The sequence below is a fragment of the Nuphar pumila genome, chromosome 3, assembly GCF_984573655.1.
Source record: "Nuphar pumila chromosome 3, dmNupPumi1.hap1.1, whole genome shotgun sequence".
In the NCBI taxonomy this organism is placed as follows: domain Eukaryota; kingdom Viridiplantae; phylum Streptophyta; class Magnoliopsida; order Nymphaeales; family Nymphaeaceae; genus Nuphar; species Nuphar pumila.
This window is the reverse complement of record NC_143251.1, coordinates 104830363-104902451: the sequence shown is the minus strand read 5'-3', so window position 1 is coordinate 104902451 and position 72089 is coordinate 104830363. Positions and strand designations below refer to the sequence as shown.

Genomic DNA, 72089 nt, shown 5'->3' with positions numbered 1-72089 from the left:
TGCCCCCCCCCCTATATATATATATATATATATATATATATATATATATATATATATATATATATATATATATATATATATATATATATATATATATATATATATATATATATATATATATATATATATATATATATATATATATATATATATATATATATATTGTGTATGCATATATATTATGTATATATAAGACAAAAATATAATATTTACTGAGGTAAAATAGATGAATATAGGATTTACTGACCTAAAATGGGGTAAAAAATTTGAACTATCAAAATTTTAGGAATCCACTGAAATCCTTGTGATTTAAGGAGTTGCAAATACCTCCTCTTTTTAAGAAGAGTTCAAACGGGTATTTTGGAGGAGTTGAAGTGGGTTGATTCTCAATCGAAAAACTTGCCTTCCTCCAACTCCTCCCAAACATCAATCAATTACCCATATTGAGTGTCACATCATGTAATTATCTCTGGTTGCATCCCAACTCCCAGGCTCTCAAACATAGCTTTGAGGAAATAATTTGTCATCTTCATCGTCTAATGATTCATTTCACAAGGACTTCATGATCTTTGTACATATTGTAAACGGTAAAGATGCCAAATCACTTTCTTAAAAGTGATTTGACAGATCACCTGATTTGCTCTCATTATACTTGGTTAATCACATAATTTAAGGTACCAGGAAGGAACTTACCCATGTACTTTGGGCCCCTTGGGACACCAACCCTGTCTGATTATGCCACAATTTAATCTTTTTTCCTTTTAACATGAAGGTAGGACTGGTAAATGAACCTAACAGCTCATGATTCTACTCGTCAGGATCTTGTTCATAATCATCTTATATAGCTGGTCGAAGAACGGAATATCCGGACGTAGCTCAGTTCAATTCAAGTGATCTCATATAAATAAAAAAAATATGTATCTTATGCAAGATACATATTTAAAGTATAATATATGAAGAGAATGATGCATGTAAAATCTGAACTATTAAGATTAATATATAAAATGCATATTTTAATTGTAATATATAAAAATATATATATTTCATGTATAAAAACGTGATTTTTTTTTTTTTGCATGAGGCACTCAAACATGAATTTCTTTCTTTTCTTTACAAAAAACATCATTTTTGCAGTGATTGTGAGCTCTTGTTTGGCTCAGTTTTGTCCAGGGACACGTTCTTTGCTTTCACTGCAGGGTTCTTGCCATGCCGATTAGCAAACTATTTCCACAACTATTGCATTTTTAAAATTTTCATGAAGAAATAAAGATATTTTTCTTTGTATAGTTTTTGTGTGCTTGTGTGAATGCACGCACGTGCACACACACACATGGCTTAAAGAAAATCAGAGTACATGAAGGATTTATAAGCATGACATCCCAACATCAAGTATCACCTATGTCAAACTTAACATGGCAGGTGTGTCGTGTGCTGTATATTGAGCATGACATTGGACACACCACAACACTTCATAGATACAATAAAATCTATGTCAAACATAATCAACACTACCATGATGCCCCTAACTTCTTCTTTTTTCAATTTTGATTATTTATTTTGTATTTGTATTTTTTAATTTGTCATCAATTAAATTTATAGTTAAAATTGTATTTATATTTTGTTATTTTGGATTGAGAATTTTTAAAATTATACATGTGTGTGTATGTATATATATAAAGAGAGAGAGACAGAGAGTAGAGGATAGTTGTCTATACCAATCTATACCTATTACAGCTTATAGAGCTTTTGAAGGGTTTTTCTTCAAGTTTTTCTCAAATCTGATCACACATGCTCTACTTGCTTGATTTTATAGGAATCGACTCTTTCATCCTGTGATTCTGACATGTAGTTAGGTTTTTATAAAGCTTGAAAATTGATTGTGTAAATTTTTTATGAAAAACATATTTCTCATAGAAAAAACATGATCCAAGTGTCATTTCCTAGCAAATATCTGCAGTCATATTTGTGGCAAAAAAAAAAACAAAAACCACTTGTTTGCTCGCAATAGGTTGTAGTAGGTACGAAACATAGTAGGTCGTAATCGTAAGATTTTTATAAATCTTGCAATAATATCATGAGAAATTACCTAAAAGTTGAAAACAGGAATTTCTTGTGATGTTTTCAAAATATTGCATTTTTTGTCAAAACATAAATATCATGATTTAAATATGATATTTGCATTTTTAATAACTATGTGAGTTTTATTTTTAAATATTTGTATTTATATTTTCTTATAAACTTTTATTTTTTATTGCTGAGATTTTGCCAAAAATACAAGATTTTAAAAAAAATCGAATTCTCATGAGTTTTTTATTGTCAATATTTTGTCATTTTTAATTGTTGTCACTATGCTCTAAACAAAAGAAAGTAGTTGCCTAATGTAAATGCATGCGCGCTGAGCGTCCATTGCGCAGGCATGATGGATGCTCAACGCGGCCTTGTGTAAAATGGGCTTTAGCGGGGCTTTTGAAGTGTTGCTAAAGGTCTTAGTTTCGTTGGGACCTTTAGTGGTGCTTTAAAAGTGCGCTAAAGCTACGTTTTACACAAGTATGTGTTATGTACGCTCAGCGCGCATGCATTTGTGTTAGGCACAAAACACTATAAATATATATATATATATATATTCTACTAATGAAGGTAAGGAACTAATGAGTTAGAAACCATAGGTGCAAGTTGTATTGACTCAATCTAACTACATAGATGTGTTAAACATGGTTTGTTTGATAAGGATCAAGCATTGGATCACTTTTTTATGTAAAAAAAATGATCTTTTGAGTTATGAAATGATGGCACATTGTGGGCCGTTGATTTTTGGACCCCTTTAAAAACCTAATTACTTGTCATAATCATATGATTCAAAGAAAGTTTCCTACTAAACAAACCATGTAGATCACATCCATAACATTTGATCAAAAAATTAATTTTTTTTAAAAAAGAGTGATTGCTACTCATTAGTTCCTTACTCTTATTACTAGTCAATATATATATATATATATATATATATATATATATATTGTTGGCTATGTCATGTCTTGTACCCATGTCTATGTCTATGTGATTGAATAGAGCACTATGACATGACTAAATAATGTATGTTGTACCATGTTGAAAAATTAAAAAATCTTTCACTCACAAATTTGCATGCGCTCTTGCTCAAACTTACCTTTGATAAAATCAATTTCTTAGGATCGAGTGAAACCCTTATCTTTTTTTCAAAGAGAATCAAAATCATAGATTATGAGCCATTAATAACCGAAGTGGATCCAACTGAAAATGGATCCACCTCAGCATTGGATAGGGCAAAGCAAGAAGAAACCCAACCCAAAACAGCCTTGAGGGATATTGGAGAAGAGCATGGACTAGAGTGGATCAACAACAAAAGAACCCGGATCCAAGGACGAACATGTTAGCCCTTGTGGGGCCCACCTAGATATTGACCTCCCCTAATTAGGTCATGCCTAGATGGTTGTGCAGGGTGGTTACCAGGGCCTCTTAGGTGGTACCTTTAGTCAATGGAGGTCATACTTATTTTTGAAATAAATCTCTTAGAATTTCTCAATTTCATTTATAAAATCTTGTAAAATATGATGGCTTTATGAGCCCCCTTGAGCCTATAAATAGAGGCTTCATTTTTAAGTTGCATATGAAAATTTTGAATGAAATAGAGTTGAAGCTCTCTCTCTCCCATTTGCCTCTTCCTCTCTTTGGGTGTGGCCCTCTCTTCTATATTCTCTTCCCTTGGCCCCTAGGCTTTAGTCTAATTGGATCCCTCTCTTGTTCTTGCTATGAGTGCCTCCCTTTGACTCGTTTCTCTCTCTGTAAGGTTTATATCTTATTATAGTGTGGTGGTTGATCCCTAGTGGATCTACTCATGGCAAGAGCACCAAGGCTGCAGTCAAGGCCCTCCTTCATCAAGGTCTACAAGGCCTAGTTTGGTGGACTTAAACTTACCAGGAGCAGTCGTGCTTTCTCTGCTATACCATCCCAGTTGTGTCAACTTTCGTAAACCCTTCTCAGCAAGCTTACCTAAGTCTATAAAGTACTTGGTCTCAATCTTTGGTCTTAAACCCAACTCATCCAACAACTCTCTGCTGATAAACACAAAAACTAGATCAATTTTGAACAATCTTTTCTTGCTAATCAGAACGAGTTTGGTTCTCAAATTTGAATCATAGCTCAATCCATGTCAAAAGTTAGATTTTTTCACCTTTTCAATTAGGAGAAATAATTTTTGCACTGAAATCAGTTTTAGCATAAACCCAGTCTATCCCCATTTCCTATTCCTTGTTCCTGAACTCATAAAACCCAAACCTCGTGGAGTTTAACCCTCGAATTTTAATTAGACCAGACGTGTCTAGATCAATACCTAAAAATTTTGATTTTTTCTGCCAAATCATTTAGGAGATCTGAATTTTTTAGTAAAACCTATCAAAATCCAACTGAACCTGTTTTTTGTTTATCCTATTTGAACCTATAGGAATTTGGTTTTGGATCTAGTCTTAATTCCCTGGGCTGGAACGTATTAATAACAGGAAGCAAAGGTGGTGATTAAAGGCTTTAAAGTATTATGCTACCAATATAAGATGGTTAAACTTGAAGGGCAAAGGCAAAATATCTTTTAAATATGTGTGTGCATGGCCTGAATCGACCTTTTTCTCTTTTGGTTAGGCTAAGAGAAAATCCTCTCATCGTTGACATTATAATGATAGGCCTTCGGTTGGCATAACCAATGTTGTCAGTATCGTTGCGATCAGTTGATTCGTATGGTATCTGTCAAAAATTGATAAGGAACCAAGCTCATTTGGTTTTTTTTTTTTTAAGGACGTATGCTTGGGGGTTACTCCTGATTTCTATTGAATGTAAAAATAAAACTTTATATATGATCACCCATTACAGGTAGTCAATAAGGTGGCTTTGTCTTTCCACAAAAGATCATTGTAAAAACCTAACATAAAAAGAACCTGCCCCATAGCCATCAAAGGCCCCTTACAAAGTACATTTTCTAATTCAAAATCATGGACTAACGCACAAGCTGCAGCCGACCCTCTCTAACTGCAGAAATGAGCCTGCACCACCTAGTGGAGTTGTTGGAAACTAGCTCTGCCCTCCCGCCCCCTTTGAATCTCAGAGAATTCACCTCCACAATCAGCTTTAATTAACCCTATGTTGCTCAGGCTTTTAAACCCACAAATAATAATAAATTTATCAGCAAAGGATACTGAATCATATCCTCTAAATGAAACTGAAGCTAACCGAATTAAAATAACCAACCAATGATGTTTCAAAATAAGTCCTGATGAAGCAAACAGCTTAACTCTGCACAAGCCTTTCAAACCAAGTCACCAACAGTAGCTTTACCAAAAACTTCCCCCATCATGATAAGCTTTATTTTGTAGTTATGTGTGCCAGCACACTATATATGATACACCACATCACACCAACTCTTCACCCAAGGCACCCTGCAATTGACTTCATCCACCATTTAAGTTCTTGAACAAAGTGAGAGTGAGAAACTTTGATTTGGCTTTTTAATATTTTTAAAATAATTTAAAACATTTTTTAATCTTTTTTATGTTATTTTAATATTTTTTGACGTATCATTTTTTGGTTAAAATTTGACCGATTCAATTCAGGATAGGAATTGAATTGGCTGATTCCTTGAATTGTTTTGAAGATCGATTAAGGGCAGATAAGGATTATGAGAACATTGGGCAAAAACTAGGGTTGTTTAACAAGGCTAGGTTCATGTTCGGCTCGTAAAGAGCTTATTCAAACTCATAAAATAGGCTCTATAAGCAGAATATGAATAACAGGTACTGGGCTTGGTTAGACTCGTATAAACTGGTTAGCTTTTAAAAATATATTTTTATATAATTTTTTGTAATCCCATTTCTTTAGCTCTAAACCAATGCATTTTTTCTAAAAATAAGTCAGTGAACTGGGCTCGTTTAACTCAGTCTCATTATGAGTTCGAACTCAGCTTGGCTCGCCACAAGAATGAGCCAAGCTTGAACACTCAAGCTTGGCTAGTTCAGTTCGTTTACCAGTCTTAGGCAAAACTCAACTTTGACCTTGAAGCAAAAAAAAAAAAAGGCTTCGGTAGGTTTTGAACCGTGATCATTCCATATCAAGTGACAAACAACAGAAAATAACCTTTTTCCTTATCGCACTCCTGTGTGCATCATACACACACCTGCGCACGAGCACGAGCATAATCACAAACAACACAATCCAAAAGGAAGAGCCACCAATCAGTGAACACCGTTTTCACCCATTGGGGAGTGAAGAAATTAGGCGCAATGATTGACTCGAGCACCGGAGCGGTTTGGAAGGAGGATTAAAATAAATTAAATGATGCACCTCATTGATCAGTATTTTGTTCACCACGCTGCTTGGCTTTTTACCTTCGCTTCTATTTCTTCCAATCATTGCATGATATTTTATTCCGTTTCCTTCCATTTAATAACTGTAGAAAAGGTGAAGGAAGGCTGTAATAAAGGAAGAGAATGGGAATCCACCTTTGAAAAAAAAAAGAGGAAAAAGAAAAAACTTAACCTAATCCCTATATCTCTTTTCCCACCATGTGCCCACCACAGCAATCCATAGGCACATAAGTTATTAACCAAAAAAAAAATTTAATTATTGTTTAGTATATTTGCTTTTTTTTCTCCATTTAAATTGCCATATTCATCTCTCTCTCTCTCTCTCAATTTTTTTTTTAAGGTGGAGATGGGATGGATGGTCTGGTTTGGAATTGGATTGAGTAAATTTCTCTTTTTCTTTTGATGGGTTAACAGAGGGAAGGGGACACAACTGGTTTGACGTTGAAGGCCCGTCATCTTCACCATTGATTACGGAGATTAAGGGTCAACATTTCCCTCCTCCTCCTCCTCCTCCTCCTCCTCCTCCTTATCATCCGGACTCCTGTTCCCTTTCCTCTCTTATGACCAACCTCCTCTTGTTCTTTTCCTCCCCCTTTCTCAATTTCCTCTCTCTCTCTCTGTTAGGATTTTTGGGTTTTGCTAGCGGGTAACTGGGGTTGAACTTATCTTTGGTATTTATCTTCGACCATTTTGATTGGTAGAGAGAGAAAAGCATTTCGTTTTCATTCTCTGTGGATGAAATTTTTGTGGGCGCCTTCTCTTTTGGCATAAATTCGTGTTTTCTTCCCATCTGAGATGGAAAAAGAAAGGTTCCTTATGAATGTTAGCGGCAGCAACCCTTCTACTTTGAACTACAGACCCACCACAATGGATATCCCAAGAGACATCCCTTCTTCCACCCCATCTGAACCCCTGCCTCATTCCTACCTCAACGTGAATTGGGAGATGCCCATCGATCAGGGCATCCCATACCACCCGGCCCTGAGCTCAATGGTCTCCTCGCCGTCGTCCTCCGCTACCGCGGGCGTCGCCATCAAAGAACTATTTGGGAGGTTGGGGAGCATCTGCAACTCTGGGGAGATCTCCCCACAATCACAAACAATGGGGGATTATATGGCTGGAAGTGTTAATGCTAATACTTCTTGTTACAGCACCCCTTTGAACTCCCCTCCCAATCTGAATCTGGGCATGGAGCAATCTAGAATGAATGGTAGTGTGCCCATTTCTGGAAATTCAATGGGTACCCACCATAGCTCGACACACTTCTCAGCTGACCCAGCCTTTGTAGAGAGGGCTGCTAAGTATTCCTCCTTTGGGAACAGGGGTTTTAGTGGGTTTGGCTTCCAAGAGCCTGAGATGCCTTACAGTGGAAAGCTATCTAGAGTCTCCAGCAGCAACTCTCTGAAGGGTGTCACCATCTCAGCCAATTTATCTGAAACAGAGATGAAGTCTGCTTCTGGCTGTGTTGGCAGCGCTAATGGCTGTCCGGATCTGAAGTTTAGCAGGCTGTCGAGGGCTTCCACGCCCGGTTCGGACGAAGCGGAATTCGGCAGCAACCGCGAGGAATCAACTGTTTCTGATCAGGTCGCTATCGGCGAGCTTGGATCGAAAACTCCGAGCGAGAATGGTAGCAAGAAGAGAAAGTCAATTCCGAAGGGGAAAGCAGAAACACCCACCTCGCCAAATTGCAAAGAAGCAAAGGTATTTGTGCCGCCATTTCTTCTCAGTTTTGGTTCAGTGTTGGTCGATTGTGTGCTGTGTCCAATTTTATGTAGATTTGCTTATGTTAATTTGTTCCTATTGGCATAAGAATCTTGTAAGAGTTTCTGTTTCGAACAGCAACCGACCCGAAAATATGGTCGATTTTTTTAGAATTCGAGGGGCCTTTGTCAAGGATCATTTGATAATTTGGTTTGATTGTGATAATGCCTGCAGATCGCGGAGGTAGATGAGTCAAAAATGAAGAGAAACAAAAGTGCAGAATCGGGATCTAAAAAAAAAGATGAAACAAAGCCAAAGGCTGAGCAGAACTGTGGTTCAAATCCTGGAGATGGAAATCAAAAGCAATTGAAAGAAACTCCAAAACCTCCTGAGCCCCCCAAGCAAGATTACATCCATGTCCGAGCTAGAAGGGGCCAAGCAACGGACAATCACAGCCTTGCAGAAAGGGTATGAATTTGGCACCATACTTTTCTCTCCGGCCATCGCTGCCGTGCTAATTGCTCGTCTTCTGCTTCGTTCAAAGTCTTAAAACTGATTATCTGCTCTGTGACAGGTGAGAAGGGAGAAGATCAGCGAGCGCATGAAATTTCTGCAAGATCTTGTCCCGGGTTGCGATAAGGTAATCCTGCCTTCTGTTTGTCAGCCATTTGCATTTAAACTTAGAATTAGCAAGATGGTAGATGTTTTTTTTTATGCAATGAATTGTTCTTCTAGCTAATTGGCAAAGAAGTTATGCTCGACGAGATCATAAATTAAATGTTTCTGTCTTGAATCTGTGAGTTGTTCTTGTAGGTAATTGGCAAAGCAGTTATGCTCGACGAGATCATAAACTACGTGCAGTCGTTGCAACGACAAGTTGAGGTGTGTAGTTGATCTCCATAATTGAATAGAAGCTCAAGATAACTTAAAACTACAGCACTTCTTAATTCTGTATATTCTCTCCATATTTCAGTTTCTTTCCATGAAGCTGGCCACAGTGAATCCAAGGCTAGACTTCAACGTGGATGGACTCCTTCCAAAGGATGTAAGTTCTTACATTTTAACCTTTGTATATTGGTTTATAACTTTATCATGTACAGTAGTCTTACCAAATTTGCCTGATCTCTTGAATCTCTGATATCAGATGCTTCAGTCACGTGGATCTTCTTCACATATGATGTGCCCATTAGAGTCGTCTGCTTCAGCATTTCCCTATGGTAACCATCCCCAACAGAGACCACTCCAGAATTCCATCACTTCGGCATCAGAGACACGATGCTCTGTAAATCCATTAGACTCAACTCTGTGTAGAAGTCTTGGCGTGCAATTGCCTTTGGCTGATGGATATGCTGATGATTCCTCACAGGTAATTCTATAAATTTCTTGCATTCAGTTTTCAACTCCACAAAAACTAGATTCAGGAATCCTGAACAATAACAGAATTCTGTATAATTTTCAGCTCACGATGTTTTGGGACGATGAACTTCAGAGTGTCGTCCAGATGGCTTTCGGACAGAATCAGGAAACTGCATTCACGTCACAAAATTTTCATGGTAGGAGAGTTTGCTGTGAAATCAATTTCTATGTTTTCTTTGTGGGGATGTACTATATGCTCATGGCTTTAAATTTTGCTAATACAGGCTCATTGCCCACAACCCACATGAAAATTCAGCTCTAATTTATGAATTCGAAGCACTCCCTCTTGTCTTAAGCACTGCAGTTCAGAAGCTCCAAGGAACACTTGATTTTAACTGGTTGGAAGGGTGGCCCTCTGTATATAGGAGAATTTAGGTTGCCTACACAGGTTTCCCGGCAATCCTTTAGTAGCACTTTTTTTTTAGCAACCGATTCTTTTGCTAATTTTTTTGGAAGTATAACCATTGTATAATTCTAGGCTAATTGCGTCCTGTGGTGCAAAGCTTCTCACCACGTGTACGTGTAAGATGTAATATGGTAACTGGTAAGTAATGAGAATGTTGAGTCTGTAGCCATCTCCTTCTTCTTGATCAGACAGACCTGATGTGTCTACTGTTCAGAATTATCAATTCATTAAGATTTTCAAGTGGTGGTTGTGATTCACGCTGCAAATCCATAATTCATTTTCATGATTATTCTGAACCCATCTTTGCAATTAATGCACTCTTATTTTCTTAAGCTGCGCTCTTTTATTCCACATCCTCTCTCTCTCTCTCTCTCTCTCTCTCTCTCTCTCTATCATATATATATATATATATATATATATAGATAGAGAGAGAGAGAGACACGGTTGAGAGTATCATGAAACCCCTAAAAGTCGGGTTAGTGCATGCCAAATGTACCGTAACGTCCTTTTTCTTTTAAACGCGTGCGCGATCAGCGATGCACATGCGTCCGGTGTAACGTCGAACTATTTGTAGTTCTACCTTACACCCTACTATATATATACATATACGTGCGTGTGTGTATGAGAGAGGGAAATATATTGTGGTCCTTAGCGACGATACCATACGGTGATACAAACTCTTGTATGTGTGGATTTAGCTGCTAAATGTAAGCATACAGTATTTACTATGTTAGCAAGTTTAATCGCATCTAATATAACATAAGATTCAACATCCAGGATAGCGAAGACCTGTGGCTCACAATTCATGAAGAAAAGGATGGTTTCCAAGTAGCCCAAAACATTATAATGGAGTCAATTTCAACACATGAAAATACTAAAACAGAACATGCTAACGTTAGTTTTTGCTTTTGGGGGTTACATGTATGTAAATCAAGAGCGTAGGTGGTTCAACACCATGATAAATGCACTCCAGCTGACTTTCTTCTTTTCTCTCTTAGAGACTATAGGTTTATTTTTATTTTTATTTTTTTTGGGGGGGCGGGGGGAGGGGTTGTTGTTTGGGAGTGTATGGCAGCCAACTAACTGAGAAATGTGATATGTCTGCTTACTTTTCACAATTTTCTGTTAACCGTGCTCATATTGATAAAACAGACCTTGATTCTGGTACACTGGAGCTTTCCTTTGTGTTGAGGAAGACAGCATCCAAGTGGCCTGATTGGAAGTTGAGGCTGACTTGGGCCAATGAAACAGAAAGCTTTAGAGACCATTAGCCAAAAGATGCACAGATTGACTGTCAAAAAGTTGTAAGAATAATTTAACAGAGTTGAGTTGGAGATGGTGCCTTTTGCTTTTAGACAGGCTGCTAGTGGAATCCAGCTTCTGCTTACCAAAGTCACCGCGTTAATTGAGTATTCTAGATGATTTTCTATCTTCAGTTACGCTATCTAAAACAGTGTAAAAGCATAAAGGAATCTGGGCAGGGAAAAGAAACAATTTTTTGATGGTGAAAGGTTGTTCACTGCATTTGCTTTTTCTTATCTTTTACTAGAAGCATTCTTCTCTCAAGAAAATGATGGAGGACCAAGAGAAGTTCACATGTTCAATGAAACAAGGTATCAATCATAAACTGGTTAGCCAATCTTGAAGTGATAAACCACTCTTAAGGGAGACCACAACTTGATGCAAATGGGTCCAAGTGGATTTGGGCCTTGACTCTGTTATGCCTAGAAACTTGCAGAAATTAAAAAATAATAAACGTCAATAATCATCCTCACTTTCTGAAAGAGTCTCTACACTCACTATTTATAAGGAATAAAAGTATTAAAAAACCTCAATTCTAATATGGATTCATAATAGATCCAATGTCTAACCATAACTAAATGATCCAAATATCAAAATGGATCGCATCTCGCTATCAATCTGCATCAGTTTCACAGAGATGGGACTTTGACAAAGCTAGTGGATTTATTACAAAATTGTTGTTGGGTCCATCATCCAGCTGTCCCTGTTGCCATCAGTGAGCATCATCGATTACAATCATGTCTGACTCTCACCCAGACAAGAATTGCTTTACCTCTGGCTTTGGTGATTTACTGTGTTCACTAAAGGATGAAAACAAGGCCTGGTGTTAAATGATTGCTGCAGGTTTTTTCACCCACAATTCTAATTCATGATGACCTGATTTCATGTCATGTAATAGTATGACCTACAAATTTATAACCCTTACAGTGGTAGCCAAAGAGCGTGCCTCTGGGCCACGCGCATCCTCTCTTCTAATTAATTGTGTGGGTCTGTCTATCCCTTCATTCATGCCAGAGAGGACATGGGCACAAGCTCAATGCCTTGTCTCATTGACATGACAGAGTCTCTATCACTCTAGTCTTTTGAGCAAAGGGACTAGCATTACTTAGCGTATGTGTCCTGCCTGTCTGCCTTTGCCTCCCTGATCAACAGACCAGCCTGAACTGCTTTGAAAGGTGCACCCCATCCACTTGACAGCAATGCTTCCTAGTTCACTTGATCTGAATCTTAGATTGCTTATTGGATGCATTTTTAAGAGGAAATACAATTATATTATTGTTGATTTATTTTAAATTGGTTGGTTCCAGTTCCTCACAGCATGACAAGGTTGATAAATGTTCAAAGGAAATAAATGTGAACATGGAAGATGGATAAACAACATAACAGACTTGTTTTTCTCAGCTGCGCCGCATTTAGTCTATGGATGGACAAACACGAGACAGCTGATGATTTATGTATAAATTGACTGCATTTTCCTTTGTCTGCCAACTAGGCACGATAGAAGTCAATTGAAGATCTGTCTGGTTTCAGTCTCCACACAACTAGTATTGTGGATCATGAAATTTACATCAGACCCACGTTTTGGCCATCCGCATTGCTCTTCTTTGCTTGGCAATAGAGTAAAATAAGCATTTACATTTTTCTGAGAGAAAGAGGCAGAATTTCTATATCAACCAAAATCCAATCATCGATTCTCACAATTGGTGAGAAGCCACTAAACCAATGACCTTGAACAACAAACATCAACATGTTCCAGTTTATATATGCACTAATTATACAGTTGTCACCCATGTTGATTATTAAATGTTACACCGATCATATCCACTAAACCAAGAAGGCCCAGGGTTTCTCAAGAAATCACTATCTTCTTCACGATAAAAAGGCTTGAATTCCTCCCTCCAACCTTGATCCCCAAGGCTATGACCATCAAACTTGTCACTATCACCATCTTTATGTTGCACTGGTCTCACAGCTTCTTTGGGCAACCGCGTCTCTGCAAAAAATTGCTTCATAGTCTCAAATTCTTTCTCATGATTTTTCTTCAACTTATCCATCTCCAAGTAGGCCGCCTCAGCTTCTTGTTCCGCTCTGACAGCTTGTGCCTGCCATATTACAAAACTACCAAATAATAAACATTTATACAAGTTTGCCGTCGGATTCTACCACTGCAGCAGATGCGCCTATTTGCACCATATTTAAATTAGGTGTGCCAGGGGGTCAGGCCTAAATCTTAGGCCAAAAACCCGGCAAGGAGCCCAGCCAGCTTGGCCTTGTAACATCACACCTGTTTTTCATGTTTTTCATATTTTTTTTGTAGATCAGACCTTGTGGATGTGATCTTAGGGGTCCATTTAGTAAAAAATGAGTTTTAAATCATGTTATTTGTAAGCAGGTTTCTTAAGGGCTTCAAAAATCAGTGGCCCAGATAACACAATCCAAGGTTTGATCCTTGAGTAGAAAATGAGCTTCAAGCTCATTAGTTTCATGCCTTCAATAGCACTAAATAAATATATATATATATAGCTGCTAACCAGTTTTCTAGCTAACCACGCTTTCGAAGGATTCTTTCCATGTATTACTTAAATCTGACCGTACAGATGTGTTCAATATGGTCAATTTACTAGGAAACAACACTTGGATTGTGCTTTTCAATGAAAAACATGATTTTTTAAGCCTTGAATATTTAGGCAAATCAGATCTTCAATTTTTTAACCTTAAAAAAACCTACCTGTATATCGGAATTGGATGATCCAAGAGTTAATTCCTATAAAATCAAGCATGTAGAACGCATATGTATGGTCAAAGCTACCACTTTATATATATAAACAAAATCAGTGTGTGCAGGTTCATCCAACTTGAAAGGGCATCCATTGTTACACCCTTCCCTATATATATATATATATATATATATATATATATATATATATAGAGAGAGAGAGAGAGAGAGAGATAGATAGATAGATAGATAGAGAGAGAGAGAGGAAGTGGGAGGCAATAGAAGCCTACCGTGAGCTAATAGGCTATGTCACAGGGACTCGGCAAAACAGGTGCCGCACCCGCGTCGACGCGACGCGACGCAATGCAGGTGCGCGTGCGGGTGTGGTCAACACGACCCTGGGTGCGATCAACGCACCCTGGGTCATTTTTTTCCACTGCTTGGGCGTTAAAAAAAAAATCCCCGATGAAAAGGAGGATTAGGGCAAAAAAAAAAATTGCCCTAATCTCTCCTCTCCCCCTGAGCTCGAGCTCTCTCCCATCGCTGCCCCAGCTCCGCCTCCCAGGCTCCTCCTCTCCTTTCGCAGGTATGTACCCTCTCTCACTCTCTTCTTGGGTCGGCAGGGGAGGGGCCGAGCACCCCCTTCCCTTCTCGCTCTCTTGTTGGGTCGACAGGGAAAGGGCCAAGCCCCCCCCCCCCCCTCTCTCGGTCTCTTGTTGGGTCGGCAGGGGAGGGGCTGAGCCCTCCCTGCTCCCTCGTTTTTCGGCACAGGAAGGGCCGAGCCCCCCCCCCCCCCCCCCCCCTCTGGCTCTTTTTTTGGGTCGACCGTTGATGTCTGCAGATGGGTGGCTCAGAATCTTGGTTCAGATAGGATCCTGCTTGTGGGTTCATCTGCTGGTACGTTTTCTTGCTCTTCTCTACCTTGCATTTCTTTATTCTCACTTCTCAGTTGATTTGTCATGTGAAGTTTGTAGCATTAGCCTCTTTATTTTTCATAAATTGTGTTTTTAGATTAGATGGATTCAATGATATCCAAGGAAATTGCTGGTCTTTTCCTTTCTCTGTTGTGTCGATGTTTTTTTAATGTAGAATCTATGAGTTCAATTAGATAATGAGTGATTTTCGTTTTTGTTTTTTCCCTTGAGCTTGATGATATGGATGTGGGTGTTCCATGCAATTGCCTAGATGAACTCCTATGCTTGTGTGCATGGTTCATGTACAAGGATACTGAGTTTTGGCTCATATGTCGTTTTAGGCCATATTAGTCCAGGAACGTGAAAGGAACTTGTAATGTTCATCAAGAATAGCATGCATTTCTACGAGGTTAAAATAGGACTACAGAGGGGATTCCAGTTTGTCTCTTGCCATGAACATAATTTGTGTCAGATGAAGTTTTATATTATGCTACAGTCACTGCACAAACACAAATGAATGGACAAACCAAGTTAAGGTAAATTGTCATTTCAAAAAAGAAGATTGTGGAAATTGGGTAGGCATGGCAACTATATCCTAGATGCGTACAACTAGGGAATGAGACAATCAAACTAAATCTGCACTATTGAGCCTGGAGCATTGAAGAGAAACATCACATACAAGGAATCCTCTTTGGTTCTTTTCACAGCTGAATGGAAGAACCTTTTCCAATTGCAATTGTGAGTAACCTTTTCTCAGACTGAGGCCAGGTGGGTGAATAGTGTAATGAAATAAGCGGAAGAAACCAAGAATGCTAAAGCATTCACTATGTCCCACACGGACAAGTGCAACAAGCACAAGAGAGAAAATCCACTAAGGGATATACAAAGGGCCTTATAAAAAGGCTACACACATGAAAAATAATATCACTATTATTGAAGAGGAGCTCTCAAGAGCAATGCACCATACATGGGGGGTTCCCCCTATTTATAAGAAAAGGAGACCAAAGGGGCTCCCAATAGAGTCGTTGGGAGCCCCCAACGGTCACATATGTGACCGTTGGGGGCCCCAACGACTCCATTGTGGGGCCCCTTTTCGGTATCCAAAAAATACAAAAATAAAAATAAAAAGAAAAATAAAAAATGGTGAAATAAAAGAAACAAAATAAGTACCCCTATGGGGTACTTTGTGAAATGACCATAATACCCCTATCGGGTATTATGGTATTATTAGATATGTTTTAACACCCCCCCTCAAACTTTACGGGGGAATGACCGAAAGTTTGCCAAGGAGGAACAAGAAGCGAGGAGCAGGGCTTTGGTGAAGAAATCGGCAAGTTGATATTCTGAAGTGACATATGGCAGTGTTACTGTCCCACGAAGATATTCATCACGTACATAATGACAGTCCATTTCAATATGTTTCGTCCTCTCATGGAAAGTGTGGTTGCTGGCAATGTAGATGGCACTTTTGTTATCGCAACAAAGCTTCGAAGCCCCGGTAATTTCGACTCCCATATCTTGAAGAAGACTTTGAAGCCACACCAGCTCCATTGTAGTAGTTGCCATAGCCCTGTATTCTGCTTCAGTAGAAGACAATGAGACTTTCTGTTGTTTCTTGCACCTCCAAGCAATTAGCGAATCTCCTAGGAACACACAAAAGCCAGTAGTTGAGATTCGATCATTTGGGTTTCCTCCCCAGTCAGCATCAGTATAATCTAGTAAATCTAAGGAAGAGAGTGAGGATAGGAATAGCCCTTTAGTCAAAGTTTGGGTTAAAATTTCGGGGTTACAAATGGTATCAGAGCTTGGGAACAATAAATCAAAGATCACGGTCGTGCCACACCCTACAAGCGATTTGTGAGTATGAGTTATTTTGTTTTGTTATTTATCATGTTACTTTGTTCTTATTATTGTGATGCCCATATTAGCATATAGGTAAATTCACGTCTACAATTGATCAGTTTTGACCTATTAGGTGAATGACACATCACACCTACAAATGATTAGCTTTTAGGTTGTTTACTTATCACATCTATAAATCATTAGTATCAACGTATTAAGTGGATGATGTAGTTCCATTATAGATGACCTTATTATGATTGTCTGAATGGATTTAACGTGCTTGCATAGCTTGATTGATGCGTGTATCATAGATATCTGAGTAATTTCTTTGTAGATATGTGCATGTGTTTCACGACGAAATAATTAAATGTGATATGAGATAAGAATTATCAATGCTCATGAAAGGACCTGGATATTTTAGATACATATAGGATTTGAGTCCGGTGTGCATAACTCGAACTACGTAGAAGTTACGAATCTTGAGGTTTAGTTGATTCTTGATATATACAAGATCTCATTGTGACTCATGCTTTGATTACACATGCTTCAAAGTTAACTTGGAAAATGCCATATTCCTGGTGGCAATGATATGATGCATAGGATAATATGCTTTAGTATGATATGATTGAAATGCCACGTGATCAGAGGTTTGAAAGCATGCGATATATGCTTAAAGTTCAATAGTGAACTATGGTTCATGGAACCTTAGCAGTGAAAGGTGAGATTTCATGATTTTTAATGTCATATGAAATGAGGTGATGCATATTGACAATAGGGATGCTTGTGCTCCTATTGATGGCTATCGACCTTGAGAACGATTAATTGTACCGATGCATATATCACAATTTTGGCACCTGTTGAGGACTTGTCTCCAAGGGATTATCTGTGAGGGTGTGTATGACCAAGATCAGATAATTCGGCTAGAGCGGTAGATCTCCGTGAGGTAATACATTGTCCAAGAACGGGTAGCTGCAAAGACGATAAATTCCTGTGAGGAAGTGTATTGTCCAAGACCGGGTATACCATCTAGGGCGGTAATTTCGTGTGAGGTTGTGCATTTTCTAGACCAGGTGATCCGACATGGATCTTATTAATCTTTAAATAATAAAGAGTTACGGTAAATTGGGAGAAATTGCTGAGATTGATTGATACTGCCAGTTAGAGATCAATAGATTTGGGTTTAATTAGAGCAAAATTGAATCATTATTAATTTTAGATCTCGATATAATGACATGTTTGTGCCTTTTGTGGATAGATGGGTCACTCTGTGAGAGATTCTATACCTTGATTTGAGGATAGGTTTGGGTCTTATATGAAAAGATAAGGCCATTTTGAGAATAACATCTTGAGCGAGGTTACGACATGTGACAACTAGCCGTGCAAAATTTTGAGAAATAAGAATAAGTGAAGGTTATTCAGGACAAAGAGTTTGTTAGAAATAGCGAGGACAACAAACAACGACGTGATTATGATAAAATATAGGAAACCTCTATCCAATAATCTAGAATAAGCTAAATGAATAACAGGTCGTGGCTATCATTCGTGACTAAACAAGTAGAAATTAGGGAACATACACTCTAACTGTCTCAGGTTAAGACTTTTCTGTGATTTAATACATTTTGCCATCAAAGGAATCATGTATGAATTTTTGTCGAGACCAACCTTTTTGCTCCAAACTTCTCTTAGTAACTCATTGTGTGTTGTCCTGATCCTTATATGTTGGGAGCTCGCACACATATGTGCATCCTTGTCGATACCAATCCCCTCAGATTACGATCTCTATGGGAATCCTACCATGAAATTTCGAGGACGAAATTCTTTTTAGGGGGAAAGGATGTAATACCCGCGATTTTTATCAGATAAATAAACTTAGATTTTAAGTCATTAAGGTGATACAAGAATATTGTATTGTTTTAATTATTTATTCGTAATTGGATCTTGGATAACCTATTTGGATCTTCAATGTTGGATCCCAAATATCCTGTTTAGAACTCCGATATTCCATTCGGATCTTAGATATCGGACCACGAACCTTAAATTGAATATTTAATAATGGATTTCGGTCAAATGGATTGGATTTCTGGTAATGGATCCTCATTATCGGGATCAAATTCGATATTGGATCCAGGATGAATGAAGCGGATCAACGAAGTTTAAATCAAAATTTTAATGGTAAAATTTCTATCTTGGCTCTACAACACTTTAGTGGGATTGGTATAGCCTAGGCGATGTTCGGATCCATAACATTGCATTTGGATCTTCGACATCGGAACTTCAATATTAACCTGGATCCTTGTATGGAAACCGTAAGGATCGATGTATATTTAGTTGGATCCATAATAATTCATTTGGATCCATAGTTCCAAATCATATAATTAAAACTCTAGATTTCTGGATCCAAATTATTAAAAAGATTTACGAAGCACAATGGATCCTGGATCCATATTAAGTTATGTCAATTTTTGATTAACGTAAACGGATCCATATGAATTGGGGGGGGGGGGGGGTACATATATATAATATCATACATACGTATTAGAAAATAAAATAAAATAATAAATAATAAAATATATTTGGATCCACAGTTAGATCCATATGGATCCAACCTGCAGACCCAAACGATGGTTGGGTCACGGATCCAAATCGCTACCGGATCCAGCGTCGCGGGTCACGGTTTGGACCCGGACCCGGCCCACACCCTGCAAAAAGAAAAAAAAAATTAAGGGTTAAAAGGGCAACCCGATATGGGTTGCCCGATAAAAACATATGGGAAGGGGGAAAACCCCCCTCTCCCGATAAATCGTGTTAGGGTTCAATTGAACCCTAACACATCAAGAGATGGAGAGCGAGGGGGAAACACAGCGCAGCCGCTGGGAATGGGTGGGGTTTCCTTCCTTTTCGGGAGGCCACCCTCCTACAAAGGGGGACCCCCGAACCCCTCTTCCATCCCTCTCTCGCTATCTCTTTTCCCTCTCTCTGTCGATGTCATCGCCAACAACCTCCCAACAACCAAGCCGTGGTCCCCTGCAACTTTTCCCCTGTTCGAGCTCGGGTAACATCGCCGCCACCTTCGCCTCTTCTTTTTCCGGCAGCACCACCCAACGATGACCCTCCTCTCGTTACATTCCATTCTCACATTCGTCGGTGAGTAGGAGTTCGGTTGCACCCAGATTCACGGCAGATCGAGAGGGGAAATCAGCAAACAAGGTAGGTTTTGCTGTGAACTCACATATCTACTGAGTTTTCAAGCATGCTTTGGATTTGCCGTAACTCCTAACTCGAAAAATTGGGGGTTTTGGGTTGCCGTGAATTCCCAAATCAAAAAGTTGGGATTTAGGGTAGGGTTTTACTGTGTTTTTGCATGGGTACTACGTTTCAAGCATGCAATGTGGGTTTCTCTGTGATTTTAGTGGATGCCCTAAATTCCGGGTATGTAGTGAGCTTGCCGTGAGCCCCAAATCAAGAAAAACAAAAAAAAAATGGGGTTAGGTTTACCGAAAATCCCAGATCTTCGGGTTGTGGATTTCGGATTTCTGAAAGTAGGTTTTCTTATGATCTTCCTAGGAGTATCCTGTTTTCAAGCATGACATGTGTTATTGTTAAAGCTATCAATGTTTATTTTGAGGATTTTCGATTAGGAGGCAAGTTTTCCATGTTTTGCATGATTATCGGCCGTCTACGGGATGTTTTTATTTCTTTTAATGATCATTTGAATTGCATTTCTATATTGTAATAGCCCAGCAACATGGATTGAGCTTGTGTAGATGTTATAGTGTTTTAAAATGTTGAGGCTGCTATAAAATATATATAAGTATAGGGGACGGGTTGTATTATGTATGATTCCTGTGTAATTGTTGCATTCGTACACTCAGTAAAAAAAAAAAGAGAAGAGAATTCCCTTAGGTTAATATCGACGAACCCCTATCGTTATTGTGAATTCTTTTTTTTGTTGTTTTGGGTTAACTGACAACAAGAACAGATGGTCACATTGTTGTATTTGTTGATTTTCAGTATTGAGATTTATGGCAATAAAACCGACGGCTGTGTATACTCCTAAAACAGGGTCTGTGTGCATACATTATTAAAAGTTTTTGTGAAGTATCGATAACAACAATGCATGTTTGTGTTCTTTTACAAATACTTCATGTTTTCGGTGTTAAATCCCCTGACAAAGAAAAACAGTTGTTGCAATCAGTGTCTTCTATATTACATTCAAGGAAAACATATATATATATATATATATATATAACAGAATTTTCATGTTACAAGTAGCCAGTATCTTCTATGTAAATTCAAAAGAAAAGAAAAGAAAAGAAAAAAAAACATATCACTCACCGGAAGGTTCACATAACATGTTGTTTTAATGGTTGTCGGTGTGATAATCTAATGGCTAAAATCAGTTAATTGTATATCCTCCGAAAACATGATTTGTGAACTTTTTCGAACCTGATCTTTCATAACAGAGGGCCAATTAGTGTGTTTAGTCATTTCACATTCTATGTTGGTCCTATACTAAATGGAAATAGATGTGAAATCCTGTGATAAGATGAAATTTATCTTTTCTTTCATTCCAAATTTTTTTTTTCCTTGTTTGACTTAGATGCAAAACTCTGAATTTATGCTTAGAGGTTCTGACCCTATGTAGGTTTTTGAGATTTCTTTTTTTTAACAGTTGAGGAGTATTAAGTTTTGTTTGAGTTAAGTCACAACTATTAGTACATTGAGGATACCTATGCATACTGCATAATAAGCATGGAGGATTCATGATAGACTGCGTCTGAACTATATACTGCCACATAAACTGTTGCATGAAAATATATTCCTGTATCGGTTTATTATTGCATTCATTAAACTCATATGTTGATTTTTATGAGATGCTATATCTTTAAAGTTGTAGGATGTTTATCAATATTATGTAAATTGCTAAATTCCTAGTCCTGAAAAGTGGGAATACCCAACAGAAACTAGAGCTATGAGTATGGATTGCTTACAGATTTTCTTTTGCATAATACATGCTTTTATATGGTACCAAAATCATGTTGTAACAAATGGTACTTATACATGCATGAAAATGTTTCTAGTTACAAGTTACATTATGAACTGCATATACAGGGAATCTAATTATGCCGTAGTTCATGCTCATTATGTTTAACCTTGATTAGTGATCAACATGTAAATAAATATCTCTGAAAATATTTCTGTTTCACCTAATGGGCAATATGGGTTGAATACCCGATACGAGTATTTGGGCTATTAGTCTGTGTGTTATGGAACTCCGCCTGGGTAGTTATACACTGCCGGTCCCAAGCCCGGATAAAGGAGGAGGGTTGCGGTAGGCCTGTGACAGCCAGCATAAAAACTTTGTCATATCCTATGAAAATGAACCAATATGAGAATTTCGTTGGGGCGTTCCCTACTGAGCGACGCGCTGTACTCTCTAGGCCCGGAGGCAGTGATAAATGTGCAAGGGTTGCTAGGTCGTCGCCCAGAAGCGACGCGTCACACCGGCGCCCGGGTGTGGTGTCAAATAGGCAAGGGTTCCCTCACTTTGTTGGACGGGTGGGGGTAAAGAAGTTAGTCCAAGACCATAAAATTAGGTTAGCCACTTGGAATATAGGGTCTTTAACTGGTAAGTTGGTAGAGTTAGTAGATGTTATGTGTAGGAGAAATATTGATATTTTATGTCTTCAAGAGACCAAATGGGTAGGTGAGAAAGCTAAAGTGATAGAACCTTGGGGATATAAGATTTGGTATACAGGAATAAATAGGAATAGGAATGGAGTAGGGATTGTTATGAGTCGTCAGTTTATAGATAATGTAGTTGAGGTCCGTAGGAAGGGTGATAGAATTTTACTTATTAAATTAGTATTAGGTACGGATATTATTAATATTATTAGTGTTTATGCACCTCAAGTAGGTTTAGATGATTCCATTAAGCATCAATTTTGGGAAGATTTAGATGGAGTAGTACAAGAGACATCTTATGGAGAAAAGCTTTTCATCGGCGGTGACCTTAATGGACATGTAGGCATTAGTAGGGATGGATTTGAGAATATCCATGGAGGCTATGGTATAGGAGAAAGAAATGAAAGTGGAGAAAGGATTTTAGATTTTTGTTTGTCCTATGATATGATCTTAGCAAACACTTGGTTTAGGAAGAGGGAGTCTCACCTAGTAACATTTAAAAGTGGGGTTAATACGAGTCAGATAGATTTTTTCCTACTTAGAAAGAGAGATAGGGGTTGTTGCATCGATTGTAAGGTTATACCAGGAGAAAGTGTAGCTACACAACATAGAGTCTTAATTTTAGATCTTAGAATTAGACAATGCCGCAAAAGGGATAGACATAGGATAGATCCTAGAATTAAGTGGTGGGCACTGAAAGGAGCTAAACAAGGAATGTTTGTAGAGCAGGTAGTTAAGGAAGTTGATTGGTGTCTCGAGGAGGATTCAGAATCAATGTGGAATAAGATAGCGGGTGGTATGAGAAAAGTAGCTAAGGAGGTATTGGGTGAGTCTAAAGGCGGTGCACCACTAGGTAAGGATACATCATGGTGGAACGAGGATGTCAAATTAGCTATTAAGGTTAAAAGAGAGTGTTATAGAAATCTAAGTAAGAGTCGTGATAATGAGAATTTGGAGAAGTATATGATAGCAAAGAAGGAAGCTAAAAAAGTTGTTCGAAACGCGAGGGCTAAGGTATATAAGGAGGTTTATGACAAGTTGGATACCAAAGAAGGCGAGAAGGATATTTATAGGCTTGCAAAGATGAGAGATAGGAAATCGAAGGATTTGGGTATGGTTAGATGTATCAAAGATGAAACGCAAAGGGTTTTAGTCAAAGATGGGGAGATTAAGGAGAGATGGAAAGATTATTTTGATAAGCTATTTAATGATAGTCATGCTCAAGATCTTGGAGACTTCTCCATTCCTTTTCATGAGATAAATCGTGACTTCATGCGCAAGATTCAAAAGAAAGAAATTGCAGAGGCTTTGAAGAAAATGAAGTCAAGAAGGGCAGTTGGCCCAGATGGTATACCTATCGAGGCTTGGAAATGCTTGGGAGAGAAAGGTTTAGAATGGTTGACAAATCTTTTTAACTTGATTTGGCGAACAAATAAGATGCCTAATGAGTGGAGGAAGAGTACTTTGGTGCCTTTATATAAGAATAAGGGTGATATACAAGATTGCACAAACTATCGTGGTATAAAACTCATGAGTCATACTATGAAACTTTGGGAGAGGGTGATTGAGTCTAGGTTGAGGAAGGTTGTCATGATATCGGAGAATCAATTTGGTTTTATGCCTGGAAGATCAACTATGGAAGCTATACATCTTCTTAGACAACTTATTGAAAGATATAGAGAGAGGAACAAAGATTTGCATATGGTTTTTATTGATTTAGAGAAGGCATACGATAGAGTACCTAGGGACGTTCTCTGGTGGACAATGATGAAGAAAGGTGTTTCTCTCAAGTACATTAGTATAATTAAAGATATGTATGAAGGAGTAGTAACCAATGTCCGCACTTGTGGAGGGGTGACAACCAATTTTCCGATAACGGTTGGGTTACATCAAGGATCTGCTTTAAGCCCTTTCCTATTTGCGATAGTGATGGATGAGCTTACGAGATCAATTCAAGAAAATGTACCGTGGTGTATGTTGTTTGCTGATGATATTGTTTTGATTGATGAGTCTAGAGCTGGGGTTAATGCTAAGTTAGAATTATGGAGACAGACATTGGAAGCTAGAGGTTTTAAGTTGAGTAAGAGTAAGACTGAATATATGGAATGTCGGTTTAGTAAGCAACGAAGTAGTGATGGGAGTGTAGTGAAGCTTGGTGAGCAAGATATACCGGTGAATGATTATTTCAAATATTTGGGATCTATCATTCAAAAGTATGGAGAAATTGATGGAGATGTAAATCATAGGATAAAGGTTGGGTGGATGAAATGGAAAAGTGCTACTGGAGTGCTGTGCGATCGTAGAATGCCATTGCGGTTGAAGGGAAAGTTTTATAGGACGACTATTAGACCCGCTTTACTATATGGTACGGAATGTTGGGCTGCCAAGAGACATCATATTCAAAAAATGAGTGTAGCTGAGATGCGGATGCTTAGATGGATGTGTGGAAATACAATAAAAGATAAGATTCGGAACGAAGAGATACGTAAGAAGGTAGGTGTTGCACCCATTGAGAATAAGATGCGAGAGAATCGTTTACGGTGGTTTGGACATATTCGGCGAAGGCCTAATGATGCTCCAGTTAGAAGGTTGGAGAAATGGGAAAATATATTAGTTAAAAGAGGTAGGGGTAGGCCTAGGAAGACTTGGATGGAGATGATAGGAAAGGATATGAATGCTTTGAACCTCACCGAGGACATGGCGTTGGATAGAAATGATTGGAGGAAAAGGATTCATGTGGAAGACCCAAAATGAATTTCTTTTTTGGTTCATATCGCTGACCCCAATTGTTTTGGGATGAAGGCGTAGTTGTTGTTGTTGTTGTTGTTGTAGTCTGTGTGTTATGGCAAGAAAAATGATGAAAACTTAATCATAAGGGTTGTGCGACCGACTGGTTTAAAGGTACCGGGGTCTTGGTACTTTACAGTTTAAAGGTACCAAAGCATTTAGAATAATGACCATACTGATAAGAAACTTGAATTTAATTGTTTGGGGAAAACTTGCCCAAGGGGGCGATACGGGTTAAGTACCTAATGTAGGTACGTGGTCTGGTTCAAGTATATTGGTAAGGAAATTAAATAATAACTTTTGTGCTTGACTGGTTTAAAGGCACCAGAGCACTTTGGGTGGGTTATGCAATTAATATGACAAAGGATTGGGACTGTTCTTTGCACCTTGGTAAAATGACTAAGGTTGAGAATTCTACTACTATGATAGTAGAAAGAAGTCGGGAAATGCCCCATACTTCGGGAAAATAATTAAATGAAAAGATTAACCCACTCAAATTCGGGCTTACCTTGGAGAGGGTAGGTGGTACAAAACTCTGGGGATATGTGTTTAGTTTCGAGCGTAAAGCGACTCGTTGGTCCCAGTCCTCAGAGTTGGGGGACCCGGACTACCAAATGTGTCCTAGGTGGTAGCTCTATGTTCTTCTGCAGAAGTTAGGGATGCATCCTGTTTTGGTTTTGGCCTTTGGGAGTTTCTCTCGGTCACTGACCGGTCCCTTGGGATTTCAGTCACAGTTAGAATGTTCGGGTTAATAAAACAACTTTTGAATAATGTACCCCCGAACGTTCTCTTCTGTGATGGTTGCCTCGGCCCGTGTGTACCCGCGGGATAAGAAAAGATAAACATCAATTAGAACATTCTAGGTACCACAGTGAGTGGAGTTTTAGGGAGACATGGTTATATTCTTCCAGCATGTTCTGAGCTTGTGATGAAATGAAATACTGAAAGGTGTAGATATGAGATAATTGAATTCATATTGTGGTTGTTACATGACTGTTATGCATGTTGCTGTTGTTGCATAATCCGCTTTACTTGCTTATGTATATGTCTGTTATAGTTGTTGCATAGGCTGCTTCACTTACTTTTAAGCATTTAATGTAATCGGTGGCCATGGTATATTTAAATGCTGCAAATGATATTACCTTATCATGAGATGAATTTTGTACTCCTGCAATGGTTGATTTGGTCTTGGTAGTGTTTATATATTCTAGCTAGAAACTTAAATTAACAATGTGCAGTAGTTTAGCAATGTTTATATTCTCATGCTATGTTTTATTGTCCATAATTAAACAAATCCCTTGCATACTTGTTACTTAGTATATTTGCCAAATTTACAGTAATTCCTACTTAGACGTGGTAGTCTAATTCCAATCAATCTACAAATTTTCAGGTAAAGAATAGAGTTTATGAGCGGCTGCGGGATGAGGCATCGGATCGAGATTTTTGGATTTATTGTTCCAGGGATCGCTTGAGTTTATTGTAAATTTTAACTGTTCATATCATTTAAAACTCTGATGATCTTCATTAATATTGAAATGAAATAAATGTTTTGGGTTTCTCTCCACCGTAATGTCTCGAAATGTTTAACTTTATTTTATTTCTTGTTTCCGCTGTTATATAAAAAAAAAATCCACTAAAATTTGGGTTAAAATTTCGGGGCGTTACATAAGAAGCTCTTGGACCCGGGTCGAACCCGACCCGGATCCATAACCCGATAGGGTTTTTTTAAAACCCTACATCGGGCTGCTCTTGTTTTAAAAGGAAGAAGGAGCAAGAATCGTGCCGAGGGCACGATTCCTGCCATTTCCAGAAAGGAAGGGGGGGCTCGGCTGGCGTAACCGAACCCCGCGCCTCTCGGAAGAGGGGGGTTTCGGCAATATAAAGGGAGGTGGAAGAGGGGGTCTCACCCTCTTCCCTCATCTTTCTCGTTTCTCCCTTCCCTCATCTCTCTCTCTCGTGGGGGCGTGCATCGGAGTGGTGGAGGTCGCCGGCGAGCTTTGGCCACCCACAACCACCAAGGGCCGCGGCAATAAATAGCCACACTCCCTGTCACGGTAGCAGGGAAGGGGCGACTCCAGCTAGCTCGTTGTTTCCGCCACGGCAGCCTTCGATTTGCCGGAAAGACCGTCGGAGAAATCTTCAACAAGGTACGGGTTCCCCTCTTGCTTCGGATGAGAATTTGATCATAAGTTTGATTTTCATGTGGTGTTTTTGAGAGGAATTCCTGGGAAAAAGGGTAACTCTAAGTGTTTACCCTGAGATACGTAAAAGGGGTGTGGTAGATCTTGATTTTTTTTTTCTTGTATGTACAGTTTTCCACTCTATCTCTGGTGTTTGTGCTTCTTTTTACTGTTTGTTGCATTTCAAACTTGAAGCCAAGAATCTACCCAAACCCAGACTCGTGTTTGGTTTGTAGTGTTCAGCATTGCTTACTTGTTAGCATTTTATTTTTGTTTTTTTTTTCTATGTTCGTTGCTCCCGTTCAGTTTTCAGGGTCGAGCATGGTGGTGGCCGGGACTCATCCGAGTGCATCAGTTGGGCATTTTTCGGCCTTAGCCCCAGCCGATTACATGTCGGCTGGATAACGATTTTGGGCCTGGTGTGGCTTCATTTTTGGACTGGGGTCACATATCCTCAAAAGAAGAGAAAAACAGAAATTAGATGTCTATACATAACATTTTCGTGTGCTGGCAGCTTATTGAAAGAAAATTTTTATGACATATTATGTATATATATGTACATGTTATTACAGGCTCGTTGCATAATCATAAAAATATATATATTGTTAAATCAATATTTTTATATTGGGTCTTGTGTTGTTGAATCTGTTTTAAAAGAAAAAAAAACAAATGAAACTAGTTAACAGGTCCAGCAGCTCTGAAAAATTAGCTTATGTTGGTTGATTACGAATTGATATGTCACACGGTCTGGTGTATGTTGGTATTTGTGTTTGGGTGAGACCGCCACAGTCTCGAATCATGGTAAAAAGAAAAAGTAAAACTGTGTGTGGTGCTCTTGTTAAGAAATTGTTGTTCTGCTGTGATAAAATTTTTGTTGTAGGTATAAACAGAACCTCACGAAATCCAGATTTGATGACCTGTACAGTTGCTGCTGATATGGTGGACAGCATGTTAAAAGATTTACGTGGTTAAATTTGTGAACGAACTCAGACCTATTTACATGCGCAGATTTCCTTTTTAGTATATATAAGTATAAAAGACCTTGAATTCTTTGGAGTTAGCATGTTGGACATGGATTTAAAATTGACCCCTTATGTAGTTTCTGTATCTATACAGATTTAAAGTTCTCTTACTAAATCTGTTTATGGTACATGTCCAGCTGAGCACAAGAGTCGGTGTGAACCGAGCTCTTGTTGGGTATGTCGAAACCAAGGGTACGACTGAAATTCAAAGGAGAGATGGGTTTGGATTTCGGGTTGATCTGTGGAGGGGGCTCCTGAATGAGTCTACTGCCCTGTCCTCAATCCTGTACATTAGGATAGGTAGATCACAATCAGGATATATATATTTATATATATTCAAGATTTCAATTAATATCTTATGAAGCTTTTGGTTAATTTTCTCTATTGATCTGATTATTCATAAGTTACCTATGTTTTGATACATGAAATGATTGAGTTTATGTTTAATATACAAATTTAGTTACGTGTTAATTATGTTGTTAATTTGGTTTCAATATATTGGCCGGGTCATTGCTTCTCAAATAAGACTACATTATATCTGTGTTAGTTCAGCTTTGCATGGTTATATTATTTTTACTCATGTGTAAGTGGTCATTTGTTTCATGATTGTTAAATTTCTTGGTAGCAAAATTGATTAATGTCTATGCCAGTAATTATGTAAATGTTGTTTTGCTTTTCATCATACTAGTTGTGAAACCTGGAATGTGAGCATGACTTGGTTATGGATAATTCTCCTTGGGTAAGAATACTGGAGTTATGCACTCCCACATTCAAAGAAGTTACTTTGATTTATATCTGTATGAGAGGTGTGTGACACACACATAGAGGAAATGCATCTGTTTAATAAACGACATGCATATAGTCGAGTATGATTGCATGAGTGTATATGCTTTTGGCATTATTGGCATAGTGTTATGGGTAAACACTACTTGGTTTTATTATGTGATGCATCGATGGCTTAAACGGACCATCATCGGCCTGGAGAGTCGTGGGTTTGGTTTTCTTTTACTTATGTTTTAAATGCATCACTTAAACCACATAAGATGGTTTGGGCACATTATTATACTGTTCTAGTGGTTTATACGGGCTAGAGTCCCGAATGGGTCCCTGCAAGGGCGGATGCGGGGTTTTCACTTTACTTTTGCATATGTGTGGCAAACTTAAAGAAATGGACTTAATGAATAAGAACAGTGTAATATACATTCTGGGATATCTCATCTGGAGTATGAGAATCTTAGATATCCGGTCTTGGGGAGACTGTGAGGATACAAAAACTCCGTGTGCGTTGTTGCCCCTGAACCCGATATTGAGGTTCTTCTCCTGGCCACGGTTTTAGGGAGAGCCCGCCACTTTACCCGGGAGTGGTGTGTTAATCACAGCTGTGAGTTTGTTTTGGTATACCAAGAAAGTGGCGCCAGTGGATGCTGTTTTCCCTGGTGTCCCCGACTTTGGATGCTGTTTTCCAAGGTTCCGATGGATGGTGTTGTTTCCTGATATCGGTCGTGGGCTAAGTTTGGAACCCGGTAACAAAATACAAATTGTGTGTGAAGCTACCCCGGGAACCCTACTTAACCTCGGGGATTGTACCCGTTTGGTGTATCCGCGGGCCACTGTAATTAAAAAGAGGAACTTAAGGATGTGTGCATTTAATAGGACATGCATATGGAAAGAGGAAAACTTAAATGGAAGATAATAAATGGGTCATGCATTGCACACAAATCATGCATATTCCTGCTATGCATTAGTTCATGCATATTTACCTGTTCACTTAGTTGTTTATGTTGATCATTGTATGATGTTGATCTATTTTACATTTAATTGCCTTATTGATTAAGTTATGATCAATGTTGCATATTTCGTGTTCCCTCCTGTTAACTGTTTAATTATGCATGAATGGTTAATTGACTTAAGAATTGAGTATAATTGTATTCTTAAAAATATTGCATGGATCTTATTTATGCTTTTTTTCTTATTTGATTCATTAGGGAAACCTGTACGCAGAATTCTTCGGATTTCTGACCCTCTTATTTTATTGGTTTTTCCCAGGCACAGGTGATCAGTGAAGTCGACTAGCTTCTGAGAGATACGAGGGTCACATTTGTTTCAGACGACTTCACTTACGGACAGAGTGGCTCTACTGTTATTTTCTTTTAGTTCTTCTGATTTCCTGTAGTTTGATATTTCATTTTTGACATGGAACATATTACTCTTATTGATTCAGTAATAAAAGAATTCAGTGGATTGGTTATGATTGATAAATGTAAGTTGTTTTGTGGTGTGTGGTTATCCAACTGAAATTGGAACTGTAGGGACCCCAGGTCTCTGGGAAGTTTTCCGCGACTCTTTTAAAAAAAAAATAAATAAAATAAAATATTCTGCATTTTTTCAAAGGTAGGAGTTGGGGTCGTTACAATCCAAGATGGTAAAAAAATCAATGATATGGATATGTTTAACATCATTTTGGAGTCAACATTAACATACGAAAATAGTCAACAGAACATAAACATAATCCAAAGGTTAGTTTCTTTTTTGAAGATTAAATCTATATAAATCAAGAGCGTACCACCATAAGTTATGGTAATATATAAAAAAACTCACCTTTGCATCCGAAACTGCTTCTTCTGACTCTTTCATCCTTACAAGCAATTCACCAGCAGCCTGAACTGCTTCAGCAGTGTCTCGCAATTGAGCCTGAAGCCCATTATTTTGATCTCTCCAAAATCTCCTTTCTTTTTCTCTTTCAGCCTTCAAGGCTGAGATTTCAGCAGCTAGGGAATTGATGAAACGTGATTCAGCACCCTTTACCCCTGCTTTGGCAGCTGCCCGTTTTACATCTGTAATCCCTTCCCGGATCTTTCTGTGCCTGGCAAGCAACGATATGTGCTTCTCCTGGAGCTCTGCATACTGTTCAAGTATACGTGCATGGCCCTGCATTGCCATCTGTAAGGCTTCCTTAAGCTCCTCTGAACATTTCTTTTCAGCATTCAGTTCCTGCAGTCGTTTTTCAGCAAGTGAACGGCTTGCCTCCAATTCATTTCTCAATTCTTCGGACAATGAGATCCATTCGCTTTCAGTTTCAGTCCATCGCTGTCTTTCTTGCTCAAATCTTTCCTCAGCATCTTCCTTGGAAGACTCTGGAATTGTCCCAAGAACAGTTTCACCAGCATGAGTCAATTGCAATGGAGGAGTCCATTTCTGATTTGACATGGGCGATTTATCAAGATAGCTTTGCAGTTGGTTGCGCAAGTGCTGAATCTCTTCCATAAGCACTTCCTTCTCACCCAAATCGAAAAAGTTTCTGTACTGATCTAGTTCGTCTTGCACTCTTTTTAGATCAATTGCTGCCCTCAAAAGTTCAGGATGATTGTCAAACTTGTCTTTAAATATCTGTGTATACCAACCATAAACAGTTAATGACAATACCTTGCGATTAGAATGAAACATGAAATTGAATAGATGTGTGTTTCATGTTGAAGCAATGAACTAGATTGAATGGCTGAAGTTCATATCAAATGACTTAATTTAATTGAATAGATGTGTGTTTTGGAGGAACATAGATAGCATGATTTTGTGTTTTGAGAAAGTGTGGCTAGCTTGAAGCAAGAAATCCCAGCCCTTAAAAGGCTGTAGGGGCATGCCAAATCGGCACTCAAAGGCAGAAATGTATGAAAGCAGAATGTTTATCAAGAAACTTACTACCCCAAGTTTCATGCCAAAGAAACCTGTTGAAGATGTACCTACCACTCAGATCGAGAGAGGAGAGAGAGAGAGAGAGAGAGAGAGATGGCTGCACAAAGGAAAAGGAGAACCCGTCCTTTCAATTAGGGCTAATCTCTATATTAAATAGAGATAGTCCAAAGAGCAAAATTACACCCAAGTCCCTCATTAAAGAATAAGTTTCAAATAACCTCTAGTTTAAAAAAACTTATTTACTAAAAACATCTTAGTCTCAACACTCCCCCTCAAGCTGGAGCATAGATATCAATCATGCTTAGCTTGTCACAACACTTTGAGAAATTTGGTCTTGCCAGGGCTTTGGTAAAAACATCAGCTACTTGATCTTCGGAAGATACATGATCGGTGCAGATATACCCAGCCTGAACCAAGTCGCGAACATAGTGACAATCAACTTCAATATGTTTAGTTCTTTCATGAAACACTGGATTGTTGGCAATATATGTAGCCGCCCTATTGTCACACATCATCAACATAGGTAGGGATACTTTCTCCTGAAGCTCGGTCAAGATTGATTTTACCCACATAATCTCAGCTGCAGTCTAGGCCATTGCTCGGTATTCAGATTCAGCACTTGACCTGGCTACAACGGTTTGTTTTTTACTCCTCCAGGTAACAAGATTTCCTCCCACAAACACACAAAATCCAGATGTTGACTTCCTATCTTCAACAGATCCTGCATAATCTGCGTCAGTGTAAGCAACAACGTCCAAAGATGGATTTCGTTTAAACAACAGACCTTTACCAGGAGATGCCTTTAAGTACCGGAGAACCATCATAGATGCATCCTAGTGAACTTTTGTAGGTTTGTCCATGAACTGACTGATTTTACTCACAGCTAATGAAATGTCAGGTCTAGTAACAGTCACATATAGCAACTTACCCACCAAGGATCTAAAGCTGGCACTGTCCACATACTCAGACTTCTCATCGAACATGTGAGTTTTGGGATCCATTGGAATATTAGCTGGCTTGGCTCCTAGCATTCCAGTCTCTTTTAATAAGTCCAACACATACTTTCTTTGAGACAACACTAAGCCCTCTTTGTTTCTTGCAACTTCGATACCCAGAAAATATCGAAGGTGACCAAGATCTTTAGTAACAAAGTGTTTCTGAAGATGATCTTTTGTGGCAGAAATATCTTGGGCATTGCTCCCTGTTAATATGATGTCATCGACATATACCACCATAACCACTATTCCAACATTGGTTTTCTTGATAAACAAGGAGTGATCTGAGGCTGACCTGACAAAGCCAAAACTCGACATTACCTCAAATAATTTGTGAAACCATGCCCTTGGACTCTGCTTCAGGCCATAAATAGCCTTCTTCAACTTGCACAATTTCTTACACTCCCCCTGAACCTCGAAGCCTGGGGGTTGTTGCATGTAGACAGTCTCATGCAAATCCCCATACAAAAAGGCATTCTTGACATCCAACTGAAACAAGGGCCATCCATGGTGCACAGCAACAGAAAGAACAAGACGAATAGTGCCAAGTCGAGCAACTGGGGAGAAAGTTTCAAAAAAGTCAACACCATAAGTCTGAGTATATCCTTTTGCAACCAACCGGGCTTTGTACCGTTCAATTGACCCATCCGAGTTATATTTAATGGTATATACCCATTTGCAGCCAACAATATCTGCATCAGTTGGAGGATCAACCAAATCCCAAGTGCCCCTAGAACATAGGGCATCCATCTCATCCTGCATAGCCTGCATCCATTTGGGGTCGAATCGAGCCTGACTGTGATGAAGCGGAACAGAGGAGGCAGACAAAGCCGAAATAAAATTCTTCATAGAAGCCCCAAGATTAACTTCAGAAACAAACTGAGAAATGGGATGAAGGGTGCATTGTCTTTTCCCATTTCGCAGAGCAATAGGAAGATCCTCATCAATAGCAGAAATTTCAGGATCCTCAGAGTTACTTGCCTCAGGAGAAGGAGATAATGGGGGCATGGAGGTAGGTGGTAACCTGTGAGTATACACTATAGGAGGGTTTCTGTATCGAGACTCCCCAGAGGATGGAGCCACAGGCTTTGGAGTGAACGACTCTAAAGGAAAAGGGGGAATTGGCAGAGGAAAAACATCACCCTGACTCTCTTGTAACCTTGGAGTAGTACTCGAAAAATAAGGAATAGACTCAAAGAAGGTAACGTCCGCACTGACATACTCTTTATGAGATATAGGATCATAGCAACGATATCCTTTTTTATTCTTAGGATACCCAAGGAAAACACATTTAATAGACTGCGCAGCAAGTTTATCTCGATCAGGACCCAGCTTATGCACAAAACACACACATCCAAAAACTTTAGGGGGAATAGGAAAGAGAGGAGTCTCTGGACGGAGAATTTGAATTGGGATCTGGTCTTCTACAGAACTTGACGGCATGCGATTTATAAGAAACCCGGCTGTCAAAACCGCATCGCCCCAGTATGTAGCAGGCATATTGAATTGAATCATAAGGCACCGAGCAACATTAAGGATTTGTCTATGTTTCCTCTCAGCCACCCCATTTTGCTGAGAGGTATGGGGACATGTAAATTGAGGTTGAATCCCATTAACAGAATAGAATTGAAGTAAGTCTTTGGATTTGAACTCAAGAGCATTATCAGTGCGAACAGTTTTAACACATATATCAAATTGAGTTTTTATCTCTGCAATTAAAGATTTAAGAATGACAGGACCTTGAGACCGATATTTTAACAAGAACACCCACGATAGTCTCGAGAAGTCATCAACAATAACTAGATAATAACGACACTGAGACCTATTCGGAATCCTACTCGGACCCCACACATCTACATGAAGAAGATCAAACAATCCTTGACTTGATGGACTCTGACTGGAAGGAAAAGAGCTTCGACAATGTTTTCCTAATTGACATGTTTCACATTGAAAAGAAACTGAAGAAGGTACATGAGGGATGACACGACGAAGTTTTGTCACTGGAAGGTGACCCAAACGATGATGCCACAATAGAGGACTTGAGGATGATGTAACAGCAGAATAGGCCGAAACTTCTGGTTGGTGTAGGTAATACAGACCACCTTCCTCATAGCCACCACCAATCCTTCTCCCCGTCAACAAGTCCTGAAAGGTGCATCCCATAGGATCAAAAATCACTCTACAATTCAACTCTTTTGTCATTCGACTGACTGATAATAAATTCTGTGGAAACGAAGGAGCATGAAGAACATGTGACAATTGAAGAGTAGGGGTAATAGACATGTTTCCCTGCCCTACAATTGGGGAAGAACTACCATCAGCAAGACGTACCCCTTTTTGACCTGTCACAGGTTTTAAACTCAAAAAATTGCTCGAGTTTCCGCACAAGTGACCAGAGGCTCCAGAATCAATGACCCACCTACCACCTTGAGTCGATTGGCCATTACCTGCCGAGCACACAACCTCCGCAACAGAAGACTTCGAATTGGATGATCGTAAAGAAAGGAGTTCGTCATATTCAGCCCTGCTAAGAGTTACACAATCATTGGAGGAATCTACATCTGATTTAACCATTTGAGCCATAATATAAACTGATGTGCTTGATTCACAAAATGCAGGAGCAACCACGACCGCGCATACCCACAATCAACTGTAAGCCCGACTATATCAAATTTTGACTTCACCAATGAAATCTCAACCAAGGATGGCACCAGGTTGCAAATCAAGATCACACATCCAACACAACCTAGTGTGTTTTACCATCACACATCAGCCTCTACGACAACCAGTAGCAATACCCAACACAGAATCCCACTCCAAAAGACAAGGTTCCCGCAAATAGAATAAATATTTTTTCCTTCAACACCGCAGGGAATCACGCCTGCTGATTAAAAAAAAATTTATTAACATGTTGTTTAAAAGAAAACAGCTGAGTTAAATGGATCACGACACAGCACCCAGCTGCTTGCTGAGTCAAAAGAATCACGATAGCTGCTCACTAAATAGAATCTGAGCACAACCAATGATAACATAAAAAAATTTTAACTCCCGACCATCTCCCAGCCATATACATCATGACAGCAAAAAGCAATCAGATTCACGACTTTTAAATAGAGCACACAGAGTACTGAATCACCAACAGCAATCCACTTCCAGCGTAGGTAGTCACGAAAACTCACAGCGAAATGACAACCAATCATTTTCAGAATCACCAACAGCAACCACACTTTTGAAGGATCACGGCAGGACAATCGTTTTCAGAATCACCATCAGCAACCAAACTTTTTTAAGGATCACGGCAGGAACTACCAACTCGGCAGTAGGTAATCACAAAAAAAAACAGCACCAAGGGGCTACGAAACCGACAACTAGCATCCACGACCAGATCTGTCATCAGATCTTAAAAAAAATTTAATCACTGACCTGATTGAAAAATATTCATTGAATCAACGTTTTTTTTTTTTCACGATCACGAAAGCCTCCACGATCGACTGTGCTTTGATCACACTCGATCACGCTCCCATGATCGGCTATGGCTCTGATACCATGTTGAAGATGTACCTACCACTCAGATCAAGAGAGAAGAGAGAGAGAGAGAGAGAGATGGCTGCACAAAGGAAAAGGAGAACCCGTCCTTTCAATTAGGACTAATCTCTATATTAAATAGAGATAGTCCAAAGAGCAAAATTACACCCAGGTCCCTCATTAAAGAATAAGTTTCAAATAACCTCTAGTTTAGAAAAACTTATTTACTAAAAACATCTTAGTCTCAACAAAACCAATGGTATGGCTGACTAGAAATGTACTGAGAATATTCTCTTTGTAAAATCTGACTTGGACACAAGTAAGCTTGTTGATGGTGGAAGGTTTAGAAGAGACAATGTCTCATCAAGGCAAAAATGTGGCCTGACAAAACCAAACTCAACAGAACATTTACCAATACATGAAAAGATTGCCAAGAACTCCTTTTCCTTTTTCCTTAATTCCCAAAACATTGCTATATGTGTAAACATAGCCGAAACACAATGTTGCCCGAATTTCTAGTTTCAGGGTGCAATCATCCGAAAATGAAACATAATGGTGTTGAGCACTTCTAGGGACGAATTTGAAAATTAAAATGGTGAGAATCGAACATAGGCAGCAAAAGAGAAATAGCAAACAATTCTGGTGGTGCAAATCAATTCAGAAATGACAATCCCTAGTAACTGTACCTTATGTTCGTTAGTTAGTGAAAGGAATTCTTGCTCCATGAACTCCACAGTGGGTAAGACACCATCCATAAGACCCTCCAAACGGCAAATTTTATCTTCCCGAATTTGCTCAATAATGGCATTGCATTCACGCTCATGTTTATATTGCTGAGTCTGCAAATTTTAAGCCTCTTGTTGAATTTTCAAAATATAACAGGAAAAGACTATCTTTTGAGTTCAGAAAAACAATATGTAAAACTTACCAAGCGATTTAGTTGCATTATTTCAGCTGCTTGCTTTGAGCAAAATTCTTCAAGCGCCATTTCTCTCCGAATTGCACCGGCCAAGACCTTTTCCACAGCCTAATCAGACAGTTCAGCTTTTAATCCAACAAGATACTCAAGATATGTAAATAAAAATGGAAAAAGCAAGAAATCAGCTCTTAGTACTCGTCAAATGCATACTTTAGGAACTTGTTTCTTGGATTTATCAGTCAACTGGGATACTTCAACAGGCACCAGTGGCAATTCCATGCTATCAGCCTCTTTACCATTAAGGTCAGAAGGCTTTTTCTTACAAAGGCTGCAAACAAACTCAGATGAGTCTTCAGATGTTTCTGGTGTCTCAGGAAAAGTTTGCACAGCTGCATCAATCTTTTCAGCAGGTTGAAATGGTTTGAAATCCAAAGCCTTGAATGAAAATCTAAACGAGGAAGACCTTAATGCAGAATTTTGCTGATGACTGTCTATAACTTGCAGGCCACGTTGGAGACTGGCAGCTATAGGCTCGGTTGGCATGTTGGAATTCTTACTTGTTTGGATGGAAGCAGTGTCAGCCACAGAGAGTGCAAAGGATAAGTTCATTACTTCTGGGTTAACATCCGAATTTCTCAAAGTTCCTTGCTGGCGTGGAGAAAAACTTGATGACAATCTTGAACTTTTCCTGCTGCAACCATCAAGTCTAGGTGATACGCTCAAGGTTGGAGATTGAAGAACTGGGGACAATTGGCAAGGAACAATGTTAAGATCATTTGGAGGTTCAGTGCTTGGAGAGCAATCAGAAACTTGAGGCGGATCTGCTGCAGCAATGCCTTCAGGATCTCCACCAACCATTTTACTGTGTGATATGGTCAGATCAAGTTCACTAGCTGATTTTCTATCAGTCAGTTCAGAATCATGATCACCTACTGAACTGTTGGTTAGCAACTCAGAGTTAGGCAGGGAAAGCTCATCAGTGCAAGATTCCTTAGGGTCATCTGACTGACAATCCTCCATATTAATATCAGTCTGCTCCAAACCATGATCGCCACAAATTTTTCCATTCATAGTTCCTTTATGGTCTGCAATGGATTGTAAACCAGTTTCCAGCTTTTCTACACCTTCCTCAACTATCTCCATTTCTTCATCACTATCATCTTCTGCATGTGGTGGCAATGTTGAAGGGCGGCTTAGGCTCATTCTTAGAAGATTCAAACTTCTGCGAGCATTCCATCCAGTTGAATAGCCTCCACTCCAATCTGCATTGTTATTTGCATTTGACTTCATTCTTATTAGTTCATCCTGCAAAGTGCAAACCAACAATGTGTTACAAAATTACAAATTTTTGAATTCTAAATGATGTAAAAATCAGTTTAGCATGATATAAGATGCCCAGTATTAAACCTTAAGTTGACGAATCTGCTCACGTAGAACATTTACATCATCTTCAGTGATTTCATTGACAACTGCCTTGTTTTGTATAGCTTTTGCCCTTTGTGCAAATCGAAGTGTGCTCAATGTTTCATTCTTACAACTGTAATTGCATCAAAATATTATTTTCCAAATTTTCCATCTTCATGTCAAAGAGTAAACTTCAGAAAAGTCTCGAAAACAACCTTTGTGCAGGAGAAATAGCACAGATCATTGCTAATTTTGCATTGCCTCCTAGGGATTCCTGCAACAAAAATGTTAAGCGAGAATCTCGGTAAGGAATGTGCCTCTGCTTCCCTGATTGAGAAACTTCAGCAAGAATGTTGATAAGGTTCCTGGCATAATGGCATTGTACAAAAATGCAGCCATCAGAAAATTATATTTTTTCACTGCTCAGAATAAGAGCACAGATAACAAAGTTTGAAAGAAACAGGACTGACAATCAAAGATTTGATTCTACGACTGTCCGTCAGAAAAAATGAATTTAAAAAGTAATATCCATCTATCACTGTCCATCAGAAAAGAACAAAACTCAAGGGTGATTAATGTAAGGCACACACAAAATCTACAAAAATGAACATATATATAAAGAAAAAATTGAAAGACAAACAAGTAGCCTATGAACCAATAAGTGATTGTTGTTATGAATTATTATAGTTATCATGTGTGGCATGAAGGAAGCAAAGCAATCAGACTGCCTATACGTAATCTGTGGGTACACAAATATAGTCAGCTATATAACTCGGCAAACACGTGGTGTTTCTTTTCATTCAAAATTGGTCCAAAATGTACATGAGATTCAGAAGAATGAAAAAATATTGAAAGGACTTATTGAGAATCAGAAGGCACGAAAATTATCTTAGCTTCTTCAGTTATATTTCATTGACAATATAAATGAGTTAAATATAAGAGACCTTACTGTGTATATACAAACTGATCAGAAGAAATATGCTCAGAATATCACATTCCTCTTGACCTTCCTTTTATTTTTTTGGTTTTTTCTTCCTTTCACAGGACATTGATGATTCCCTTCACAAATGAGAGCAGACCACTTAAGCAAAGCAAAGCAGATGAAGCTACCATTTGAGACAGCAGGATCAGATTGTAGAATGATTCTTATGGGATCCCGTTTGGAGCTGAAAGGGTGACACTTAACGCTCTTAAAAGAATATATGATGAGCACTTTTGATCATCTTTTGCTTAGAGTAGAAGAGAATAGATACAACAACAACTACTACTACGCCTTCATCCCAAAACAATTGGGGTCGGCGATATGAACCAACAAAGAAAATCATTCTGGGTCTTCCACATGAATCCTTCTCCTCCAATCATTTCTATCCAATGCCATGTGAGGTCCTCGGTGAGGTTCAAAGCATTCATATCCTTTCCTATCATCTTCATCCAAGTCTTCCTAGGCCTACCCCGACCTCTTTTAACTAATATATTTTCCCATTTCTCCATCCTTCTAACTGGAGCATCATTAGGCCTTCGCCGAATATGTCCAAACCACCATAAATGATTCTCTCATCTTATTTTCAATGGGTGCAATGCCTACCTTCTTACGTATCTCCTTGTTCCGAATCTTATCTTTTATTGTATTTCCACACATCCATCTAAGCATACGCATCTCAGCTACACTCATTTTTTGAATATGATGTCTCTTGGCAGCCCAACATTCCGTACCATATAGTAAAGCGGGCCTAATAGTCGTCTTATAAAACTTTTCCTTCAACCGCAATGGCATTCTACGGTCGCACAACACTCCAGTTGCACTTTTCCATTTCATCTACCCAACCTTTATTCTATGATTTACATCTCCATCAATTTCTCCATACTTTTGAATGATAGATCCCAAATATTTGAAACAATCATCCACCGGTATTTCTTGCTCACCAAGCTTCACTACACTCCCATCACTACTTCGTTGCTTACTAAACCGACATTCCATATATTTTGTCTTACTCTTACTTAACTTAAAATCTCTTGCTTCCAATGTATGTCTCCATAATTCTAACTTAGCATTAACCCTAGCTCTAGACTCATCAATCAAAACAATATCATCAGCAAACAACATACACCACGGCACATTTTCTTAAATTGATCTCGTAAGTTCATCCATCACTATAGCAAATAGGAAAGGGCTTAAAGCAGATCCTTGATGTAACCCAACCGTTATAGGAAAATTGGTTATCACCCCTCCACAAGTGCAGACATTGGTTACTACTCCTTCATACATATCCTTAATTATACTAATGTACTTGAAAGAAACACCTTTCTTTATCATTGTCCACCAGAGAAGGTCCCTAGATACTCTATCGTATGCTTTCTCCAAATCAATAAAAACCATATGCAAATCTTTGTTCCTCTCTCTATTTCTCTCAATAAGTTGTCTAAGAAGATGTATAGTTTCCATAGTTGATCTTCCAGGCATAAAACCAAATTGATTCTCCGATATGATGACAACCTTCCTCAACCTAGACTCAATCACCTTCTCCCAAAGTTTCATAGTATGACTCATGAATTTATACCACGATAGTTTGTGCAATCTCGTATATCACCCTTATTCTTATATAGAGGCACCAAAGTACTCTTCCTCCCCTCATTAGGCATCTTATTTGTCCGCCAAATCTTGTTAAAAATATTTGTCAGCCATTCTAAACCTTTCTCTCCTAAGCATTTTCAAGTCTCGATAGGTATACCATCTGGGCCAACTGCCCTTCTAGATTTCATTTTCTTCAAAGCCTCTGTAATTTCTTTCTTTTGAATCTTGCGCATGAAGTCACGATTCATCTCATGAAAAGGAATGGACAAGTCTCCAAGATCCTGAGCATGACTTCCATTAAATAGCTTATCAAAATAATCTTTCCATCTCTCCTTAATCTCCTCATCTTTGACTAAAACCCTTTGTGTTTCATCTTTGATACATCTAATCATACCCAGATCCCTCGATTTTCTATCTCTCATCTTTGCAAGCCTATAAATATCCTTCTCGTCCTCTTTGGTATCCAACTTGTCATAAACCTCCTCCTTATATACCTTATCCCTCGCATTTCGAACCACTTTTTTAGCTTCCTTCTTTGCTATCATATACTTCTCCAAATTCTCATTATCATGACTCTTACTTAGATTTCTATAACACTCTCTTTTAACCTAGAAGAGAATAGATAGCTCTATCAAAATCAAAATGCAGAAAATCGACAATTCTCCATAAAACTACCAAAGCATACATATTAGCATTATTTCAAATGCAGTAACAGTAACCTGTGGCTGTGTGCTTGTTTTGGCATAAAATGATAAAACGGATACATCTCTGTGATGCAACTGGTGGCGTATAACTATATGGAAAGTCACATTAGAGTTTGCACACTACCTACTACTTTAGTTTTTTTTCTGAAAAAACAGAATCCTAATTGGCATTCGTATCATGTGGAGCAGAACACAAAATAGTTTACATTTTGTAAAAGATGGTAAGCATTAATTAACCAACCTGAAATTTTAAGTTAAAGCAGACAAACAAGGGCTTTAATAAGGGAATTCCTAATGCAACATGAATTTTTTAATGCTACAAATAATTTATATGCTCCAAATCCACCATCAAATGCAAATAAGAAACAGAAATAAAATCTTTGACCATGATATGCCAAGTAATTTACCTAAAGTTCTAAAAAACATTGGCTATAATGGACCAGAAGTCTTATTTACAGTATATTCAATGGATACATACCCAAGCTGTGAGAGGGAACGATTAATATTGCCAGCCTCTTTAAGACGTTCTCCAGCTGCACCAGTTTGTTTCTGTCTTTCAGATCCAGCAAGATCAACAAGATTGATCCTACTTGTCCTTAAGCTACTCAAACCATCTGCCATGCTCTGCAAAGATTAATTAATCCTTTCCATTAGTCAAATAGAAAGCCCATCTACTTCAGACCAATGTCAGTGCAAAAAGATGAAGGAACTTTTCAATGTAATGAAGCATTCATGCACATAAAACAATGTATTATCGAAGAAATATATTCATCTTATGTCTCAAACATTTGTATTATCGATGAAGTATGTTCATCTTATGTCTCAAACATTTAGCACTCCATGATAAAGAACACCACATGCCAGTTCAACTACCCCTCTCAAAATGTGCTCCATGATCATGCTTTAATTTTATCAAGTGCATGACAATAAAGGGCATGTTACACATGGGCACAGTAAAAATAATTTTAAAAAATAGAGAAAGAATGGTACCTTGCATCGAGATTCAACAACACAAGTAAAAACACTATGCGAGCGAGAACTCTCAGCATTAATACTTGTTGCACCAACTCTTCTATTTGCTAGTCCCTGCATCAATCAGTTGTTGTATAAGGTTCAGCTCCTAACTGAACAAGATTAGTAGAATAATAGATGATGAATACTAGACCGAAGACTATTGCAAACTTGATATCATCAGCCACAAACTGACTCAAAGAAACAAAAGGGATTGACCTAGAATAAGCTTTATGCATTCACATACAACTCTTTACCTTTATCATATTAGGGAAAAATTTCAACCATTTAGAAAGGATGTTATTGCCTACGCCTACTCATGTACATTCACATGTAGCATGGTGTGTGCATGACTACTACTACTATAAAAGACACATTCAGAAATTGGGACACAAACGTGCACTTATTAAAAATGTCCATGAAATGAAATAGCCACAGACAGGAGAAATTACAATCAGAATATATATATTGTTGCATTGACTTCTTTGATTCAAAAAAAAACGTTAGTGAGAATGTTTGTAATGGTCAGAGACGATGCAGTTAATGAGCATCATGACATGAAGAAGAAGAACCAATGGGATACGATGGTTTGGTAAAAGAATGGCTGTTTGAGCACCACTGATTGTACTACTAAACATGGACACAAATGTGCACTTATTAAAAATGTCCATGAAATGAAATACCCACAGACAGGAGAAATTACAATCAAAATATATATATTGTTGCATTGACTTCTTTGATTTAAAAAAAAAGTTAGTGAGATTGTTTGTAATGGTCAGAGTTGTGAAAGTATCTTCAACAAGATACTAAGATCAAGACCTTAATATTCTTGATAACAAATACATGTGCACACATGCACAATAAGAACACTTAGAATACTTGTGCACAAAAGCACAAATCAATCTCACAAATGCACTAAAAGAATAAAAGGTTTTATTGAATGCTTGGGTTTGACCCAAAGCCATAAAAATACACAAGGAGAGAGCCCATTTAAATAGAGGAAGTGGAGGCCTTGGAGGGGCCCAACGACTAGATGGTGGGCCCCTCCAAGGTACACACTACCTTTTACAAAAAAGAATAAAATAAAATGAAAAATAAAAATAATTACAAAACATATTCAAAAAAGAATATGTTGTAAAAAGACTAAACTACCCCTATGGCTAATCAATAGGAAAATATATATATTTTATATATAATAAGTAGATACATATACATATATATAATATATGTATATATATTAACTTATACATATAAAATATATATATATTAGATTACATGGTTGATTACATAATTTAACACCCCCCTCAAACTTAGGGCAGGATGACCGAGAGTTTGCTAAGGAGGAAGTTGAAACGCGGAGCACACAAAGCTTTAGTGAAGAAATCTGCCAACTGATATTCTGACGTGACATATGGAAGGTCAATGACTCCTTTGAGATACGCCTCACAAACATAGTGACAATTCATCTCTATGTGTTTAGTCCGCTCATGAAAAGTGTGATTTTTCGCAATATAAATTGCACTTTTGTTATCACAGCACAGCTTGGTGGGCTCTTCTATTGTGATCCCCATGTCTTCTAGCAATTGATGGATCCATACAATTTTCATGGTAGTGGTCACCATGGCACGATATTCGGCTTCAGTCGAGGATAGAAAAACTCTTTGTTGCTTCTTACATCTCCACGGAATCAGTGAATCTCCTAGGAACACACAAAAACTATTGGTGGAGTGATGGTTATTTGGGTCATCTCCCCAATCAGAGTCAGTATGAGCAATTAATTTTAAATCAGAAGAAGATGACAGAAAAACTCTCTTATTTAGAGTACCCTTTATGTATCTTACGATTCGCAAGATGGCACTCATGTAGACTGATGTTGATGCATATTGAAACTGGCTTGCAATATGGACTGTATGAGAGATATATGGTCCGGTAATACTCAGATACATCAATGATCCTACAAGTTGTCTGTAGGGAGTAGGATCCGAAAGAGGAACACCATCATCAATCTTCATTTTAGCTCCTACTATAGCAGGAGTTTTACAAACATTTTCATTTGTAATACCTGACATGTCAATGATCTTAGAAGCAAGCTTAGTTTGAGATAAGAAATACCTCTATGAGAGTATGTTACTTCAATACCCAAAAAATAAGTTAGAAAACTCAAATCAGACATTTCAAATTTATCTTTCAAAATTGATTTTATACTCTTAACCCCGTTAGAATCACTATCGGTGATGAGCATATCATCCACGTACAATAGTAAGATCACAATCCCTGCATTGGATTTTCTAACAAACAAAACAGTGTCAGTAAAACAGGAAGAAAAGTCATTTTCTATCATTACAAAATTAAACCTATCATACCAAGCCTTGGGGGCTTGTTTTAAACCATAGAGTGTTTTTCGAAGACGAAGCACTTTCCCTTTGGGAGTCTTCATTCCTGAAAAATTCATATAAACTTCTTCAGTTAGATCTTCATTTAGAAAGGCATTTTTAACATTCATTTGATAGATGTTTCACTTGTTGATTGAGGCAACAATTATAAGACATCGGACAGTGACCATTCGAGCTACAGGAGCAAAGGTTTTCTCATAGTCAATCACATATTCTTGACTATATCATTTTGAAATCAATCGAGCTTTATATCTGTCAAGAGTTTCATCACTCTTAGTCTTAACCTTAAATACAGATCTACACCCTATTGTTTTCTTACCTTTAGGAAGGTCTTGAAATTCCCACGTTTTGGCTCTTCTTAGAGGCTCCAAGTTCATTTTTCATTGCTACTATCCATTCAGGGCACTTACGTGTGTCCTCAAAGTTTATAGGTTCTATATAAGAATGAATCGCACTAAGACAGACTCTATATTTAGGTGAAAAAAAGTCATATGAGATGAACTTAGAGGGAGCTTTTCTACTTCTTTTGGTTCTACGAAGGTTCTCCTCACTTTGAGGAACAATCCTACTAGCATCATCATATCTTTCAAGAGCACTTCTAAAGGTGTTTCTATCTCTATGAATATAAGTGATGGGATCTCTAGGTGGCCCTTCATCAATATGTTGATGAGATGGGAAGATCAGAGGAATGATTTCCTTGGTTTCAATATCACTTGAGTATTCTGATTTGACTCGTCATCACTAGTATCATCATCTTTAGCTAGTAAAGCCACTAAGATTTTCCAAAAAACTCACATTTCTAAAAACATACAATTTGTCATTCTTAACATCATAACAACGAAAACCCTTTTGGGTTTCAGAATAACCAAGAAAGGCACAAGGAATGGCCTTTAGAGAAAGTTTGTCATTTTTATCAGTAAGGACAAAACATTTACATCAAAAAACCCTTAACCTGCTATAATCAGGTTCTTTTTCGTATAATTTTTCAAATGGAGAAATCTTGTTTAAATTTTTTGATGGAAGTATATTTATGAGATAGACTGAAGTAAGAGTTGCCTCAGCCCAAAGTTTCTTTAGAATATTTTGCGAAATGAACAAGGTTCTAGTTATTTCAATGACATGCCTATGCTTTCGTTCAGCTAACCCATTTTGTTGAGGGGGTTTTGGACAATATTTTTTATGGAGAATACCAAAACTTTCAAGATAACTCTTGAAAGATATTCACCTCCAGAGTCAGACCCAAGAATTTTTAAACTTCCATTGAAATTATTTAAAACCATCATATGAAAAATTTTAAATGTTGAAAAAACTTCATGTTTATGTTTAAAAAAGTATATCCAACAAAACCTAGTGTAATCGTCCACGAAAATCACATAATATGAGAATCCTCCTTTAGATATCACAAGAGTCGGACCCCATACATCGGAATGAACAATTTCAAAGGGTTTTGTCGTAAACATGGATCTTTGAGTAAAAGGTAGACTTTTCATCTTCCCAAGAATACATTACTTACATAAAAAATCTCGTTTACAAAGATGTTTAATAAAAGGCAAGAGATTTTAACAATGTTGGGATGTCCCAATCTCTTATGTCATACATGAATATCTTTGTTTTGAACAACATTACAAAATTGATTCTTGGAAACTTGGAAAAAATCAACGTAGTAGAGGTCTCCTCTCCTAGATCCTTCCTCAATCAACCTCCCGGACCGGTGATCCTGTATCCATGGTCTGAGAGTTGAGAGACCGAAAGTAAATTTAAATTTAATTTTGGTATAAGACGAATTTTTGGAACAAAGAAATCTTGTTTTTCAAAATTGTCTATTCCTTTAATTTCAAGAGGTGTTCCATCAGCCGTTGAGAAAGAGCATTTTTAGAAAAAATCGGAAAGAGAATAAGCACTTGGGGTCATATGGAAAGATGCACCAGAATCTAAAAGCCAAGATGTCTTACCGGGAGGAGAAGAAGTTGACATAGCGGCTCCGGAAATGCCTCCCTTGAGAAGAGGTTATAAAGCTTCCACTGTTTGTTGAAGAGAAAGAGACCCATTTGATGATGATGATCATTCCTCCGGTTGGGATGTCATAGCCATCGCAATTAATTTTTTTCATTTAGGGCAAATGGGTTTGATATGCCCCGGTTCTTTACAAAAATGGCAATTTAATTTGCTATAGTTTCTTTTGCCATATTGATCGTTTCCTTCTTGACCTTGATTCTTGAAGTGAGGAGGTTTGTAGGCCTTCACATTATTCCCCGGTCTTGACACGGCATTTACCCCTTCACAATCTTTTTGAGTAGAAGAGGTAGCAAGAATGCTAGGATTACTCTTACTAATCCCCATACGGGTTTCATCACCACTTAACTTAGTGATTACATCTTCAATTGAGGGAGATGTGAAGGCAAAGAGAAGGGAGGACCGAATTTGTTCAAATTCAGGTCTAAGTCCATTTAGAAAATTTAAGAACCGAACTTCCTCTAGTTGTTTGTGTCTTAATTCAATCGCTTCTCCACTCCATTTTGGTTCAAGCATAGCTAGCTCATCCCAAATAGAAGATAATTCAGCAAAGTATTCCCGAATAAACATCTCATTTTATTGGAGGATCAATACCCTTTTTTGGAGATAGTACTTGTGTGACAAATCTCTTGAAGTATATATTTTCTCAAGATATAACCAAGCTTCGAAAGCTTTTTTGAACTTAATTATGTTGGCGTTTATCTTGGTTTCAACGGATGAAAAAATCCAAGACAAGATCTTGAAGTTTTTCATCTTCCATTCGTCATGCTTTCTTTAATACTCTTCAAGAGCCCTTTGTCTTTCTCCCCTTCAAGGATCTTAATATCCCCCTTTTCAACGATTGTAATTTTTTGTTCGGGTTCCGGTATCGAACCTTGAACATACCCCCAAAGCCCCTTTCCATTAAATATGGGTTTTTATATTACCGACCCAAACATGATAATTTGAACCATTAAGTTTAAACCCAAGGGAGAAGTGAGAGTCTTTTTCGCCCATTAGAGAGGATAGAAGTTGAAAAATAACACGTACCTCAAAAGATTTTCAAGTCTTTCTTGACAAAAGAGGCTTCTAAAATATTGTCCGAAGAAGATGATCCACTTCAAACTCCAATAGCTTGAAGGCACGTTTTTTGAGGCACTCAAAAAATGAAGAAATGCATGATCCTCCTTCAACGAGGCTCTAATACTATGTGAACTTATCTTCAACAAGATACTAAGATCAAGACCTTAATATTCTTGATAATAAATGTGTGCACACATGCACAATAAGAACACTTAGAATACTTGTGCACAAAAGCACAAATCAATCTCACAAATGCACTAAAAGAATAAAAGGCTTTATTGAATGCTTGGGCTTTGACCCAAAGCCATAAAAATATACAAGGGGAAAGCCCCTTTAAATAGAGGAAGTGGAGGCCTTGGAGGGGCTCCACTTCTAGTCGGTAGAGCCCCTCCAACGGCCACAAATGTGACCGTTGGAAGGGGCCCAACGACTAGATGGTGGACCCCGCCAAGGTACACACTACCTTTTACAAAAACAAATAAAATAAAATGAAAAAGAAAAAGAAAAATAATTACAAAACATATTCAAAAAATAATATGTTGTAAAAAGACTAAACTACCCCTACGGCTAATCAATAGGAAAATATTTTTTTTTATATAAAATATATATATTAGATTATATGGTTGATTACATAATTTAACAAGAGCTTGCTTACATAGTGAGATGATCAACAAAGCTAAGGTGGTTGTTATGTACATGATTCATGTCCATCAAGAATAAACAGGATGTTTTCCACTTGTTTTTTGAGGCAGCATCCTTTGTCTAAAGATGATGCAAGTAATGAGCATCATGACATGAAGAAGAACCAATGGGATATGATGGTTTGGTACAAGAATGGCTGTTTGAGCACCACTGATTGTACAACTAAACATGGGTGGCACTGGTATAAAGTTTAAACTCTCCTAGCCAATAACCTAATTTGAGATTGAAGTATCTCAACTAGCCCATCAACTTTAGGGGAACCAATGGGATACGGCGGTTTCGTACAAGAATTTCTGTTTGAGAACCACTGATTGGACTACTAAAAATGGGCACTGGTATAAACTCTCCTAGCCAATAACCTGATTTGAGATTGAAGTATCTCAACTAGCCCATCAACTTTAAGCTTTAGTCTAAATGACTATTTTAATTATCAGTGTTCCACAGCCTCAATGAAGGACAATGATGCCCAAATTGGAGTTGAAATCAGCAAGGAAACCAGACTATTATTGCATATCCTCTATATGACCTTTGTATGTGTTTTGCTGCTTTTGGACTATGGCTAACCATTATCAAAGCTAACAAGTGAAATTCCATAAGATCTACAGAAACCGTGTTTCACCGTTTTCTAAAATGAATATTCTAATCATTCATGTTCTACAGCCTCAATGAAGGTACCTGGTGTATGATACACAAATGATGACCAAAGGGAGTTGAAATCAGCAAGGAAACCAGACCATTGTAGGTCCTCTATATAACCTTGTTGTATGTGTTTTGCACTATGGCTGACCATTATTAAAACAAGCAAGTGAAATTCCATAAGATCCACAGAGACCATGTTTTCATCCATAGCATCCCAAGTGCCGAGTCAATCAAAATTAATTCATCCTTTTACTCAATGAAGGTACATGGTGTAAGATACACAAATGATGACCAAAGGGAGTTGAAACCAGCAAGGAAACCAGACCATTGCAGGTCCTCTATATAACCTTGTTGTATGTGTCAGTATGGCTGACCATTATTAAAACAAGCAAGTGAAATTCCATAAGATCCACAGAGACCATGTTTTCATCCATAGCATCCCAAGTGCCAAGTCAATCAAAATTAATTCAGCCTTTGTACTCATTGGAAAGTTGTAGAAAGGGGGGGGTTGTCTGCCTTTGGAACAGACAGAAGTGCTCGGGCAATGCCTCTGATCAAGCATTGCACAGAAAACAATGTTCAAAGGTGCATACAAGATTGTGCTTCCAAAAATTATAATGCCAGGATAATCATAAGAATGATAACATTGAGATTTCTATTTAGTATCATGGTCAAAATTGTAGCAACCGTGAAAAAAAAAACGTGTCCGACTCGTGTCTGACACGTGCCTTGCACGTGTCAGACACGTGTCACGGTCTGGGCTGCTTTGTCGGGCCCGGATCCGAGCTGGACCCGGACCCGGGTTCTCGAACTCTCGAGAACCTGCGTCTTTTAAAAAGACGCAGGTGTCTCGGGCGAGGGGCAAAACCCTCGCCCCTTCTCTCTCTCCTCTGCTCCGATCTCCCCCCTCACGCTGCCTCCGGCGATCGGAGACGCCGGCGAGCGTTCCCGTCAGGCCGCCTCCCCGACGATCCTCGCTGCCGACCTCCCTGCTTGGCTAGCGGCTGCGCCAGGGACCCCGAGCACCGGCGACCCGCCGTCGACCTCTTCCTCCCTGTTGTTTCTCCCTGCGACCACCTCTTCGCCTCCGCTCTGAGTTCCGGCGACCCAGTGGCCCCCGAGCTTCGCTCCAGGTCTCCCCCTCTCTGCTGTCGACTGCGCCGGCCACCGGCGACCTATCAGCTCCGGCGACCACCGGTTCTCTGGCTCCCCTCGTTTCCCCTGGTCGACACCTGCGGTTTTTCGCCTCTGGCCACCTGACATCTTTAGCTGCTGGCGATCGACAGCAGCATCCGCGCTGCTCCCTCTGAGTCTTCGCAGGCGGCCACCACCCTCCGTCCGGTAGCCCTCGGCCCTCCAGCCTGCAGACTCCCCCGTTTGCTGCGTTTTTTCCGGAGGTATAACCCTCCCCTCTCCTCCTTTGTGCAGGATAGGTCGACAGGGGGGTTGAGCCCCCTGTCACTCTGCTTGTTTGCTGTGGGTCGACAGGGGGGGGCTGAGCCCCCTGTCGCTTCTTGCTGGCAGGGGGTTACCCCCCCCCCCCCTTGCCTGTTTGTTGTGGGTCGATAGGGGGGGGGGGGGGGCTGAGCCCCCTGTCGCTTCTTGCTGGCAGGGGGTTACCCCCCCTTGCCTTTTTGCTGTGGGTCGGTAGGGGGACTGAGCCCCCTGCCTTCCTTTTTGAGGATCTGTCGACAGGGGGCTCTGTCCCCCTGTCCTTGTGCTTTCTCGGCAGGGGGCTCTGTCCCCCTGTCTTTGCTTTTGTTTTTCGACAGGGGGCTTCGCCCCCCTGTTTGCCTGTTGCTTCTCGGCAGGGGGCTTCGCCCCCCCTGCCTTCTTTTGTTTGCTCGGCAGGGGGCTGGGCCCCCGTGCCCTCTGTTGTTCCTGGCAGGGGGCGGAGCCCCCCTGCTCTTCTGTTGCTCTTCGGCAGGGGGTTCTGTCCCCCCTGCCTCTTGCATTGTGCCGGCAGGGGGCGAGGCCCCCCTGCCTCCTGCGTTGTGCCAGCAGGGGGCGAAGCCCCCCCTGCTTTCTTGTTTTCGAGCAGGGGCTTGTCCCCTGCGCCTTTGCTGTTCGCTGGCAAGGGGCTCTGTCCCCTTGCCTTGTTCTTGCTGCCGGCAGGGGGTTGCGCCCCTGTCTCATGTTCTGACAGGGGGTGTTTTCTCCCCTGCCTTGTTGTGGCAGGGAGCTCCTGCTCCCTCCCCTGCCTTTCTTTGTGCTGGCAGACAGGGAGCTTCTGCTCCCTGCCTCTGCTGCTGAGGCCCCTGCTTCTGGCACCCTTGTCTGCAGGGTGCAGAGTTCCTGCATCTACCTTCTGCAGGTAGGGAACCTTGTTGCGCTTGTTGCTTCTCGTTTATTTTACGGCTTATGCTAACGTTCTAAGATCTCCAGGTTGAACGGCGGATCCGGCTCGCCCTCTGTGGCTCGAGCTCTTGTTTGCCTACGCTGCATGCGTACGAGGACCCGCAACCCCTTAAGGTAGGGGATTCTTGCGTGAAAGGACAATGAACTGATAAATACTAAAATAAGAAAGATAACTAAAAGAGGATGATATATGTATACGTATAATATATATATATATACGTATGTCTTTACCTTCAAGGACGCGGTTTCGCGATCCTTGTCCTCTTTACTTTCCTGCACTTTCCTTTCTGTCGCCGCCGCGTTATATGTGCTTAGGCTTTCTATTTCTGCCTTTACATTCCATGTCTTTTAACTCAAGGACGCGGTTTCGCGATCCTTGTCCTCTTTACTTTTCCGCACTTTACTTTCCTGCTGCCCCGCGCTTTGCGCCTTGGCATTTATTTGCTTATGTCTGCTTTGTTCTCCAGGATGCAAGTCCTGATCCTTCTTTATGTTCTTGCACTTTACTTCCTGCATTTACTTGTTGCCCCGCGCTTTATGCGCCATGGCTTTGCTTCTGCTTTACTCTTCGTATTTTACTTTCCTGTACTGTCGTGCTTGCTCTTGCACTTACCTTTTGTATGTATTCGTCTTTACCTTGTTGTTGCGTTTCGTGCATATGCCTTGTTCGTGCATGTATCCTATCTCTGTCGCATGCTCCTTTTTCTGCTTGCGCTATTTGATCTATCGAAGTGCAACCTCATGCCTCGTGAGTCGTCCTTTACACTCGCGTGGTCAGTATAGGATCTCTTACCTCACGAGTTGCTTACGTAGTTGTCTGCTTGTGCGTTACGATGATCGAGGTATGATCTCATACCTCGTGTGGAGCTTTAGCGTTCTACCCTCGCGGTGCGGCTTTGCCCATCGAGTCTTGCCCCTCGACTTGCCTTTGTATTGGTTTGTGCACGGGTTTGTCCCTTGTCAGCTTGCACTCCTGGAGTGCAACTTCGAGTGTATAGTGTCTATCATTTCACTTGTCTTTCAGGTCACGACACACCCTTATGCACTTCGGTTCTCCAAAGACAATGGTCTTAGGTGCGATCCTATTTTCAGGAATGTATAGCTTGTAAAGTGGTAGCGGCCAGATCCCTCAAATCGATGTATTTGGGATAGATGTGTTACAACCTCAGTTCGCCTATTCGATACAACTTAGATAACTTTGTTTAGGATCCTGTGCATGAATAGGGCGGGGATCCTAGCGAGGTACTTGCGCCATCACTAGATCGACGTTACCTCACCTCTAATACGAGACCTAGTCTCTAGGCTTTCTGGTTCAACCAAGATTGTAGTGCCTTCCTTTGTGAAGGTATTGTTGGATCTCTTACGAAGGATCCATGTTCCTCCTCTTGTAGTTGTACCCTTAGTCATATACGATATGTTTGGGCTACGAGAGCAGAACGAGAGGTCTACAGTAACCTCTAAGCGTGTATTGACACATTAAGCTAATCCTGTTATGTTTCTTTCGCCTAATAGGCAGATTGCTCGCGATTGTCTAAAGGACCCGAGCACGATCAGTTGGAACTGGAATGGGTTCACTGCAGGCTTCTATAAAGTAGAAGCATTGGGATTTCCTGCGAGAGATCCATACCCCTCTTATCGTGGTTGTACTTTTGAACAGGTACGTTGCGTACTACGATGGGTAGGATGAGAGGCCTATGTCTGCCTCGAACATGCAATGGCATGTGTTTGAGATCACAAGAGTGATGTTTCTACCCTCACTGAGGATTGACCCCCTTTTTTATCGTGATTGTATATGTGAATAGTTACGATGCGTACTGCGGTGAGTAAGATGTGAATTGTGTGCTTGCCTCGAACGCGCAATGGCGCGTATAACTCACCTAAATAATAATCATGCGCCTTCACAGGCAAGATGCTCGATTGGGTTGAAAGACCAGAGCATGAGAATGAGACGGCGGTTAAGAAACCCTCCATCGTGCTCATTCGGGACGGTTCATCAAGAGAGAGGATGGATGGTACAAAACTCCGATGGACAACCATATGTGGCAATCTCGGGCAAAGATCCGACCTTCCCCAGTCATCGGAGGTTAGGGGAAATCCTTCGGGCCACTTCTGCAGAAGTACGGATGCGCATCCATTAGGCCTTTGTTTGCCTTTGGGGATTTACTCTCTTGGTCACAGACCGTCCCCTTAGGAAGCGGACACAGTCAGTCATTCGGGGTATAATAAAATACATAGCATAATGGACCCCCGAATCAATCTCGACTGTTTCTACGTTTTGCCTTGTGCGTACCCACAACGGCCTGCTCAGTAATGAGACAAGATATAACTTATACACATGATCGTGAGATACGCATGTTGTGACGTGCTTTGCTTGCTTGCTTGTTAGCTCGGTAGTTCGGTATGCTATTCGTTGAGCTAGGTACGCCCGTCGAGGCGTTACCCTTGTTGGTTAAACTGCTTATGCAGTTCCTTGCTTGGTAATAACTAGCTTCTCATACTAGTTGATTGCTTATCTTGTATTGCTTATGAATTGCTTGTGATGCAATAACTTGTGCCTCACAATTAATGTAATCACTTATCGATGGACTGAGTCATCTTATGGTACTTGTGTGTATTACGAGTGTTGTTATGAATACCTGTCTTATGAAATTGCTTTGCTTGGCTGGTGGATAGAGTTAGTTACTCTTCACCCATTATATTTGTGAGATTGCTATAGTTGTCTGTTCAGCACTCTGATCCTTCCTGCTCTTTTACGTAGCTGTCTACTTTACTAGAGCTTTGCTTACTCCACAGCACATTTGGTTAGATCTGCTAGTCTTGCTTGTTTCTGCTTAAGCTAGCGTTTATCTTACTTATTGCAGCTTCTGCTCTTTCTTGTCTTTTGCACCCCTACTAGTCTGTTGTGAGACTGACCAATTTTCATGGGCAGGTGGTGAACAGGTTGAGACAGTTTGCGATGGCACGATGACGCGATGCACTCAAGGCAATGCCCTTTCCTGACGTTGTGCTCCTGGGGACTCTTTTGATAGATGGTACAAGGTTTCTTTGAAAGTATCTCTTTCGATTATAACTCTGCATTTCTAAAACTGTATTACCAAAATGTGGTTCTTCTTTAATTTCAATAAAATATCTATTTGAACTGCAAATCGGTTTGTAAGGGGGAAACTGTTTTTTGGTTGTAATGTGTCCAAGGTCTAGGGACTTGTTGTTTTGAACCTGATCTTCCGCTGAACTTCTGTTTTAAACTCTGATAAATGATTTATTTCAAAGCTTTCAACCTTTTTCATAAAAGGTTTCAAGTCCACGATTTTGGGGCGTTACAAAAATGGCTACTTATATTTTGCTCAAGTGTACTACAGTAAATTGCTATACTACATGTTGCTTCTTTTTCTTGTTGATTTGTCTGATGTCAATCTATTTATGCTCTAAGCAACTTGATACGCTTTAGAGAATTATGATAGACATTGTTTAATATTTACATCATTTTTTTTGTAATATTAAAACTTTTCTTTGTTATTTTTCCTGTATACTTTCGTTTCATATTTTTCCTCATTATTTCTTTGTTATTTTTTATTTATCTGACAATTTTTATGCACTAAGCAACATATTGTCATTTGGTAAATTACAATAGTCATTGTTTAATATTTACATCATTTTATTTTTTATAATCTTAAAACTTTTCTTTGTTATTTTCTTGTTTTCTTTGTAATATTAAAACTTTTCTTTGTTATTTTTCCAGTATTCTTTTGTTTCATTTTTTTCTTGTTATTTCTTTGTTATTTTCTATTTATCTGACAGTTTTTTATGCACTAAGCAGCATATTATCCTTTGGTGAATTACAATAGTCATTATTTTTGTAATCTTAAAACTAGTCTTTGTTATTTTCTTGTTTGCCATGTATTATTTTGTTGATCCCCTTCCAAATTGATCTCAAATCTCAATCACTTAAAAGATAGGTCTTATTGACTCTACTCTATTTTTTTTTAATAATGCTGGCTTGAACAATTTGGTACATACATTTAGTATAACTTACAGCATTACCCCTAAGCCAATGAGTTTGTTTGTTATAATCATAATTGACCAGAAAGAAAACAATAATTTACCTGGTCGAGTTGAAGAAAGCAAAGAGCAAAAAAAAATCAAATGCAGACTCATGTAGCTGACATATATACCTTTACCAAAAGCTGGGTAAGATCTTTCATGGAATGCACGTAATCCTCTGTAAGGTTTTCAACATAGACACCTGTTTTAACATCTTCTCTGATCTGTTATTGCATTCAGGATGTTAGACATAATGCAGATGGAACATAGTATCTTATTACAGTACTTAATACAACATGGGCATGACTACTACCTGCAGATTTTTTTGATTTGGATCCAGTAAATCAGTAATTTGTTCATTATAGATCTGGGATTGACAAATCACAATCTAAGTATTGGAAGAACAGAATCAATTGATCAGAAGACATACAGTTTAGTCATAAATCACACTACCTCTAGAAAAGAACAGTGACACTGGTAACTCAGCTGTCTGTCAGAATGTTTGACTTGCTCCTGCGAATATAAAACAAATCTCAAAAACACAACAAAATCACTAAAAAGACCAACATTTTCATATTGAAGAATAGATTTTGTGATTAAAAAAAAGGAAAATGTGGAACCTACTTGCTGGATTCGGGCAAACAACTGCTCAAAGACACGAGGGGTTATACCCAAGTGGGCACTTGAAGAATTGCCTTCAGTAAGAGCATTAGCAGGCCCCCACATTGTATAAGTTTTGCCACTGCCAGTCTGGAACAAATAGACACCACAATGTTCTCCAGGATTAAAATTCATGCTAATATAGAAAGAGAGCTTTGAGATTTGGAGGACTAATTATGATGGCAATGATAAGATTATTACCTGCCCGTACGCAAATATTGAGCTATTAAGCCCTGCCAAACAATTCTCCACCAGTGGCACACCAACAAGCTGGAACATATCTTCCTGGAAAAAACAAAAAGTGAAAATGAAAACATTGCATGTCTCAACCGAACTTAATAAGGAAATGATGTTAATAGAACGTGTGAAAATCAACATATTTTCCTCAACAAGACCTAAAGGCTTCAAAGACTAAAACATCAGACAGAAACTCATCATCCTGCACAAGAATCTGTCAAGATCAAAACTCAGAATTTTAAATTAAAATTCCATGACCATTAGGTGAAATTAAAAAACAGCAAGAATACAGTAAGCCTAGGATTGTTATGACCAAAATAGTACCATTGATATGAATTCAACATAAAAGCTCATTCGCTATATCCATCTTTTATCATGCCAGATCAACTAGGTGTCAAAAAAGAACCTTCACGCTATCTTCTGCAAAAGAGAGAAAAGAAGAGATGGGAGAAGAGTCTGTAGAGAAAAAGACGTCAGTCCACCTGCGTCTCCCATTCTATTGAATATATATTTAATGTACAATTCTAGGGTACGAAAATACCCTCTAATAAACTTTTAAAATACACTATACAGAGATTGGATCTTGACCCGATCCGATTCATGAATCGGGTCGGGTTTGGGTCCAAGACCTAACGACGACTTCTTTTCAGCCTCCCTCAAGTTGTGCATGGTCCTGGACCATGAACAACTTGTCTTTCAGAAACTAAAATTTGTCCTTTGTCAACCCTTTGGTGAAAATGTCAGCTACTTGTTCTTCAGTTCGCACAAACATGGGTTCAATCTCTTTTTCTTCAACCTTTTTCCTAATAAAGTGTTGATCTATCTCAATATGCTTCGCTCGACTATGATGGATAGGATTGAAGGACATATTGATGGCACTTTGATTGTCACACAGTAACAGTGACCGAGCAATCGGTTCTCCCATTTCTGTTAGAAGATGTTTTATCCATGTAACCTCAGCAGTGGCAGCAGCCATTGATCTGTATTCAGCCTCAGTGCTCGACCTAGCAACCGCTTTTTGTTTTCTACTGCTCCAAGATACTAGGTTCGGTCCAATGAAGCTACAATAATCAGATATTGATCGTCGTTCATCTGGATCACCCGCCCAATCTGCATCAGCATAAATGATGATCTCATGACCCCCGCCTGGATCTAATTCTCTTTTCTTATATACCAGGCCATCACCAATTGTACCTTTCAGATAATGAAGTATCCCTTTGACTGCCTCCATATGCGACGTATGAGGTTCATGCATAAACTGAGACACCTGATTAACCGAATACACTATGTCAGGTCTAGTAAAAGTCAGATATTGCAGCATGCCAACTATGCTACGATACTTAGTGGGATCTCCATATATATCCCCTTCTCTAGAACTCAGTTTCTGATGAATGACACTTGGAGTTGCTAATGGCTTACAATCTGTCATGCTTGCCCTGCTGAGAATGTCCAACATGTATTTGTGTTGAGTAAGCGTAAGTGTATCATATCTTTTATCAACTTCCACCCCAAGGAAATACCGTAGCTCTGCCAAATCTTTCATTTTGAATCTCTGATTTAGTAACTTCTTCACCTTCTCAATGTGATCTTTGCAGTTTCCTGTAATGATGATGTCATCTACATATATCAATAAAAGAGTAGTGACGCCTTGTTCATTGTGAATGAAGAACGAGAAGCTTGTTTTAATCCATATAGTGCCCTCTTCAACTTGCATACATACTGCTTGGCGTCTCGTTCTCCAGTGGGTTGTTCCATGTAGACTTCATCTTTTAAGTCCCTGTGTAAAAAGGCATTTTTAACATCCAACTGGCTCAATGTCCATCCATGTTCATTGGCTAGACTCAACACAATGCGAATAGTTCCCATCTTCACTATAGGACTGAAGGTTTCATCAAAGTCTTGTCCTTGTTCTTGTGTGAATCCCTTGGCTACTAATCTGGCTTTGTATCTTTCGATGCTCCCATCTAGTTTATATTTTATCTTGTATACCCATTTTGACCCAACGACATTTCTGTTTGGTGGTCTAGGCACAATCTCCCATGTCTCACATTCATATAAGGCTTCCATTTCTTTATTCATGGCTTCAACCCATCTTCTAGAACTTGCAACTTGATAGAACATGAGAGGCTCATCCTCTTTACTTATGGATGTCAAAAATATCTGAAAATCCAATGAAATTTTTTTATAACTTACCCACCTGTCGAGCGGATGTCGAATCTGTGAGGATCTTCTGATATCCATCATCTGAGAAGCAGGATCAGGAGGATATGAACCTGTACAAGGGATGGATGAAGGCTCTTTCTCTCGCCGGGTGTATACAACACCCTTATACCTTGTTGGATCCAAGTCTTGAGTAACAATCTCTTCCGTTTGAACTTCACTTGTTGATTCTTCATGTATCTCCTTCCGACTGCAGTTTACTGGGCAGTCTTCTTTAGCACTGGAGAAGAGTTCTGAATTTAACCATGGATGGTATACCTCAATGCTAGGACTTGAATGAACAACATGGAGGTTTGAATTAGGTGGCTGATCATCAAAGTTGATTTCATCAAAAACTACATTTCTCGATATTTTGATGCGCTTAGTCAAAGGATATAGCCTTTGTAGTCTTCAGCATATCCCACAAACCTGCACTTTAAGGCTTTATCTTGAAACTTATGTCTCAGTGAGTTGTCAATGTGAACATAGCAAATAGATCCAAACACTCGTAATTCATGATAATCAGGTTGTATGCCAAATAGAGAAAAATATGGTGACTTATTTTCTAAAATGGTCATTGGCAGTCGATTTATGACATGAACTGTGGAATGAAAAGCTTCAATCCATAATGCTACAGGCATCATGCTCATTGCACTCTCAACAATATGTCGATGTTTCCTCTCAGCAATCCCATTTTGTTGAGGTGTATGCAAGACACTCTTCTCTTTATCCCATTATGTTGAAGAAAATTAACAAAGTCACTCGAGGAGAATTCACCTCCTCCATCACACTGGAAATTGAGAATGTTGGTAGAGAAATGATTCTGGACGAAGGAATGAAATTTTCTAAACAATCCAAAAACTTCTTATTTGTGTTTCATGAAAAATATCCAAGTATAGCGAGAGTAACTATCAATGAAAATAAGATAATATTTATTGCCAGAAAGAGAAGTAATTGGGGCAGGACCCCAAACATCAGAACAGATGACCTCAAAGGGCCTTGAAGCTCTCTTATTAATAGAATTGAATGACAAAACACGACTCTTACATAAATGGCAACTAGAACACTTCATATCAATGACTTTCGAACTCAAACTGGGCCTAGGAATGAGATTATTTGAGACAAGTTTTTCAATAAAATGACGACCACAATGATCGAGACGACTATGCCAAAGTCCTGGCTTATTATATTCAGAAATGGCAAACACAGACTCAGAAGAAACAAGAAGTTGATGTTGGTGAGGCTTCAAAAAAAAATGCCCCAGTTAGAAGAATCTGACTGGGTATGACAAAATTTGCTCTAATGAAAATGGTAGATATGGAATAGATAATGAAAAAGAAAGATTCATTTTGTAGAAATGAAGTTCGGATTTTGCCCTTAACCTGGATGGGACGAAAAATACCTCGTAAAAAAACGAGGCTCAGGTTTGACCCTTAACCTGATCGAGAAATGGAAATGATGGAATCCTCGACTGAAGAAATCATGATGGGACCTTCGGACTTCCGCACGATAAATCCAATAGGGGTTTTGCAAAAGGATGGAAATTAGGATCCCTAAGGCTTGAAAAGGGGTTGATTTTGGGTGCCTCGTTGCTGAGACTAAATAACTTTTGAATTTGATGACCTTTTGCGAGAAAATAACTAGTGACTTAACCACAAGCCGAAATTGGACTCTATAGGTAACGTCTTACCATTCCCGATTGTTGAGAGTAGGTGGTTTAAAGTTAAACCTTCTTAGTTTTGGAGGTTATTTGAAAAGTTATTAAATATTGGACTTGGATGTAATTTATTAATTTGGACTCTCTCTATTTAACATAGAGAGAGCCCTAATGTCGATTAAGTGAATTAAGTTTTCTCTTTATGTGTTGTTCTCTCTCTCTCTCTCTCTCTCTCTCTCTCTCTCTCTCTCTCTCTCTCTCTCTCTCTCTCCCTTCCTCCTCTCTCTCTCTCTAACCAGGGTTCGGTACAATATCCTATATCATTCTACATGGTATCAAAGCCAGGTTCGTGGGATCTTACTCGATCGTGATTAAACTGTTGCCGAGTTTCTCCCTGCACCAACGAAGAAATTTTTTTTCTTCAGGTTAGCTGCTTGTGATTTCTGTGTAAGATCTGATAACAGATCTGGGATTTGACCAAGGTCATGGCCCAGATCTGTCATCAGATCTAAGGAACAGGATGCGTGCCTCTAGTTTCCTGTTTTTTTTTTCCTCCGTGATTCTCTGTTGCCGTGATCTCCCTGTTGCCGTGATTCCCTGGTACCGTGAATCCCTGCCGTGATTCCTTGCTGTGATTTCCTGGTGCCGTGATTCCCTGTTGTCGTGATTCCCTGTTGTGATTACTATTGTTGTGATTCCTGTTGCTGTGATTTCCTGCAATCTTCTTGTCGATATTTGTTTATTTCTTGTCGTGACTTCCTGTTATTTGGGAGAAACAGCAATTGCACTTGTTGTGCTGTGCTGGTGATTAAGATATGATTGTCGAGCTCTATATGTCTGGGAACAGCCTCTGGTATGATTCAATTTATGCATATACAGAGTTGTGTTGGTCGTGACTTCATGATGTGCTGAAGAAAAATTATATTTTGGAACTATTACTCATGTGTATGGGCTGCTGTTCACTAATGTCGTGGAAACTGTGTTGAGAAAGTAACTTTGTTGTGGGCTGTGGATTCTTATTGTCGTGGTTTTGTGTGTGTCAACAGCTGCTGGTTGTCGTGTGAATGTAACACACGCTATCCCCTGTATTGGTTGAAGTCTCTCCAGTTTTTTGTTTGCTGAAATAGAAGTATATCTTCAGTATGGCTGAAAGTTCGAAATGTGATTCCAAATTGGAACATGTTGGAGAGTATAAGGCATTTGCCAATCCCTTTTCGTATGGATCTTTTGTAAGGTTGAATGAAACTAACTATGCCAGGTGGTCCAGAACGTTCATGATGTCAGTATCTGGACATCGTAGAAAGCATATCTTGCTGGAAGAAGAACCCACTGAAAAATTGGGAAAATATGCTACCTGGGATGAAGATAATGACATAGTTATGTCATGGATCATGAATAGTGTTGAAACCCACATTGCAGATGGTTTAATTTATTATAATACAACCAAGCAGATGTGGGACAATCTTAGAGATACGTATTCACAAGAGACCAATGTGAGTCGTATCCTGCAAGTCGAACAAGAGATATATAATTTACAGCAGGGAGATCAGACCTTGGCCCAGTATTATGCATCAGTAAAAGCTGCGTTTGAAAGACTCAATGCTCACAGGCCTCTTTGTTGCTCGAAGCAGAAAGATCATCAAGAACAGACTATGGTTGCTCGGTTTCTTACAGGTTTATCTTCAGAATTTTCTGTTGCAAAAGTCCAAATGTTGACTGGATCAGATGTGCCTACTCTTGCTGATGCATATAATCGCCTTAGTAGACTTGCGATATCTCTTCCACAATCACAGCCTGTGACCCAGTCATCTGCTCTAGTTGCCTCCTCTGGTTATGGGCGTGGAAATATTCAGAATATCAGAGGACGAGGTCGTGGACGAGGTATAGGAGGCAGAGGAAAGCTTCAATGCACATTCTGTGGAAAATCTGGACATTTAGAAAATCGGTGCTGGGATAAACACGGCAGGCCAACCTCTTCATCATCAAATTCTTATGCTCCTAAAGCAAATGTTACTACTCTTGAGGCAACAAAGGTACAGGAAAATATCTTTGCTGGTGACAGTAGTATCACCCTCAGTCGTGCTGAATATGATGAGCTGATAGCCCTTCGTTCTGTGAGTTCCATCCCTCCTGTAGCTGGTGTTGCCTATTCAACAGGAAATCACCTACATCCAACAAACAGTAAGTGGATTATTGACTCCGGTGCATCCAGACATTTGTGTGGAAATTCTCTTGTTTTTTCAAATCTAAAGGATATTAATACTCATCGAGGAGTCTCATTAGCCGATGGGAGTTCCTCCCCTGTTGTTGGTCAGGGCAATATTTCTATATCCTCCTCATTACAGTTGCAAAATGTTCTTCATGCTCCAAACTTTCCTCTAAGTTTACTCTCTGTTAGTTGCCTTATAAAAGAACAAAACTGTAGAGTAATATTTGATCCGATGGGGTGTCATTTTCAAGATTTGCTGACGGGGAAGAAGATTGGTGGAGGCTATGAAGCAAATGGAGTTTACTACCTACATCATCCAATGGGTAATGTTCATGCTGCCGTGGAACATTCATCCAGTCCTGTTCAGTGGCATCGTCGTCTGGGCCATCCTTCATTGTCAAAGCTTCGTTCAGTCTTTCCTCAAATTCCTTCCACCACATCATTTCAGTGTGAAGCTTGTCAACTGGGCAAGCATCATCGAAGCTCGTTCTCTTCAAGCCAAAGTCAGTCTAGTAATAAAGTTTTTGAACTTCTTCATGCAGATGTATGGGGTCCTAGTAAGATTCCTACTAGGACTCAGTGTCGTTACTATTTGGTTATTGTTGATGATTTTTCTAAGTTGTCATGGGTGTTTTTAATAAAGGAACGATCTGAAGTTCCACGTATTATTCAATCCTTAATTCTTGAAATAAAAACTCAGTTTGAATCTATTGTCAAGATTGTTCGCACTGATAATGCTCTCGAGTTTAAATCAAAAGGTCTGTTACAATTTTACCAAGATAATGGCATCCAACCCCAAACTTCCTGTGCCTATTCTTCTCAACAAAATGGTGTGGCTGAGCGAAAACATCGGCACTTGCTTGATGTTGCCAGGACTATTATGATTCAATCCAATGTTCCTGCGTTATACTGGGGTGATGCGATTACCACTGCTTGCTATCTGATCAACCGCATGCCTTCGTCTTCTGTGGGCGATCAAATTCCATTTCATATCCTAAAACCTAATGCCCCACTCTTTTCTTTTTCACCCAAAATATTTGGATGTGTTTGTTTTGTACACAAACTTGGCCCTGACCATGATAAATTAGCTGCTCAAGCTACAAAATGCATATTCATAGGTTATCCCAAAAATCAAAAGGGATATCGATGTTATGATCCTATTTCTCGCCGAGAGTATGTCAGTGCGGATGTATCTTTCTTGGAATCCACTCCATATTACTCCAGTACCGGTTCTCCACTGCAGGTTGATCCAGCTGAGTCTTTTCCATTACCTATACCTCCTTTTCCGTTGGAGTCTGTGCCCTCACTACCGAACCAAACTTCATCCGCTTCTAGATTTCATAATCCTCCATTGGTATATGTGCGTAGAGCTCCATCTCCGCAAGAGCCTTCATCTTCTTCTTCCCCTGAGGTAAGTTCTACTGACAATAGTGATCTTCATGATGATGATAACAGGCCTATTGCTCTACGAAAGGGGACACGACAATGTACCTTATATCCCATATCTCATTTTGTCTCCGATGTCAGAATTGGAAATCAGATGAAGTCTTTTATTTCAGCCTTATCTGCTGAAACTATTCCACTGAACTATCGGCAGGCAGAACTTGATAAGCGATGGAAACTGGCTATGCAAGAAGAAATGGATGCTTTAGTATCTCAGCATACATGGGATCTAGTTGATTCCCCAACAGATGCTGACATTGTTGGATGTAAAAGGGTATATACAATAAAGTACAAATTTGATGGTTCTATTGAAAGGTACAAGGCCAGATTAGTAGCAAAAGGGTATACTCAGACATATGGAATTGATTTCTTTGAAACTTTTTCCCCTGTTGCACGGATGGGTACGATTCGTCTTGTTCTCTCAGTAGCTGTTCAGCATGGTTGGAGTTTGTACCAATTAGATGTGAAGAATGCGTTTCTATATGGGGATCTATCTGAGACTGTTTACATGCAACAACCTCCAGGATTCGAGGTTGAGTGGGAGTGTCAGAAAGTGTGTAGATTGAGAAAGGCGATTTATGGTTTGAAACAGAGTCCTCGCGCATGGTTTCAAAAGTTGTTTGAAGTGATGTCACGCTTTGGCTTTAATAGGTCAGCAGCCGATCATACACTATTTATCAAGAAAACTAGCTCTGGCATAGTTGTTATGGTGGTATATGTGGATGACATTATTCTTACAGGAGATGATGTGAAAGCCATTGAAGCCACAAAGGCTCATCTTCAAAAACATTTTGTTACAAAAGACCTTGGTTCATTGAGGTATTTTCTGGGTATAGAAGTTGCCAGGAGTCGTAAAGGGATGGTTTTGTCTCAACGGAAATATGTTCTTGACTTATTAAAGGAAACAGGAATGTTGGGAGCCAAACCAGCAAATATTCCCATGGACCATAAAGTTCAGTTGTTTGAAGAAGCGTCAAAAACGGTTGATAGCAAAAGCTATCGCTCCCTAGTAGGGAAGCTATTGTATGTGACTGTGACCAGACCGGATATTGCTTTAGCAGTAAGCAAGGTTAGCCAGTTTATGGACAAACCAACTGAGGTACACTGGAATGCAGCCATTATGATTCTCAGATATCTAAAATCTTCTCCTAGAAAGGGGTTATTGTTCAGGAAAGGTGGAACTCTGGAGATAGTGGCCTATTCTGATGCTGACTATGCAGGATCTGTAGTGGATAGAAAATCTACCACAGGATTCTGTGTGTTTTTGGGAGACAACTTAATCTCATGGAGAAGTAAGAAACAAAATGTGGTTTCTAGGTCAAGTGCAGAATCAGAATATCGGGCTATGGCCCAAACAGCTGCTGAAATGATGTGGGTTCGTACTGTTCTTCATGATCTTCAGGTGAAGGTTTCATCTCCTATGACCATGATGTGTGATAACAAGGCTGCAACATATATAGCAAACAATCCTGTCTTTCATGAGAGAACAAAGCACATTGAGGTTGATTGTCATTATGTAAGAGATATGGTCCAAGCTGGACATATCAATACCAAATATCTTAAGTCAGAAGATCAAGTTGCAGATATGTTTACAAAACCCCTTGCTAGACCAAATTTCTCAAAATGTTGTGACAAGCTGAACATGATTGATATCTATGCTCCAGCTTGAGGGGGAGTGTTGAGAGTAGGTGGTTTAAAGTTAAACCTTCTTAGTTTTGGAGGTTATTTGAAAAGTTATTAAATATTGGACTTGGATGTAATTTATTAATTTGGACTCTCTCTATTTAACATAGAGAGAGCCCTAATGTCGATTAAGTGAATTAAGTTTTCTCTTTATGTGCTGCCGTCTCTCTCTCTCTCTCTCTCTCTCTCTCTCTCTCTCTCTCTCTCTCTCTCTCTCTCTCTCTCTCTCTCTCTCTCTAACCAGGGTTCGGTACAACATCCTATATCATTCTACACCGATCATAATGGAATTGTTGCTCTGATAAGGGGATTTGTTTGCAAATTGTTGGTCATCAATAGTTAGGTGATTCGTGACAGCAGTGTCAAGATACCAATGGTCATCATTTGATTTGTGTAATGACTTGGCAGAAAAGGCTTTGAGAATATCCCAACAGTTTTTCGCAACGTGACTGCGTTTGCCACAGTACCGACAGATGACAAGGGCCCGTTGATTTTAAGGATTATTGTCGTTTTGATTAGAATTGACTGAAGGATCTCTGCCCTGACCACGACTCTGATTCCAACGACCCCTATAGGAGCCACGACTGCGACCTCTTCCTCAAGAGGTTGTAAAAGCGGTTTGGGAGGATTCTTGATTCTCTGCTTGCTTAGGATAAAGCACGATAACCCTCCTTTCTTGATTGATCAGAAAATCATACAGATCAGCAAATGAGTGATAAGTGACTTTGGTGCTGACTGAGGTGACAAAGCTCTCATATTCGATGGGGTCGTTGAGAGTGATTTGCACCAGATCAATGTCGTCAACAGGACTATTTGCAGCAGCAAGAGAGTCGGCCAAAAATTTGATTTTGTTAAGATAGGTGTCCATGACCATGCTTTCTTTCTTAATGAAGGTAAGATCCTTTTTCAGGAGCATAATTCTCAATGCCGATTGAGAGCCACGAAACCGCTCTAGAACGACCCAGGCTTCTCGTGCAGTTTTGGTTTTCATGATTTGGCTAAGTACTGACTCGAAAACTATAGCTTTGATCTAGCTTAAGGCAAGTTGATCAGACTTGCACCAAATGTAAAACTCGGGATTTGCCTCTTGTTTTCCGCCTTTCGAGAGGACGAACTCAGGAGGTTCAGAAGAAGAGCTATCTACAAATTTGAGAAGATCTTGACTTATCATGACTGATTCAAGTTGAGATCTCTAGATAAAGTAGTTTTCTCTATTCAACTTGATTGATACGAAACTTGCTACGACATTCCACTGGGTTGTGGTAATGCTAGAAGACATTGAAGCGCTCAAATGAGCTCACGGCTCTGATACCATACAAGGATACGATAATAGAGAAAACTTGCTCGATAATAGAGAAAACCTGCTTGACTTCACTATCTTAAGTGAGTGAAGGGTTTTGTATATATATTCTGTTTTCGGTTATTCAATGTACATTGATAAAGGAATACACGATAACAAGAAAATATCAGAGGATTACACGATAATAAGGATAGAGAAAATATCACGCCACAAAATAGCATACAGCTACATTAGAGTAGAGGAGGGCAGTTGCTATATTCAAGGAGCCATCGGCTGGACTTGATGAGTCGATCTTCATAGCTACATTTGAGGAAACAGTTGCTATAATCAAGGGATTACCAACTTCATTAGAGTCATTATGATAACTCAAACAATTATCCTGGAGGATTATCGTTTGAGACTATCGGTTCTGAGAGGGTTATCTTATCAGAACAAACAAAAACGTTGACTCTAAGAGAACCCACCATTTACAGATGCATGAATTTGCACATATAGGATTCAATATAACATCAAAGAAAAGACAGAAAAACAAAAAAAATAAAGTCAACTTTGAACAAGCAGCTCACCTGAGTCGACTCTGTTCCCGCAACAGAATCAAAAGTAAACATCTGATCAAGAACAGATAAAGAATTGGTGGATATCTTCTGCACAATCTGTTCCCCTTCTTCCTCATCTTTGTTCAGAGGCCTCATTCTCACCACCACCTGCATGACATCGACAGATTTGTTTTCCAATTTAAGGTTTAAGCGTTATCGACTCCCTCAAAAACACGAGGTCGACATGAAATTCAAATTCAAGAAACTTCATCTTTCAAACACACTAAACCCAAAACAGATAAAAAGACCAAATATGGATTCATGTTTCCTAGGGTTAGGTTTCGCAAGGTAGCAGAGGAGGGAAGCCTAACCCTAACGCCAGAATCCGATGAAACCATGGCGCCACTCTCCGACGCAGACTCCAGATTCAGCTTTCTCTTGAGCGGATTGCTTGCGGGAGGCAGCGGCGGCTTCGGAGGAAGAGGGCTCCGCGTCTTGGCCACGGCCTTACCCGACGCCGGAGAGGGCGAGGACAACAGGTCGATCTGCGTGTTGGGGTCGACTGGTTGGACGTTCTCGCACCCGGACTTCGTCCGCCGGTGGTTTCCTGCCTGCCGAGGCTTCGGAGGGAGGGATTCCGGCAAAGAAATCCCCCTCAGAATCCCGCCCCTCTGATTCCCCGAGTTCTTCATCATCCCAGAAGCAAAAAAATGGCTAAAAAGGAAAAAAGAAAAAAGAAACAGAGATGGGAGAGGTGAGAGAGGTGAAGGTTGAGAAATTAGGGTTTCGAGGAACCCTAGGGTTTTAGGCAGAGAGGAGAAGGAACAATCATTGAAGGGGGGAAATCAGGGTTTTTTCGTTTTTTTTTTTTTTTTTTCAGAGAAGGGCGGAAGCACGAAAACGTAGCCGTTGGGAACTTGGGAGGGTGCTGGATATAAATTTACTTCATTATTTTTGTGCATCATCCACGTGGAAATATTGAAATTTGAAAAGAAGGAAACATTGGAGAGGACGCCGTCGAGGTCACGCTCGTTCGCCGTCGGGGTGGTAGAATTACGAAAATGCTCTTGAAATTCGAAATTATGTAGTTAATTGCACTGTTTTATCTACGAAATAACAAGAATGCCCTCTAACCTTGAGTGACAATGAAACCGTATTCGAAAAAAGCCGACACAACAATTGCATGCCACGTGTACGTTTTAATGGGTTTTTTTGGAAAGTTTTCCCGAAGTTTTGGAAGCAAACGGATCGGGTGTCCAGGGTCGTGGACCTCGTGGTTGATCCGAATCGGAAACGCAAGTAGAAAAGGTGAATCTGAATCCTAAATAGATCCGTTGAAGTAGACGTGGATCAATATTCGGATCGAGTCTTGTGGATTCAAATACGAACTTGACAGCAAATATTGATTTGAGTCTGAGTACAAATCCAAAAAGAGTCTGCCCACATTGAACTCTATCAGAAAAATGCATTTGAATACTATTTTAAGATCCATTTCTGAAAATAATGTATCGATTTTGGGTTGGAAGTCCAATCGAATCTGATCCATCTGCACTCCTATCACCCGACATTCTACCTGTTGGGTTGGATAAGTGAGACCAGAACACAATGAGACCTAGGTATAGACTGTTCAAACAGCTAATGGGGATGGATTAGGGCTTGGGTTTGAGCATGCGTATACTATAATTGGGAGTTTGGGACCAGTCCATGCCCAATGATACATGTGCATGTGATAGTGTTTGGGCCCGGATCCAACAATTCCCCAACCCAAGTTTGACTCCAATAAAAGATGACCCAGGCTAATGTAGGGGTGTCGATGGGTCGATTTGTATCAGGTATCCAAACCTGAGTTTCAAGCAGGGCCGGAGCCAGATATCCAAGTTAGTGTAGGCACACCGAGGGAAGGGTACGAATTGCCCTTATAAAAATTGGTTGATTCAGCCCCCGTGAGCAGAAACAGTATGATTCAGCTTGAATTGGGGGGCTTAATCATTTTTTGTTATCTCTTGTTTTAGATTTTGGTTTGTCCTGTGATATGATCTTAGCAAACACTTGGTTTAGGAAGAGGGAGTCTCACCTAGTAACATTTAAAAGTGGGGTTAATACGAGTCAGATAGATTTTTTCCTACTTAGAAAGAAAGATAGGGGTTGTTGCATCGATTGTAAGGTTATACCGGGAGAAAGTGTAGCTACACAACATAAAGTCTTAATTTTAGATCTTAGAATTAGACAATACCGCAAAAGGGATAGACATATGATAGATCCTAGAATTAAGTGGTGGGCACTGAAAGAAGCTAAACAAGGAATGTTTGTAGAGCGGGTATTTAAGGAAGTTGATTGGTGTCTCGAGGAGGATTCAGAATCTATGTGGAATAAGATAGCGGGTGGCATGAGAAAGGTGGCTAAGGAGGTATTGGGTGAGTCTAAAGGCGGTGCACCGCTAGGTAAGGATACATCATGGTGGAACGAGGATGTCAAATTAGCTATTAAAGTTAAAAGAGAGTGTTATAGAAATCTAAGTAAAAATCATGATAATGAGAATTTGGAGAAGTATATTATAGCAAAGAAGGAAGCTAAAAAAGTAGTTTGGTACGCGAGGGATAAGGTATATAAGGAGGTTTATGACAAGTTGGATACCAAAGAGGGTGAGAAGGATATTTATAGGCTTGCAAAGATGAGAGATAGGAAATCGAGGGATCTGGGTATGGTTAGATGTATCAAAGATGAAACGCAAAGGGTTTTAGTCAAAGATGAGGAGATTAAGGAGAGATGGAAAGATTATTTTGATAAGCTATTTAATGAAAGTCATGCTCAGGATCTTGGAGACTTTTCAATTCCTTTTCATGAGATGAATCGTGACTTCATGCGCAAGATTCAAAAGAAAGAAATTGCAGAAACTTTGAAGAAAATGAAATCAAGAAGGGCAGTTGGCCCAGATGGTATACCTATTGAGGCTTGGAAATGCTTGGGAGAGAAAGGTTTAGAATGGTTGACAAATCTTTTTAACAAGATTTGGCAGACAAATAAGATGCCTAATGAGGGGAGGAAGAGTACTTTGGTGCCTCTATATAAGAATAAGGGTTATGTACAAGATTGCACAAACTATTGTGGTATAAAACTCATGAGTCATACTATGAAACTTTGGGAGAGGGTGATTGAGTCTAGGTTGAGGAAGATTGTCATGATATCGGAGAATCAATTTGGTTTTATGCCTGAAAGATCAACTATGGAAGCTATACATTTTCTTAGACAACTTATTGAGAGAAATAGAGAGAGGAACAAAGATTTGCATATGGTTTTTATTGATTTGGAGAAGGCTTACGATAGAGTACCTAGGGACGTTCTCTGGTGGACAATGATGAAGAAAAGTGTTTCTCTCAAGTACATTAGTATAATTAAAGATATGTATGAAGGAGTAGTAACCAATGTTCGCACTTGTGGAGGGGTGACAACCAATTTTCCTATAACGGTTGGGTTATATCAAGGATCTGCTTTAAGCCCTTTCCTATTTGCTATAGTGATGGATGAGCTTACGAGATCAATTCAAGAAAATGTGTCATGGTGTATGTTGTTTGCTGATGATATTGTTTTGATTGATGAGTCTAGAGTTGGGGTTAATGCTAAGTTAGAATTATGGAGACAGACATTGGAAGCAAGAGGTTTTAAGTTGAGTAAGAGTAAGACAGAATACATAGAATGTCAATTTAGTAAGCAACGAAGTAGTGATGGCAGTGTAGTGAAGCTTGGTGAGCACGAAATACCGGTGGATGATTCTTTCAAATATTT

At 39.3% G+C, this 72089-nt stretch overlaps 2 protein-coding genes across 4 annotated transcripts; one reads left to right on the top strand and one right to left on the bottom strand.

Moving 5' to 3' along the window:
- Positions 1–7045: 7045 nt before the first annotated feature.
- Positions 7046–10116, top strand: LOC149843190 (transcription factor bHLH62-like). Its single transcript, XM_089999644.1, has 8 exons — positions 7046–8084; positions 8319–8552; positions 8659–8724; positions 8898–8966; positions 9058–9129; positions 9229–9450; positions 9544–9637; positions 9725–10116. The coding sequence occupies exons 1-8, from the start codon at positions 7179–7181 to the stop codon at positions 9760–9762; spliced, it is 1701 nt and encodes a 566-aa protein (XP_089855770.1). The 5' UTR covers positions 7046–7178; the 3' UTR covers positions 9763–10116.
- A 2729-nt stretch (positions 10117–12845) lies between these two features.
- On the bottom strand, positions 12846–69214 carry LOC149843189 (kinesin-like protein KIN-12B). 3 transcript variants are annotated; one of them, XM_089999643.1, is made up of 17 exons: positions 68678–69133; positions 68337–68474; positions 57244–57327; positions 57007–57132; positions 56836–56895; positions 56696–56749; positions 56514–56606; positions 43154–43249; positions 42642–42787; positions 39103–39252; positions 38891–39020; positions 37947–38788; positions 37694–37811; positions 37493–37591; positions 37251–37403; positions 30953–31741; positions 12846–13310 (listed from the first exon to the last, which is right to left on the bottom strand). In XM_089999643.1, exons 1-17 carry the CDS (start codon positions 68999–69001, stop codon positions 13008–13010), a joined length of 3705 nt encoding a protein of 1234 aa, XP_089855769.1. In that variant the 5' UTR covers positions 69002–69133; the 3' UTR covers positions 12846–13007. The 3 variants fall into 3 exon arrangements, with proteins under 3 accessions (XP_089855769.1, XP_089855767.1, XP_089855768.1); XM_089999641.1 differs by having other exon boundaries at positions 37694–38788; positions 68678–69214; XM_089999642.1 differs by lacking the exon at positions 56696–56749 and having other exon boundaries at positions 37694–38788.
- Between the last annotated feature and the right edge of the window lie 2875 nt (positions 69215–72089).

Excerpts from the sequence above, each read along its gene's own strand:
- LOC149843190 (XM_089999644.1), top strand. The coding sequence starts at position 7,179 with ATGGAAAAAGAAAGGTTCCTTATGAATGTTAGCGGCAGCAACCCTTCT. Across the intron at positions 8,553-8,658 it reads ATCACAGCCTTGCAGAAAGG|GTGAGAAGGGAGAAGATCAG; the intron begins GTATGAATTTGG and ends GCTCTGTGACAG. Across the intron at positions 9,130-9,228 it reads ATGGACTCCTTCCAAAGGAT|ATGCTTCAGTCACGTGGATC; the intron begins GTAAGTTCTTAC and ends CTCTGATATCAG.
- LOC149843189 (XM_089999641.1), bottom strand. The coding sequence starts at position 69,001 with ATGATGAAGAACTCGGGGAATCAGAGGGGCGGGATTCTGAGGGGGATT. Across the intron at positions 56,896-57,006 it reads TGTTTGCCCGAATCCAGCAA|GAGCAAGTCAAACATTCTGA; the intron begins GTAGGTTCCACA and ends TTATATTCGCAG. Across the intron at positions 38,789-38,890 it reads AGCAGATTCGTCAACTTAAG|GATGAACTAATAAGAATGAA; the intron begins GTTTAATACTGG and ends TGCACTTTGCAG.